This window comes from Nicotiana tabacum, chromosome 12 (genome assembly GCF_000715075.1).
Source record: "Nicotiana tabacum cultivar K326 chromosome 12, ASM71507v2, whole genome shotgun sequence".
Taxonomy (NCBI): Eukaryota; Viridiplantae; Streptophyta; class Magnoliopsida; order Solanales; family Solanaceae; genus Nicotiana; species Nicotiana tabacum.
In genome coordinates this window covers 34796175-34868263 of record NC_134091.1, presented here as the reverse complement: position 1 = coordinate 34868263, position 72089 = coordinate 34796175, and the positions used below count along the sequence as shown (strand labels likewise).

The 72089-nt window shown below is 37.5% G+C and overlaps 3 protein-coding genes and 1 long non-coding RNA gene across 4 annotated transcripts; 2 read left to right on the top strand and 2 right to left on the bottom strand.

The window, feature by feature from the left end:
• Window positions 1–22351: 22351 nt before the first annotated feature.
• On the top strand, window positions 22352–23575 carry LOC107822732 (protein PHOSPHATE-INDUCED 1-like). The gene has a single exon (XM_016649300.2). The coding sequence runs from the start codon at window positions 22457–22459 to the stop codon at window positions 23414–23416; it is 960 nt and encodes a 319-aa protein (XP_016504786.1). The 5' UTR covers window positions 22352–22456; the 3' UTR covers window positions 23417–23575.
• Window positions 23576–48136: 24561 nt separating this feature from the next.
• On the bottom strand, window positions 48137–49658 carry LOC107822733 (uncharacterized). The gene is made up of 3 exons (XR_001656454.2): window positions 49520–49658; window positions 49238–49416; window positions 48137–48690 (listed from the first exon to the last, which is right to left on the bottom strand). It is a non-coding gene; the product is annotated as an uncharacterized LOC107822733 (long non-coding RNA).
• A 176-nt stretch (window positions 49659–49834) lies between these two features.
• LOC107779137 (protein PHOSPHATE-INDUCED 1-like) lies at window positions 49835–51023 on the top strand. The gene has a single exon (XM_016599487.2). It carries the CDS (start codon window positions 49940–49942, stop codon window positions 50897–50899), a length of 960 nt encoding a protein of 319 aa, XP_016454973.2. The 5' UTR covers window positions 49835–49939; the 3' UTR covers window positions 50900–51023.
• Window positions 51024–66904: 15881 nt separating this feature from the next.
• LOC107779136 (protein PHOSPHATE-INDUCED 1-like) lies at window positions 66905–68078 on the bottom strand. Its single transcript, XM_016599486.2, has one exon. It carries the CDS (start codon window positions 67987–67989, stop codon window positions 67030–67032), a length of 960 nt encoding a protein of 319 aa, XP_016454972.2. The 5' UTR covers window positions 67990–68078; the 3' UTR covers window positions 66905–67029.
• Window positions 68079–72089: the final 4011 nt, after the last annotated feature.

The following is a 72089-nucleotide window of genomic DNA, read 5'->3' as shown; positions in this document are numbered from 1 at the left end:
CTGCGTGAAGAGGTGGTGACACTACTGAAAAATGGCCATCTGAGGTAATTCTTAAGTGACCGGGAGAAAAACAATTACGGTCGTAACTATCATAATGCGGAGCCCTCGAAAATAAGAGAAGATCCACCGCTCCAGACAATCAACATAATCTTTCGGGGGAACGAGATCAACGGGGTTACCTTCTCGGCAGCAAAGAAGACGAAGGTATCAGTAACCCATAGCAAGAGACTCCGGGAAGTCACTGAAGACTACATCACTTTCACGGAGGAGGACGCAGACGGACTTGCTACCGCACAACGACGCATTGGTAATTTCATTAAATGTACTAGATTTGAAAATCAAACGTGTTCTAGTGGATCCAGGATGTTCGGCCAATATCATACAATGGAGGGTATTGGAGCAAGCCAAACTTATCGGAAGCATCATTCCGGCTATAAAACTCCTCGCTGGATTCAACCTCGCAAGCGTGACAACCCGAGGAGAGATCCTGCTACCCACGAATGCCAAAAGGGTGATAAAGACGACCCTTTTCGAAGTTGTGGACAGTGATATGGGTTATAACATTATTTTGGGAAGACCATGGTTGCACGAGATGAAAGCTGTGCCTTCAACATATCATCAGTTGCTAAAATTTCCAACTCCCGAGGGGATTAAGCAGATTAAGAGTGATCAACCGACGACAAAGGAGATGAATGTGATTACGATGTCCAGTAGCAAAGGGATGAATCATGCGACATAGCAATTACAGGAACCAGCGCCTGCTCCTCAATCAAGTGAAGTTAACCTGGGGAAGAAGCATCAGAATCTTATCAGGTGCCAAGATACTTCCAGGTACCAGAAGAGACGGACGCAATGAAGTCTACAACGGAAGACCTTGAGCAAGTTGCATTATTTCAAAAGTTCTTGGAGATGAAATTCCACTTGGGGACATGACTGCACCCCGAGCTTAGGTCTGGGTTTATTGAATTTATTAAATTTAATGCCGATTGTTTTGCATGGTCGCATGCGGATATGCCAGGTATCCCGACGAAAGTGACCGTACATAAGTTAAGCTTGGATCCGAACATCCCTCCGATAAGACAAAAGAAACGCCCTATTGCAGAGGCAGAAATAAATTCGTCAAAGAAGAGGTAAGTCGCCTACTTGATATCGGTTCGATCCGAGAGGTAAAGTATCCAGATTACCAAGCTAACGTAGTAGAAGTTCCTAAGAAGAACAATGAATTTCGCATGTGTGTAGATTATAAGGACTAGAATAAGGCGTGCCCAAAGTACTCGTTCCCACTCCCAAACATCGCTAAAATAATAGATGCAACGGCCGGGTACGAGTTAGTGAGTTTCCTTGATGCTTATTTCGGGTACAATCAAATTTATATGAACCCGGAGGATCAGGAAAAAACATTGTTCATAACGAATTTCGGCACATATTGCTATAATGTGATGCACTTCGGGCTAAAGAACGCCGAAGCCACTTATCAACAGCTCGTAAACAAGATGTTTGAAAAACATATAGGGAAAACCATGGAAGTTTATGTAGACGGTATGCTCGTTAACTCTTTGAACGCAAGTGGTCATCTTAAGCATCTACAAGAAACTTTTGACATCCTAAGTAAGTTTAACATGAAGCTTAACCCTGAGAAGTGCGCGTTCGGGGTCAGCTCCAGCAAGTTCCTAGGATTTCTGGTATCACAAATGGGGATTGAGGTAAACCTTGATAAGATCAAAGCCATCGAAGACATCCCGGACCAGCTCTCAAGCGTGAAAGAAGTTCAAAGGCTCACAGGGAGATTGACCGCTTTGAGCAGGTTCATTTTACGGTCATCAGAGAAATGCCACCGTTTCTTCGCACTACTCAAAAAGAAAAACAACTTCGAATGGACCCCGGAATGCCAATAGGCTTTGAGAAATTTGAAAAGGTACTTGTCAAGCCCTCTGTTATTATCAAAGCCGGAGGAAGGTGAAATATTATTAATCTACCTAGTAGTCTCGGAGGTAGCGGTAAGCGTCGTTTTAGTCTGTGAGAATGGAGGTACGCAATCTCCCATTTATTACGTTAGCAGAATTTTAACGGGAGCAGATACTCGCTACCCGCATTTGGAGAAGCTGGCCTTAGCTCTCGTAGTCGCCGCTCGGAAGCTGAGATATTACTTCAATGTCACCCGATAGCTGTGGTGACCATCTTTCCCCTGCGGAATATCCTTCACAAACCCGAACTCTCGGGTAAGTTGGCCAAATGGGCCATCGAAATGAGTGAATTTACATAGAATATAAACCTAGGACTGCGATTAAGTCACAAGTTTTGGTCGACTTTGTGGCCGATTTCAGTCCGGGATAGCTGCCTCCGACAACCAAAGAAGCAACGATGGTGTCAGAATCAACATCGGGAATTTGGACCTTATTTACGATCCGAGCTTCAAATGTAAAGGGGTCCGGGCTTGGCATAGTATTAACCACGCCTTCGGGAGAAATACTAAGGCACGCCATGAGAACGATCCCTTTGACTAACAACGAAGTAGAGTATGAAGCTTTGATTGCAGGACTCGAATTGGCTCAGGGATTAGATTCTGAGGTCATAGAAATCAAATATGACTCCCAGCTGGTGGTAAATCAAGTCTACGTGATCTTCGAAACCAAAGAGGAGCGCATGCAACAATACGTAGTGAAGGTTCAGGCTCTGCTTGCTCGATTCCGGGAGTGGTCAATTACTCATAACCCGAGGGAAGAAAATGCAGAAGCGGATGCATTAGCTAACCTCGGGTCATCAACGAAAATGAACGGATAGGATTCTGGTATGGTAGTACAGCTCACACACTTGGTTCTGGACGCAGATAACTACCATAAGGTAAATACGACTAATTTGGTCTGGGACTGGAGGAATGAGATCATTGATTATCTCGAGCACGGGAATTTTCCCGAAGACTCCAAGGCATCCTGGGCACTGCGCGCCAAAGCAGCACGATATAGCTTCAAAGGAGGCCAACTGTGCAGGAAATGTTTCCAAGGCCTGCTGGCCCTATGGTTGGGAGCGTCCGAAGCTAATTATGTTATGCGAGAAGTACACGAAGGGATATGTGGAAATCATTCGGTGCAGATTCCTTAGTACTGAAATTGGTAAGAGCAGGATTCTATTGGCCCTGAATGGAACAAGATGCCAAAGCTTTCGTGCAAAAATACGATAAGTGTCAATGCTACGCACCACTGGTACATCAACCAGATAAACCATTACACCCAGTTCTATCTCCATGGCCGTTCATGAAGTGGGGAATGGATATCGTCGGACCACTGCCGCCGACCCCTGGTAAGGTAAGATTTCTTTTAATTTTAACTAACTATTTTTCTAAGTGGGTTGAACTAAGGCCTTATCAGAAGATCGGCGAACGTGAGGTGGTGGATTTCTTGTGGGGGAACATAATTTGCAGATTTGGAATACCAAAAGAGATAGCTTACGATAGCGGGCCAATGTTTATAGGCGCAAAGATCACTAAGTTCCTTGAAGACTTGAAAATCAAAAGAATCACGTCTTCGCCCTATCATCCGAGGGTAAATGGTCAAGCGGAATCAACGAACAAAGTAATTATACAAAATCTCAAGAAGAGGTTGGAAGCGGCTAGAGGTAAATAGCCTGAGGAACTGCCTGGAGTGCTATGGGCGTACCGAAAAACGGCCAAATCAAGAACAGGAGAAACTCCTTTCTCCCTTGTGTACGGAGCAGAAGCCTTAATTGTGATGGAAATAGGAGAGCCTACCTTGAGATATTTCCAGGCAAGTGAAGAGACGAACAACGAAGCGATGTTAGTCAACTTGCAGCTACTCGATGAGCGCAAGGACTTGGCGTATATAAGAATGGCAGCCCAAAACCATAGAATGGAAAGATATTATAATCGAAGAGCCAACATCTGTTATTTTAAAGTGGGAGACTTGGTTCTAAGGAAAGTAACTCAAAACACTCAGGAACTCAACGCAGGGAAGCAGGTCCAACCCGGGAAGGCCCCTACCGGGTTTCAGCTGTCACCGGGAAAGGTTCATACGAATTGGAGAATTAGGATGGATAAAGGTTTCCAAGCAACTGGAATGTGGCACACCTCAAGAAAAATTATTGCTGATGAACATCACATGTACTGAAAGTATGTGCTGCACTCTTTTTCCCTTCGTCCTGTTTTTGTCCCGATTGATTTTTCTGGTAAGGTTTTTAACGAGGCAGCAACGAAAAGTATACTACGAAGAAGGTTTCAACAACATCAATAAGACCTTTAATAGCAAGGCATACAAGCGAAGAACCACTCCGGAGCGGTTAGATAATCTTTGGCTCGATAGCAAAACTCCCGCAAAGAAATTAAGTTTGCTATCAAGCAAAGGTTACCGACCGTTCACAAGTGCAAACCACTAGGGGATTGTTAGATATTCTTTGGCTCTATAGAATAAATTCCTAAGAGGAAGTGAAGTTTGTTACCGGACTGAAGATTATCTAGCAATTCATTAGTGGAGTCCTTGAAGATGCAAAACCTCTAGTGTTCTAATTCGCATTCTTCATATTCGAACACTAGGGGGAATGATATGAGAATACGACAACATTGACTGCCACGTCAACCGGAATACGAAATCCAGAAACACAGTTGTATCATCGGGACCGGGGACTACGCAGCCAGCCCCCGTAGAAACAAGTTGTATAAGTTAGCCACAAGAAATGGTAATTTCTTTTGAGCATAATGAATGCTTATGTACTTTTTCAAAAAAGAAGGAATAAATTAAATCCCTTTTATTTCTATCTTGTTTCTTGTCTGAACAATGAATTGATTTTGTCATTTGAAAGTTAAACAAGTACTTCAAATGCTAGTGCTGTAATGACCAAGAGACGTCCTCTTCAAGAGTGTTGTAAACATAAGAGGGCCATCTCTTATAAAAACCCTCACCATAAAGGGTTGATTTCGGAATAATTTATGCCCGAAATCTAAATGCACCCGAGGGAAAATACACCTGAAAACCTTGTATAATCAGACGCAAATAGTAAAACTTGCGCAAAACATTTAAGCAAGAAACAACGCAAAGATTAAAACTTGCATAAGTGTTCAAATTAAAGAACGCAGAAACACCCATGCAATACTTGAGCAAAAGATGTTTTTATTCACAATAAATGTGCCAAATCGACACACATACAAAATTTGGGAAAAGAAATGAAAAGCTAAATTGCTGCATCTCCGGAACTCGGAGGAAGAGAAGCATCCGCGTCCCTAGGGGAAGTGGGTAGATTCGTCGTTGACTCAATATATTGACCCTCATCAGTTTGGCCTTAGACATCTTCGCCCTCCGGCTCCGATTCAGTTCCCGAAGATTCGGAACCGGAAGCAGAAGTACTGGAAGCATCGGGCCATGCTGGGAGACCCCTTTTAGCGGATGACTCTAGCTCACATGCTTTAGCCATTTCGGCATTAAAGTCAATAACGCTCACTTTGGTCTCTTCCAAGGTTTTTCTCCCCATGCTATACATAACATATATTTTTTCAACAATAAGGAAAGCCGATATGCGCTTGAGTTCTTCTTTAAGTTGGATAACCTCGGAAGAAAGGTTTTCCAGGGCGAATCTAATGGACTTGAGGCTAACATCGAGTTCGCGATCAGTAGAGCTGAAAATTCTATTATGCTCAATGGTCTTCTTACACTTTTCCTCTAATTGGGCATATTTCACCCCCGCAGCAACAAGCTCTTCGGTTTTGGAGTTCAAGGCTACCTCCAAGTTGGCCAATCTCTCAGCGGAGGCAACCTCGTGATCGGATGCTGCAAGAACGATACTATGGACTTCAGCCTATTTGGCCTTGGCCTCTTCAAATTAAACCCTCAACGGGGAAATATTTCTAGTTCTTGCTCGCATTGCTACAAACGGGCCTCCAACATAATGGCCTTAGCACCTTTGGCTTCCAGTTCCAAGAGGCGAGCAGCGGTTTCATCCCGCTCGACCAAACGTTGATCATGCCCGGAGATAAGTTCTTCTTTTTCCCGAATCAACCTCTGGAGGCCCTCGAAAGCAAGGAAATTGGCCTACAAAACATGAAAGGCGAACTCAAATTATTACTAAATTAAAGACACAAGAAATGACAAAGGAAATGAAAAATGTACCGTTGTGGCATTGTGCATGGCATTGTTCAACAAATACTCTCGAGAGAGAGCTTGTATCTTTTCCCAATCTTTTTCTGAAGCCAAAGGCTTGAGATAGTTAGCAAGCTCCATCGGCCGAGATAGAAAATTGCATCCGGTAGAGACCGAGAGAGTAACGTTCCTCCTCCTTTGCAGATCTTCTGAGGGGGCTTCATAATTTTGCCATAAATTCCCATAGACTGGGGACTGGGGGAGAGAAACATACTCTTCTAGGACAGATGCGGCCAATGAAGATGGTGTAGCAATTGCTGGTGGTAGGGTTGGTGAAGAAGGGGATGAAGCTGATGGTGTTGAAGGGTGAGAAGCAGTTGCGACAAACGCATATTTCTGAGATCCGGTACTCAGACCCATAATGCCAGGCGCAACGACTAGGATCCGAAAATTGGAGTTGGCATTTTCTACCATTTCATACTCCCCCCAGAGCGCCAATGCATCGTCCTCGGTTGTTGTAATTAACTCAACATATTGAGCAGCCTGTTGAGTTGAGGAAGGCCGTTATCTTCTATGTAGAGATGGTCCCTCCTCGCTAGCTTCTCCATCATCGTCATTCATCACGGTAACTATGACCGGCCCAGCCGGAGGGATCGTCACCACGACTTCAGAGATGACTCGGGGGCGGCATTCTTCACCCTCTTATTCTTTCTGCGGCCTTCCCCCGACCGCACAGGAATGCCTTCTTTTTGGTTGCTTGTTCTCCGGTTGGGGACTCCGAGAAGAAGAACTTGCACTAGAAGCAGGCCCGGAGATGCTTGTCTGTGAAAAAACCTTCTGCAGCAGCCTCGCAGTATCAACAAGATCAACCAAAATATCCTCCTCAGGGACGACAACTGAGCCCTGGGGTATACCTATATTCAGCAAGAAAGAAGAATCCGACAACTTTCTCATAAGAAAAGATAAGGTCAAGTTGAGTTTAATTTACTGTGATTTTTGGCCTTTCACCCATATTTCAGGGACATCTCTTTTCACGTGCGGGTTTCGAGTGTAATAACGTCCAAACTTTTCTGTACCCATTGGTCCAAGCCCTCAACCCTAGGGGGAACCCACTGAGTCGCTGAGACATATAAAGGGAGAAAAGTTAATAATGACGAGGAATGGTCTTTAGTAGAAGCAAAAGCAAACTAAATACTTACGAGTGCGGTTCCATAATTCCGGGAAAAACGGAGCCGAGGCTGGGATAATGTCACTGGTGGTAACTGAAATTAACAGTTCCATCCACTCACGGTCGTTATCATCATCCATGTTGGATATCAATTCATAGTGGCCCCGCTTGCTAAAGTTAATCACTCCCCACGGAAGATCTTGGGGGAATAAAGGTTCATCACGTGAGCTACGGATAGGGCCTCCCCCGTTTCTTGGCACATGTGCCGAAGGAAAGCAATCTTCCGCCAAACATACTTGGTAGCGCAGGCAAAACTCCACAATAATGGAGTCAAGCTCTCCACAATAACAGAGTCAAGCTCTCCACTCAGAGAAAATGTTCCCAAAGTGAAGGGATACGTATAGAAGTACGTAAAACCCTTCTTGGGTAAGGTTACCCACTCCGCCATATCAGGAGCAATAATGTCTAAATCTTGGCAATGACAATCTTCCTTCATATCAGAAATACTAAAAGGACGGATGAAAGAATAATATCTGCTAACGGCCCACGTACGAGGGCTAACAGAAGGAAATTTCTCTTCGAAGTCTTTAGTTGTGACAAGGCTTCTAGGGATGATGGTGCTCAGTGTAGGAGAAGCGGCTTCATCAGCTTTATTTTTGTTCTTTGAGGAATTGATATCTTTTGAAGAAGAAGCCATTATATTTTATAGAAGAACGAAAAGCTTTTCTCGTATGAGAAGAGTTAAAGAAAGGTTGAAGAATATAGTACAAATTAAATGAAGAGAGTTTGAGAGAATTATGGGGTGTAAATAAAGGATATTGATGCGTATAAGTAAAGGTTTAGGCGACTAAATTCGTGCCATAATTACATCGATAACCGGGAAACGTTATGCTGAATCGTGGGATGACGCGTGTTCGAGGTATTAAATGCAGAGAGACGTGTGTCTAATCAACCGTCAGAAGCTTTTCAGAGGGGGTCAGAGAAATTCCCGCCAAAAAGAATGTTTCTACCAACTTTCCGGTGACACAAAGTTATGTCACTAGAAAGTAGGGGGACTATCTGTATGGGGTAAAATATGATATGCTAAGTAATTGCATATGAGAGTGACACATGGAGCCGAAAGTAGAGGATAACTAAAACCGAAGACAACTGTTTCATTTGTTACCGGAAAGAATGATGATCATAAAGATGCATTAAATGTCTGCCACCTGGTAACATTTAATGGAGAATATTCTACAGCATTTAGTACACTGCCCGTTACAAAGAATTTGTCATTCATGCCCGCTGTTACACATTTTTCAATGACCTCATAATTGACATTAAAGAAGGGCATGATCCTAGGACCTTGTTCCCTATATGTAGTTGTAAATAGTGAGCTATGTTATCATTGTAAAGGACACGAATTTTTTGACAAACTTACGCTATAATCTATTCAAAGCTTTATACAATTTTATCTTCTTGCTTTTCGATTTCATCATTGTTGTGCCCGGAAGCTCTGATCCCGGAACTATTATTTCTGCTATTTTATTTTTATCTCAAGGCTAATTATTGCATATATATTCAATTCTTGTATTATTTTAGGATCAAATTAATTTACTTGTCTAGAAATCACTTATAAATTCAATTGTACCATTTTACGGGTAAACACTAGTATTTCACAATGCGTCTAACAACATTATCCCAAATGGAGTACAGTTACCAGAGCTTGCTCTGTTTCATTATGACTTTGCTTCACCTACTCTCTATTAAATAATTCATTTTGTAAAAATTTAGTTTTGGTACCTTAGTCTCAATTTATTTGATGTTAATTGACTCGACAAAGGTTAGGAAAGAAAGAAAGATTTTGAAATCGTTATCTGAAAATATACTACGGATATTAAAAAGAATAGTTTGGTGCACGAAGTATCTCATGTTCATGTAGGGTTCGGGGATGGGGCACACCCTAACATGTATGATGTAGGTAGGCTACATTGATGGTGATTTCACGGCTCAAACCCGGGACATATAGGTCACACTGAGACAACATTACCATTGCAGATAGAAATTGAGGGTCCACCAAACTGTATAGAGAACCGGGTTCTCTATCTGTTCCCACAGAACACACACAAGGAGATAAGTAAATGACACAACAAAGTTTTATGTGAAAAACTCCCAGCTCACGGGATTAAAAACCACGACCTACACTCGTCGGATTTCTACTTCACTAACCGAGAAAGTTCAGATTACAACCTATTATAACCTAGAAATTAAAACCGTAATCCCTTACTCACTTGTAATAACTCTATTACAAGCCTCTTTGTAATAACTCTATTACAAAGTTTACAACTCGACTAACTCTAGCTAAGACACAAACACAAGATTTATGATTTTACAATTTGTTTGCTACACAATGCTTCTAACTAAGCTAAGTAGGAATTACAATTAAATCACACTAACAAAGGTATAACACAACTAGGGACATGCAATGATACAATATTGGAAGTTGGTCCTTCGTTATGTTTTTCTTTGTTTTTGAAGCCTGAAAATCACTTGCAAGTCCGCCACACACTTCAGAGGAACTTGATGAAATCTGGAATGTGCAAGCGAATTATTTTCCCTTTGCTTCATGTTAATATTACACAAGTGACATCACTTGAATGATGCAAGCATATTTGGTACAAGGAAATTCCCCATAATGTGACTGTTGTACTGTTTGCACATTTGCGTGCGTGCATGAGGAACAGTTGCAGCGACTTTATAGTTGTGGGGAGTTGACTGGTACAGTCAGCAAGGGAACTGATGTCCATCTATTCCCTCTGTTATTTCTTTAACTCTAAGTGTTGGAACATGTCCCAGACTTGAGACTTGTTGATCTTGAGCACGTTGAGGATGTTGAATAGGTTCCCCATCTGGTTCTTATCATTAAATTTGTTAGATCATCAAAACATAACAGGGTACACAACCTATCAATTTCCCCTTTTTGATGATGACAAACTTGTAATAGAAGTGCCCCCTGAGAACATTTCCCCATGAGAGCCAAATAACCGAAGTACCACAGTATGTCTTGTATTCCCCCTGAACCTGTTCCCCTTCAATTAGTTTTCCCCCTTTTGGCATCATAAAAAAGATTAGGCACAAGTAATAAGTAAAAAGAAGTCTAGAATAGTTAACTCATGCCACATGGCTAAAAATAGAGCATAAGAGCTTAAGAGTATAGCATGCAAGGCAAAAGGACGGGATGCTCATAAATTTGTTCAAAAAGGGAGCAGAATTTGCAGTACCATTTGTTACACAACCATTCACAAAATAAAACAGCTAAAGAAGTACTAGCCACTAAACACAGCAAAATAAGGGGACCAAAATAGAGGACAGATAACTTGAATCGGACACTAGGAATGGAGAGATTTTAAGGAGCACTGGAAGGGGGAGGCAGGCATGAATAGGTAAGGGCTATAAGGAGGATATCCATTCGAGCATTTGTTGACACTTGCTCATTAAGCAACCTCTCCTTCAGGTCCTCGACCTATTTCCTGAGATCAGCATTTTCCTTGGTCAGACGGGCAACCTCTACGCCTTGTGAACTGCTAGAACTAGGTGCCTCCTGGACCTGACTAAGCTGACCCTCAAGAATGACATTTCGTGCCTTCAATTTCCTTATCTCTTCATTGGCAATATTCTGAGTTTCAATCAGTTGAGAGATAGTGGAATTGCTGCCAACCCCTCCTTTCTTATCGATACACTCACACTCTTCTAAGGTGGTCTTGGAGAAGGTCTGCTTGAGAGTACCCACTGTAGCCTTTCCTAAAGGGACTTTTAAGAACTCAAATATCTTAGTGAGTAAGAACCTGCAAGGCAGCCCATGATTACTATCCTTAAAATCTGCCACTTACTTCATGTGCTCAATCATGATACCCAACAGATTGATAGTGGAGTAGGCATCCAGTGCTTCCATGAGGAACATGTCTGCTCGTGATGTAATGGAATGTCTTTCTGCGCGTGGGAGCAAAACCTTGTTCACCATCTCGAACAATAATTGGTACACTGGAAGGAGGGCCTTCTTGTGTACCCATTCCCCCTACTGTACTGCATCATCCTTCAAAATGGCATTTCTGAAGTTTGAAGAGCAAGTCCCCTCAATGGATGATATGCCGCCAGTAGGCACTCCAGAATTGTTCCCAGCACAACCTCATCCATCACAAAATCAACACCATTCACCTTCAGGCATATGTTGTCATCTTCTACAGTGAACATATCAGCATAGAAACTATGCACCTCCGCCTCATACACCTTAGGTCTCTCAGTAGTGAACAAATGTGTCCACAATTGAAATTCATATATATTAACCAGTTGGCGCATCCCTCTCATGTCAAGAATATCAGGAGAAAATGTTCTGCCCCACAGCACTTTCTGGTGTCTCGGATTTTCTCTTCCTTCATCCTTGGCCACATCCACCTTGGTTTTCTTAGAGGAACCAGGTTCCTCATTGACACCAGCCTTCCTTTTCACAGATTTTCTCACACTCTTCCCTTTCTATGCAGATTTCTCAGACAACTTCTCAAGCACCTTGTCACCAGACATTTCAGACACTTTCTCACTAGACTCCTCAGCTACCTTCTCCCCAAACTTTTCTACTTCAACGTTACTAGCCTCCATCATGCTCATAGATGATTCTCTCCTAGGTTTTGGAACTGTAGGTTTTTTCGAGGACTTACGAGTTAAGGAACCAGGTTCCTTAGTCACCTCGTCATCAATACAATAAGTGCCAGAGGCACTTCCTCTTCATTCACCAGCTTTCCCCCTTTCACTAACCTCCTCCTTTAATGTGTGTTTGTAATACACTTTAATACAATTAACGAAAGAGATAATTAGTTTGGGTGGATTTTGTTTCGAAAATGGCATATATGTGCCAACTATGTGACTCTAAGGGCATATATGGACCAACTATGTGACAGTAAGAGCATTTTTGAGTTAAAGTATTAACGAAGGACAAATGTACTCAATTTCGTATAGTACAAGGGCATATTTGAACCTTATCTTACCTTGCATTTTTACTTGACAAGCAAATGGGTTAAATCCGGATTCGTACCGAGAAGTACCACATTGGAGGATAAAGAGCTCCCTAACAAAGGCGATTCCATACCAGGACTCGAAAGCGAGAAGGATGAAACCGAAGATTAACACTCAAGTTAGACCAAATGTTCTAACTTAAAGTGGAGTAACAAGTCGATCAATCCTAAGTTGCTCAAAATATCATAGCTCAAAGGTTCATATTTCTTATTCTTAGTTTGGAAATATAAATTTAGCATGTCATATATCTTACCTTGCATTTTTACTTGACAAGCAAATGGGTTAAATCTCATGAAGAAGATACGAAAATAATTTTAAGAGATAAGAAACGAAAATTTCCAAGTAAATCAGGCTACTTGTTAGTTGTCATGTAGGATTCGAATACACTATAATTTTAAATTTTCCGATTTGTAGGTGGTAGGTTTGATTGGGGGAAGTTGGGTAGTTTTCTTTTAACACAAATTAGCATAAGTACACTGTTTTGTTTTGCTCTAATCTTCTGTTCAGTGACACTTAAAGATAGAAGTCAATGATTAGCCACGAGAATAGTAACTAGAGGTGTACAAACCGAATCGAAAAATCGCACCAAACCGAAAAGTCAAATCAAATCGATTAAAAAATTCGATGTGGTTTAGTTTGATTTGCTTTGGTATTGAGTAAAAAAATTCGAACCAAACCGACATTGTCACACCTCCTTTTTCCCAAGGGGTAGGGGTAGAGGAGTTTTTCTAATTAAAGAAACATTAATCGAAATGAGATTATTTATTTAATTCGGAGTCGCCGCTTGGAATAAGTTATGGTGTCCCAAGTCACCGATTTATTTTAAAATCCCAAATCAAGAAAATTGACTCTATTTATGGTCCGCGAACATAGAAGACTGGGTAAGAAATTCTGTTAATCCGGGAGAAGGTGTGATGCATTCCCGAGTTCCGTGGTTTTAGCACGGTCGATCAACTATTAATGATTGGCCTAATTATCTTATTTAATACATGCTTAAAACCTATTGTGCATTTTTAACTTTCAACCGCTTTTAATTATTTATGAAACTTATTTGAACAAGTCGCGATATCGCACACTCATTTATTTTTGTACATATTGCGAATCGCGTCACGTGAAACGTACCCGCGATTTACAACATGCTTATTTTTATTATTATTCGAAGTTAAAGTCAAGTCGCGTGAAACGCGCACTTGCGTTGGGGTTTACATATCGTGACTATGCCACGGGAACCGTACCTATAGTCACGATGATTTATTATTAATCACGCCTAAAACAAGCTACGAGGTTCGGATATTATTTATTCTCCTAAGATTTGGGATTAGTGAGGCCATGAATTATGAAATCAATTGTGAAAAAGGATTAGCTTTTGCTCTTAATTATTCTGGCCCAGATAACTTAAAATTGATCATAGTACAATTGACTTTTAAAAGCCAATTAATGAGTATGCCTTACTCCACTATCCATTAGTCAATTGCAGTAGTACATGTTTTATTAAGCAAAGCCCAACCACTGGACCCAATCATCTTTTTTTTTTTAAAGTCCAAACCTCATTTTTCAATTTCAACTAGGAGACATGGATTTTATCCCCAAAGTTCAAACATTCACTACGTACCCAAAAATCATATTTTCCATAAATCTTCATGTTAATCAAACAAGAAAGTAACAACATTTAACAACGCTAATGAGACCTAACAATTAATACATAAAAATAAAATTCAATCTTCATGAAGCTAAATAAGATCAAATTATATATTCAAGCACAATATCTTAACAAAATAATGATGGGAGAAATGGATCTTTACAAGACTGTTTTGAAGCTCGGATAATGGACAAGGATGCAAATGGAGCCTCGACCAAAATCGATAAACGGAGCTCGAACTCGACGACTCAACTTTGGAGCTGTTGTTTTCTGTACAAAAGGGGACTGTTTTGCTGGGTTTTCGGCTCGTTTTTGTCGTTCTTTTTAGCATGGTTTCCAGTTGGTTTCGGGGTTAGAGTTTGGTGATGGATTGCTATATTTTTCGAAAGAAAGCCGAAGAAAGAATGGCACGAATAGAAATTCCCTTAGCGTAGAATAAGCAAAAATATTTCTCTCAATTCCCTCCTCTCTCTCTCTCTCTCTTTTATTCTTTCTGTCCCCCTCTTTTTTTTACCACATTTCTCTTCTATTTATAGAAAAAAATTCGGAATTTTCAGATTTTTATTTTTTATTATTTTTTTATTTTTATTATTTTTTAATTAAAAAGAATTTCCACTTCTCATTTTTCTTATTTTTTTTAAAAAATATTTCCCCACTTTCCTTTACTTTTATATTTTAATTTCTCACTTTTTTTACTTTTAATATATTTAAAATCTCACTTTTTTACTTTTCTTTTTTTATTTTCCACTCCCTAGTCGCTTTCCCAATATAGGGTCTCCACTCCCTATGTCTAAAAATATCAACTAGGGAGTGGAGACCCTATGTCTAAAATAAAATCAACTAGGGAGTGGAGACCCTATGTTGAAAAACGACTAGGGAGTGAAGATCCTATGTCTAAAATAAAATCAACTAGGGAGTGGAGACCCTATGTTGGAAAAGCGACTAGGGAGTGGAGACCCTATGTCTAAAAATCATCAACTAGGGAGTGGAGACCCTATGTTAAAAAATGCAGCTAGGGATTGGAGACCCTATACTACCATGATTTTTTTTTCTTTTTTTTTTTTAATTTCATATATTTTTTTAAGATAATGAGTAAAATGCGGGAAAGCGTTTGGAGAAGACTTTCCTTTTGCAGTAGTTGCTGCAAAACTGTTTCTAGCCTTTGCGTAATTTCATTTTGGATACACCTGCTTCTTGCAAGGTTGCTTTTGGATTGCACTTGTTTCCTTATTTTTTTTCAAACAAAGAACAATTTTTCAGTTTGAAACGGTGGTTGGTTTTGTGGCCTTGATTGTTTCAGTCACTTGGTCTCAGTCATTTCAGTTGCAACTGGTTGTTTCCTAAATATCGATTGAATTTCTAACCTCGTAGAACCTCTGGCTTTTCCGGACTTTTCCATGATGGTTAGTCACGTGGGACTTAACCTTTTTAACTTTTATTTTGCCCTTGTGGGTATTTGACTTTGAATTTCCTCTTTCAACAGTTTTTGATTTCGAAACATCGGCCAACATGGCTAGTTGGAGTCAACTTGATGCCCTTGCCAAGATTGGGTGCCTTTTCTTTTGCATATTAGCTTGTATCAAGTGAGAACCCTGTAAATTAGTCCTGCCTTCCCTTCTTTGTCTTAGTTTCAAAACAAAGTTAAACCGAAAAGGATTCAAAGAAAAGCAAACAATGGTATGGACAAATGAATTAAGACAAGAGGTATCCCTTTCGGGAAAAAGAAAGAAGGACTTATCTGGGACTTCAATGAACATGACATGCCTCTTGGACTAGATGCCTGATCTGTGTAAACCGTCCAACTCTCAGAAATTCATCACAACTCTTACTTTGAGACTGAGAAACTTTGCCTAGGACTGTATCGATGTCAGTGACTGTGAGGATCCTCTTTTCGATCAGCGGCGCCTTTTGTGGGTTTTCACCAGCTGGCCTCTCTTATTTCTCTTCTCACCATCGCCTTATAGTGCTCTTTGCGAGTTTTCACTAACAAGACTATCTCATTTTCGAATTTCTCTGCTTAGCATCTCCTTATGGTGCCCGTGAGATTTTCACCAATAAGACTCTCTCATTTTATTTCTCTCATTTTGTTGTATCAGATCCGAGTAATTGTATCCTCCCATTTTGAATCTCTTTGCCGATTGATCGGAAGGACTTGAAAAGGATTTGGGTAAAAAGGATTTGGATTGAATTACAACTTTGGAACCTTTCAGACAAAACCATCGCCAAACCATTATAACATCTGCCCCAGTTTCACTTTTGAGGGAATTTGGGTTTTTGTTTTGGTGTGACTGAACCCCAAAGAGAGGCTGCCTACGTATCCTTTCAGAATCAAGTCAAACGTAGTTCAAGGAACTTTTTTTTGTTTGGATTTTTGTTTTGTTTTCTTTTTCTTTTTCTTACTCCTTTTTTTTTCTCTCTTTTTTTTTTCTTTTTTTTTCATCTTTGTTTTGTTTTTCTTCTCTTTTTTCTTTCTTGTTTCTTTTTTTTTTTTAATAACATCTTCAGGTTCCGAAGAGGGTAATCAAAGAAAGGTAACCGACTCAAAATGGTTAGCAAAAGGGTTAATGATGTTTGGATAGCGAGAATGAAAGCCTTCATCATCCCAATCAGAGAACATTAATGCCACATAGAGGGTCAAACATAATACCTTTTGACTACATCCGCGTTGGCAGTTGTTTCAGGGACATTTTCTTTGTTGCTTCCCAGGTACAACACTCTCTTTTATAGTACTCTCGTTACAATGTATGGATCTTTCCAATTTGGAGCCTATTTTCCTTTAGCTTCTTCATGAGGTGGGAGGATACGTCTCACAATGAGTTGTTCTATTTCAAATTTCATGTGCCGCACTTTTTTGTTATAGACACGGGCTATTCTTTGTTGGTACAACTGCATGTGGCAAATTGTGGCCAATCATTTTTATCAATTAGTGTCAATTGTTCCAATCGGTTCGTGACCCAATCATTATCCTCAATCTCGGCTTCGACAATGACCCGGAGAGAGGGAATTTCAACTTCTGCAGGTTTCAATCGGGCTTGGCATAGGCTTATTCTCATACTGTTCCGATTTTTTGTTTTATTTTCTTAACCTCATTTTTATTGCATTCTGCTTCTTGATTCATTGTTTCGAAGTCTGACAGAGTTTTAGGATCTAGTCATGAAGTCCGCATGCATGTCATGTTATTAAAATCTACATGAATCAAAACTAAAAAGAGAATAAGAAAAGTGACAAGATTAAAAACAAAAAATAGACATTCCTAGACAATGAAATATTAATTTTATTTGATTTTTTTTTATTCTTTTTTTTTTTTGAATTTTGAAGATAGAAGGGTTTACATCGAAAAGTAAGACAATAAAGTAAAATATCTGGATCACACCCTGAGATAATCCGGACGTAGAAAGGATAGCAAGACTAGCTCCCGAGACTCCCGTCTGATGAGAAACTTTCAGGCTTGGCGAACTTTTTTTAGCTTTTCTTCTGTCTCGACAATGGATGCAATGGCCTTCCATGCCGGATCAAATTCTTCATCTTCACAAATCATTCCGACTAATGGCACATTGGTGTGAGTAGGCAGAGGATTGTTCATCATATTAGGGTCCTTTTCTTCCACTGCTCTTTTGAGAGTCCAACAATCTTCAGTATCATATCCCACTGCTCCGGAGTGGTATTTACATCTAGCATCAGCTCGGTGCAAGGGGGACTCGGGGTTTGGCCTGTTCGGGGCTAATGACTGCAGTAGACCTAGCCTGACTAGATTTTAGAATAAGCTCGAGAATGATTCACCAACAAGGGTGAACTGATTCCATCTCGGGAGACTCTTTTTTTTTTCTTTTTTTTTTTGATTTTTTTTTTTCATATCTTGATTTCTTTTTCTTTCTCTTTTTTTTCTCTGTTATTTTTTTGTCACTCTTTTCTTTCTTTTTCACTCAATTTTTTTTCGGTTTATTTTTTCACTCAATTTGTTTATAGCTATACTCGAATCCGATGGGGATTGCCTACGTATCATGACACCGCATGAATCAGATCTCGCGTAGTTCGGGAAAGATAAGGAATAAAGTAAACAAACTAACACTTTTTTTCTTTATTTGTTTTTACTCATACACAAAACAGACCACGAAAACTTCTAATAGGAACAAATTTTTGATATTCTTTTTTTTGGAGGGGGATTTTTGAAAGGAAAACTTCTTTAAGAGTAAAGAAAATATTTTTGGATTTTGAATTTTTTTTTTTGTTATGTTTTTTTTAAATATATTTCTTTTCTTTTTTTGAGAATTTTTGAAAAGAAAGACTTCTAAAGAAGAAAGAATTTATTTTTTTGAATTTCGATTTATATTTTATTTTTTCCGAAGAAAGACTTCTAAAAAAGAAAAAATATATATTTTTGGATTTTGATTTGATTTGTTTTTTCGAATAAAAGACTTCTAAAAAGAAAGAAAATATTTTTGGTTTTAATTTTTTTTATTTGGAATTTTCTAAGGAAAGACTTCTAAAGAAGGAATTAAATAAAAATATTTTTGGATTTTTGAAAATTGGGACCGGAACCGATGAGGTTTGCCTACGTATCTCACATCCGGTGAGAATCAGAACCGCGTAGTTCGGTCAATTTTGACACAACAAGAAAACATGACTTTTGTAAACATTGGCTTATTTTTTTTCTTTTTTTTAAAGAAAAAAATTCTGCAGAGTTTCGAAAATTTTCAAATACCTACCTTTCACTCTTTTTTTTTTTTTTTTTGATTTTTTGTTTTTTTAGTTTTCTTTCCCTATTTCAGAAACCGGTCAACATGCAAGCCGAAACAAACATATGCACAAGTAGCACGTAAAAATGCATCAGGATGATCTTTTATATTGGGTACACCTATCCTAGACGGACACAACCCGTGTGTTGAGTCCCCAAAGTCAAATGCGCGTGATGCAAACAAACGTATCTACTAGGGATCCGGCATGAGGTTATGTCATTCTAAGTTTAAATCCTGGGTGTATTGTTCTAGACCTGGCTTACCCGAGCGGACAACTCGAGCCGAAGTGGGATAGCGTACCAGGAATACAGAAGCTTCACCGGCTTTGCAATTTGTCTGATCCTCGTTCTAAAATTAGGGTATGACTCTAACAGAAAAGAAGTCACGCGAAGCGCACGCTTCCCAGAAGATTTAGAAGACTGAGAGAGAATAAGGGTTTTCGTAACAGTTTATATACGGTTCACGGCAATATCAAAGCGGTAAAGAGCAGCAATTAGCACATTATGCTCAAACACGTAAAAAAATCAGATAATAAACAAAAACCAAGTATAAAAGTCATCTAAGCTCGAATTCTGAACCCTGAACCAGAGATTCTGGGTTCGTCCCCAGCAGAGTCGCCAAAGTTGTCACATCTCCTTTTTCCCAAGGGGTAGGGGTAGGGGAGTTTTTTCAATTAAAGTGACATTAATCGAAATGAGATTATTTATTTAATTCAGAGTCGCCACTTGGAATAAGTTATGGTGTCCCAAGTCACCGATTTATTTTAAAATTCCAAATCAAGAAAATTGACTCTATTTATGGTCCGCAAACATAGAAGACTAGGTAAGAAATTCTGTTAACCCGGGAGAAGGTGTGAGGCACTCCCAAGTTTCGTGGTTTTAGCACGGTCGCTTAACTATTAATGATTGGCCTAATTATCTTATTTAATACATGCTTAAAACCTATTATACATTTTTAACTTTCAACCGTTTTTAATTATTTGTGGAACTTATTTGAACAAGTCGCGATGTCGCACACTCATTTATATTTGTATATATTGTGAATCGCATCACGTGAAACGCACCCGCGATTTACAACATGCTTATTTTTATTATTATTCGAAGTTGAAGTCAAGTCGCGTGAAACGCGCACTTGAGTTGGGGTTTACATATCGTGACTATGTCACGGGAACCGTACCCATAGTCACAATGATTTATTATTAATCACGCCTAAAACAAATTACGAGGTTCGGATATTATTTATTCTCCTAAGATTTGAGATTAGTGAGGCCATGAATTATGAAATCAATTGTGGAAAAGGATCACCTTTTGCTCTTAATTATTCTAGCCCAGATAACTTAAAATTGATCATAGCACAATTGACTTTTAAAAGCCAATTAATGAGTATGCCCTACTCCACTATCCATTAGTCAATTGTAGTAGTACATGTTTCATTAAGCAAAGCTCAACCACCAGGCCCAATCATCTTTTTTTTAAAGTCCAAACCTCATTTTTCAATTTCAACTAGGAGACATGGATTTTATCCCCAAAGTTCAAACATTCACTACGTACCCAAAAATTATATTTTCCATAAATCTTCATGTTAATCAAACAAGAAAGTAACAACATTTAACAAAGCTAATGAGACCTAACAATTAATACAGAAAAAAAAATCAATCTGCATGAAGCTAAATAAGATCAAATTATATATTCAAGCGTAATATCAACAAAACAATGATGGGAGAAATAGACCTTTACAAGACTGTTTTGAAGCTCGGATAATGGACAAGGATGCAAATGGAGCCTCGATCAAAATCGATAAACGGAGCTCGAACTCGACGACTCAACTTTTAAGTTGTTGTTTTCTGTACAAAAGGGGACTATTTTGCTGAGTTTTCGGCTCGTTTTTGTCGTTCTTTTTAGCTTGATTTCCAGTTGGTTTCGGGGTTAGATTTGGGTGATGGATTGCTAGATTTTTTGAAAGAAAGCCGAAGAAAGAATGACACGAATAGAAATTCTCTTAGCGTAGAATTAGCAAAAATATTTCTCTCAATTCCCTCCCCTCTCTTTTTTCCTTTCTCTCCCCCTCTTTTTTCAATCACATTTCTCTTCTATTTATAGAAAATTTTTTCGGAATTTTCAGATTTTTATTTTTTATTTTTTATTAAAAAAAAATTTCATCTTCCCATTTTTCTTATTTTTTTTAAAAAATATTTCCCCAACTTTCTTTACTTTTATTTTTTAATTTCTTACTTTTTTTACTTTTAATATATTTAAAATCTCACTTTTTTACTTTTCCTTTTTTATTTCCCATTACTTTTACTTTAAAAAAATAAAAAAAATCAGATACCCTTACTTTTATTTTTTAATTTCAACTTTATTTTACTTTTTATTTTTTAAATTTTCACATTCTTTTACTTTTATTTTTTTAATTTTTCACTTTCTCTTACTTTTTTTATTAAACAATTTCAACCTACTTTTACTTTTACTTTTTAATTTTATATTTCTACTTTTTCTATTTTTTAATTCCCATCCGAAATTTGTTTTAAAAAAAAAAATAATTATTTTCTATTTATTTTCGGTTTTAATTCATTTTATTTAAAAATAAAAGATAAAAATAATAATAAAAATAATACTAATAGTAATAATTGACCTTTTAAATTATTAATAATTTCTCTCTCTCTCTCTCTCTCTCTATATATATATATATATATATATATATATATATATATATATATATATATATATATATATATATAAGCTAAAAAATATATATTAAATTCTGAAAATATTTACATAGTAGAAGGTGATAAAAATTCAAATATAGTCAAAAATTAGGTGCTCACAGCTGCCCCTCTTTGCTTGGAATATATACTTTTAAAACTTTATATAGAATTTTCTTCAAAAAATATCTAAAAATATTTCGGATTCTCTTATGGGATGTAATATTTAATAGAATATGATGTGTTCTATTTTTATTAACTTTAAATAATGTTTTGTATGATCACTTTCTTATCGAGTGTTATTGAAATACGTCAATCTCTTTGTTCTTCCATATTCATATGTCAAGATCTATTAAATTCTTATATCTTTTTCGAACTTGAAGTGATATTTCGATAATTGAAAATTAAATAGAACATATCATTATTTAGGCATCATATTATTTTTTATATTTAATTATTAAATCCGGTTAACCTTGAAATTGTATATCAACGAAAAGTTATTGTCAGACAACTAAAAAATAAATCATGTGCTACTAAGAAAATTCTCCCAAAAGAATATTTTAATAGACCATATGTTCGTCAATTTTTTTAATTTTTATTAAATATATATTTATTTATCAAAAAATTAATAAAGTAAGATTGACATATTATTCATGTGACAAAAAAATCCAAAAAATTCAAAAAATCCGACAAACCGAATCAATCTAAATCGATATAGTTGATTTAATTTAATTTTAATAAAAATCGAACAAACCCGATCTATGTACATCCTTTAGTAACCCATAAGTCAAGCAGTAAAGATTACCTCTCTCTTGTGCTGCATAGCAGCTAGCTCAAGTAGTCCAGTAGGTGAAAATGATGACGCGTTTTTTTTAAAGTCAATTTTCCACTATTCCACATTTTCTTCCTGCTTTCTCAGCAGCTTCTTTACAAACAGAACACTTATCTCCCTGTTGTATAAATAGCCCTCCTCTCTTCACCTTCATTTCATCCAAACTACATACAACACTCAAAACTTCCATCAAAGCATTAGCTTCTCTCTATAGCCTTCAAAAAGATTTACTAAGTACCTAAAAGAAAAGAAAAATGTCTTTTTCTGTCAGTTGGAAATCGAACCATTTCATTTTAGAACTTTTTCTATTGATTTCTTTCTTTAATGTGTGTTTTGCTTCAAGAAAGCTTACTGCTTTAGTCCAAGACCCACAAAATCAACTATTGCAGTACCACAAAGGTGCACTTCTTTCCGGTAAAATCTCTGTCAATTTAATTTGGTATGGTAAATTCAAGCCATCCCAAAGAGCAATAGTCTCTGATTTCATCACTTCCCTTTCTACTTCAACTCCATCTAAAACCGATCCATCAGTAGCCAAATGGTGGAAGACCACTGGAAAATACTATCATCTCGCCAATTCCAAAAAATCCCTTTCCCTCTATTTGGGCAAACAAGTGCTAATTGAAAATTATTCCCTAGGAAAATCACTGACCCAGAAACAAATTGTCCAATTGGCATCAAAGGGTGAACAAAAAGATGCCATTAACATTGTTTTGACCGCCTCTGATGTTGCAGTCGATGGGTTCTGTGTCAATCGCTGTGGAACCCATGGGTCTTCTAAAGGTTCTATTATTAGGGGCAAGACTTACAAATTTGCTTATATTTGGGTTGGTAATTCAGAGACACAATGTCCTGGCTATTGTGCCTGGCCATTCCACCAGCCAATCTACGGACCACAGAGCCCACCACTGGGTGCACCGAACAACGATGTGGGTATTGACGGAATGGTGATTAACTTGGCTAGCTTATTGGCTGGAACCGCGACGAACCCATTTGGAAATGGTTATTACCAGGGAGAGGCAGATGCACCACTGGAAGCTGCTTCTGCTTGTCCTGGTGTCTATGCCAAAGGTGCTTACCCTGGCTATGCTGGAGATTTGTTGGTGGACAAAACTACAGGTGCAAGCTACAATGCACACGGTACAAATGGAAGGAAATACTTGCTTCCTGCTTTATACGATCCTACTACATCTACATGTTCAACTTTGGTCTAGAGAACAATCGCAGTGGAGTAGAGGGATATTTTATTTAGTGTAGTGAATCTAGTGTAGTGAATACTGTAATTTTTGATTCATTCATTTGTTTGAGGCTTAAAATTTAAAATGTTATATCAATATCATACATAATTAAATTCTATATGATTCAGCTTTTCTCCTTTCGGTTTCGATTTATTCGGTCTGGTGAATTGTATTTGTTCTGTTCGAATATTAACTAGTGTATGAAGCCATAGATTGTAATATTCTGAAGTAAGATACTCAAAAATGCGAAAATAATATAGTGAAAAAACAATGAAAACCAAAAATACTAAACCTAGATGAGAGAAAGGTTGAAACATCAGTAGGCAACTAAAAAAAGGGGGAAAGACAAGTATAGTGGGAAAAAAGTGGTAAAAGTTAAAAGAAAAGTATAAAAATAACTAAAAGTAAAATTTAGAACTTTAATATTTATGTTATTATAAATAATATGCGAATTGTGTAACTTAGTATATATTTTGGTACGATATTGGTATTTCGGTATTCTATTGTTAACTATTGAATATCATACCTAATAGTATCATTTTTTTTAATAAACTTAAACCAAATATCAAAATATCGAATATAAAATACCAAAATTTTTTATTTGGGTACGATTATTCTGTATTTACCAAATTTCACAATGCGCCTAAAAGAACAATATCCCAAATGGAGTACGGTTACAAAAGCTTGCTCTGTTTCATTATGACTTTGCTTCACCTCCTCTCAATTAAATAATTTATTTTGTAATAATTTAATTTTATTACTGAATTACTTTTTCTGTCTCAAATTTCGAGGAAGGGCCACATCCTAACATGTGTGATATAAGCAGTCTACCTTGATGCAAACATTAGTGGGTTATTCTCAGTTCAAACCGTAACTTATAGGTCATACGTAGAAAACTTTACTATTGATTCAAGGCTCCCATTCTATACTACAGATAATAATATAATTATAAATTATTTCTTTATGGGCAAAATATGACGTTCAAAGTCAAATTATTTCTAAAAGTGATAATTAAAAGTAAATGGAGGGAGTATTATACTTTTTTAAATATACTAAACAAAAATTGTATCGCATAAATTGGAACGAAGTAAGCTTCAGTTATCTAGTCATGTACTTGGCCCGTGAACTAAAAAAAAGAAAAGAAATAAAGTGTAACGGTCCGACCGGTCATTTTTGTGTATTTGTGCCAAATTTTTCCTTTCGATGCTTCACACATGTGTAATTTTGATTTTATGACTTACGGGGTTGATCGGTATTGTTCCGGGAAGGTTTTGGGTTGATTTAGACCATTTGATTCTTGGCTTAGAAGTCTAAGTTGTTTATGTTGACTAATTATTGACTTTTGTGAAAACGACCCCGGAATAGTATTTTGATGACTCTGATAGCTTTGTATCATGATTTGAACTTGGGCGTATGCCTAGAATTGAATTCGGAAGTCTGTAGGTTGATTTGTGTTGATTTGCCAAAAATTAGCAATTTGAGATTTTGGAGTTTGATCGTAGATTGACTTTTAGCTATCTGGTTCAGAATTAGATTTTGGGAATTAGAATAGGTCTGTTATGCTATTTAGAACTTGTGTGCAAAATTTGGTATCGTTAAGAGTTGATTTGATAGTATTCGGACGCTTGTTTGCAATTCTACAAGTTCTTGAACTTTACTTTGAAATTTATGCGTTTTGGTGTCTGATTCGTAGTTCTAGATATTTTTTTTTGTTTTTTAATCGCGCGAGTAAATTCGTATGATTTTTTTAGACTTGTGTGGACCTTTGATTTGGAGCCCCGAAGTCTCAGATGAGTTTCAGACATGCTTCGAAATGTTTTGGACTGAAAACAAAAAATATGGTGTGCTGGTGCTCTGATGTCGCAATTACGAGCACCAGCCTCGCATTTGTGAACATAGCAGGGGGTCTCAGGTGTCGTAATTACGATACCTTGTTCGTATTTGTGAAGGTTAGGCCTAAGCTGGGTAGTTCGCAATTGCGATGAAATTTTCACATTTGCGATGGAATAGGGTTCGCGTTGTCGTATTTGCGAAGAATTTTTTGTAATTGCGACATCTGCAACTGAACAAAAAGTTAGAAAGTCAGGATTTAGTCTCATTTCTCATATTTTAAAATTTTAGGCTCGGTAAGAGGCGATTTGTAGAGGAGATTTTTATCCTATGTTGCGCGGACTCTCCAAAATGATGCCGCACTAGTGTCGGATCCTCCAAAAAATTTTGGAGGATACGACATGCACCTGGTATAATTTTCGGAGAGGCCGAGCAACATAGTTTTTATCTACAAATATTGGGTAAGTGATTCAAATCAATTTTCAACTATATTTCATTAACATATCTTAGATTTAACATCAAATTTATGTGAATCAAAGTGAAAATTTGAGGAATTTTGCCTAAGTTTTAAAAAATGAGAATTTGAGTTTTGGGAATCGATTTGGACTCGAATTTGAAAACTAATCACATCTATGGACTCGTCAGGTTATGGGTAGTCGGAATCTACCCTTGGACGGGGTTTTGACTGGGCGAGACCGTGGTTGACTTTTGTTGACTTTTTAAAAATTTTGTAAAGATCAAAGCTTTATCTATCGTAATTGCTTTCCCTTGTATATGTTAATGACGTTGAGTCACTTTTGGTTAGACTTGAGCCATGTGGAGGAGAATTTTAGGGAAAAAGCTATTTTCGAGGGTAGAGTTGACCTAGTTTAGGTAAGTATCTTGCCTAATAATATGTGGGGGAACTACCCCTTAGGAATTAGTTTGTTTGTGCTAATTATGTTATGTGAAAGCCGTGTACGCAAGGTGACGAGTGAGTTTACATGCTATATTTGGTATTTGATCGATTTAGGCTATTTAGACTCTTTTCATGCCTTTAATTGACTTGTCATAACATGTTATATCTTTCATTGTTAATCCACACTTACATGTGTTAATATACCCTTATATGCTTTATTTGGTATTGTTAACATTTGTTTTACCTCTTAATAGCTAATTTGCTTTGATATTCATTAGTTGAAGTTATTGCTTCTTTATTGTCTTGTTACTTCTTTAATTGTTGAATTACTTACTTGGAGATGTTATTTCATGAAATATCTTCTTGTTGAGTTATTGGTGTTGAAGTTGTAAAAATCGTTATCACATTGAGGCGAAATTGTTAATTGTTGAGATATTGTTCTTGTTGTGATATTCACTTTTATTTTGTTACTAGTCTTTGTATACGTGCGTTGCACGTGTATCTCGCGTCAATTAATAAAAAATTTATAGAAGAATCACAACTCAAATAAATTATGCCTCTGGCGTGCTTCGGCATCTGCGCGCTCCGGGCGCTGGCCTGTGGGCTCCCCATTCGACTCGTGAAAGGAATTACAATAATGTTACACTGTTAAATTTTTTTTAAAAAAATTAGATAATAAAATATTAATTGGTTTTAAAGTCCAATATAAAAATTTAGTAAATATTTTAGGTGATTTCAAGAAAGGGGTAACTTCTATAGTATTACCCATTATTCTCATATAGAATTTTCACTTTGATCTATTATAAAAGTTTGCTTGTATATATTTTCGGGAATCATGGTTGTTATTTATACAACTTCTACAAGGACTAAACTTGTAAATAATAATATTACTCTTTTTTGTTGTTAATATTTTTACAACTTCAAGAAGATCTAAACGTGAAAAAATAATATTACTCATTTAAAACTCCAAATATTAGTATTTCTTACAAGGTCCTAAATATTAGGGATGCAACTAATTCTAAAATCTTATATATTAGGATTATAATTAAATTATAATTTTGTCCAATATGAACTCGATATTTGAAGGGTAAAAAAGACGAACGATATGTTCCAAGCTAATGAATATATATATTTTTGGTCAGAAGCTAATGAATATAATTAGTTTACGTAGTTATATAGTCTATTTGTAACAACACTCCCGTCCTAAAGAATTATATATATGGATTATACATTTATCAAATAAATAACTATCTATACAAAAATATAAGGAGAATTGCACCTACCTATATACAAAACACATATGCTCTTTTTTTATAACCAACCTTATTATGTTGTTGAGGGTTCCAAATTATAAATCTTTGATTTTTTTCCTCCAAGAACTTTCTTGGGTGAATTATGCTTTGTTGATTTGTTAGGGTTTTTGGAAGGCAGTTTTTAGTTTCGTGGGATTTAAATGATCTTAAATATTAGATTTCTTACATAATCTAAATATGGAAATAAGAATTAATAATTAAAATTTAGTTGATTTAAAACTCCTAATTATTAGGGAAATAATTAAATGTCTATTTTGTCCAATATAAAATTTATTTTAGAGGGTAAAAAAGACGAACGACATTTGGCTAAGGGCCTTCGTGCTTTTAATATAATATAATTGTTGAGATTCTTGTACACATTGTGGTTGAGCCATAGGCTATATTTTGTGGAAATATTAGTATTGGTGATTTTTTTGGAAAGTTGTGGTATATGGTCACTTGTGGTGCGAGTGTTGATTATGCTATGATATTGATATGCATGTGGTGGTATAAGGCTAGGGGTTGATACGCATACGGTGAGATAAGGTGAGCTTAATATGCGTGTTGCTAGTAGGGGAACTACTTGAAGCCACGCAGTGTGATAAGGTGGGCTAAAACGCGGGTAGCTATTTCGGAAAAAATAATTTTCAAAACTAAATGTAAGGATCACGGTGATATAAGAAAAGATTGTGATTGAAATTGTAAAATGTGAATACGAGGTGGTATCTCGGTTGTGATTCTTGTTGAGCACTTCATATTGCAAATGAGTTATTGGTTGGATCGTTTTTGTTGCTGTTATTCTTCCTTGTCTTACCAGTTTTGTCTGTATTTGATTATTTGAGGTGCTCGCTAATTGTTTCCTTCTTGTTGTTTCTCTTCTTACAATTCTATCATTTGTTTACGTTATTAAACTGCTTGTTATCATTCATTTCTCTGCTTTTCATTTCTCGTTATTATATTTTTATTCTGTTTATAATGTCCTAGTAGGTGTCTTAACCTGGCCTCATCACTATTCTATCGAGGTTAGACTTGATACGTATTGGGTGTCATTATGGTGTACGCATACTACTCTTCTGCATATTTTTGTGCGGATCGAGGTACGTCTGCCCGTTCTGGATATTAGTGATTGACTTGTTAGTTACCTTCCGGAGAATTCAAGGTATACCTGTTCAGCATCCGCAGGCCTCGGAGTCAACTTTCAGTATCTCTTCATTTTGTTGTTTTCTTTATCTGACAGTATTGTAGCAAACGTTTTAAAATATTCAGTAGAGCTTATGACTCAGTTCCACTGGTTTTGAAAGTTATGTTGTTGAGGTTATATTTTGTAAGTATCGTAGTCTGGTTATTTATATTATGTTATTATTGAATGTTAGGCTTACCTAGTCTTAGAGACTAGGTAATATCGCGACATCCTAAGGTGGGAAATTGGGGTTGTGAAAAGTTAATATCAGAGCTCTAGGTTCATAGATGTTACGAGTCATAAGAAGGTTTAGTAGAGTCTTGCGAATCGGTACAGAGACGTCTGTACTTATCTTCGAGAGGCTACAATACTGTTAGGAAAGCTCTACTTCTTTGATTCCTTATCGTGCGAATTTGTTGACTTCGAAATCTGAATCTTTGACTTTCTATTCTCTCACAGATGATGAGGACACGCACTGTTGGATCCGACGAACAAACACCTGCGCCCCCTGCTAGAGCCGCAAGAGACCGGGGTCGGGGCATAGGCCGAGGAAACGCACGTGGTGCAGCGAGAGCACCTTCCCGAATAACGACTGAGGAGCCACCAGTAGCTCCGGTTGGTGGACAGGCACCCGAGGCACCTGTTATCACCCCTACACTTAAGGAGATCCTAGCACAGTTTTTGAGCATGTTTGGTACTCTACCTTAGGCGGGGATGATTCCACTTGCACCAGCCATATCTCATGCTGGGGGAGGATCTCAGACTCTCGCGAACCGTATTCTACAGCAGCATGTCCATGTTTATCAGGTCTCGGAGGTTATGCCAGCGCAGCCTATTATTCCAGTTCAACCCGAGGTTAGGGCAGTGGTATTTTAGGAGGAGCAGCTTAGACTTGAGATGTTCAAGAAGTACCATCCTCCTCTTACAGTGGCCTGGCTTCAGAGGATGCGCAAGATTTTTTAGAGAAGTGCAATCGTAGTCTCCGCACCATGGGTAATGTGAAGGCGAGCAGAGTTGCTTTTACTATATTTCAACTGTCAGGAGCAGTGTAACAGTGGTGGCGGGCTTACGAGGAGGGTAGCCCAGCCGATGCAGATTCACTCACATGGACTCAATTTTTAGAGATGTTCTTGAGAGAGTTTGTTCCCTAGACCCTTCAGGATGCATGGCGCGTGGAGTTTGAGCAGCTACGCTAGGATACTATGATAGTGTCAGAGTATGCCATCAGATTCAGTGAGTTGTCCATACATGCACTTACCTTGGTTTCTACAATCAGAGAGCGAGTTCGCCTATTTGTCGAGGGGCTCAACTATGGTATTAGATTCAGTATGGCTCAAGAGTTGGAGACAGATAATATGTACCAGCAAGTGGTAGAGACCGCACGGAGGTTAGAGGGTATGCGGGGCCGTAAGAGAGAGGACAGGGAGGCCAAGAGGCCTCGAGAATCTGGATGATATAGTGGTTCCCGCACCCCAGTTGCAGCCCGTCATGGTAGAGGCTATGTGAGCCGCCCAGTTCATTCAGCAATTCTAGCTTCTGGTGGTACTCTGGCTATTCTGAGGTCTCAAGTTGCATATTTTGCTCAACCACTATCTAGTGCACTTCCTTCATAGAGTGCGTTCAGTGGTCAGTATAACCGACTAGGTCAGGGTCAGTTTCAGCAGCCACATCCACCGAGAGCTTATTTTGAGTGTGGTGACACCAGACATATGGTGAGGGATTGCCCCAGACTTCGGAGGGGTGCGCCCCCACAAACTACTCAATCTCCCTAGATTTCACTTGGTCCACATACTTTACAGGCCATGATGGATGCTCCAGTTGCCACTCCACCTGCACAACCATCTAGGGGTAGAGGTGAGGTAGGTGGAGGTTACCCTAGATAGGGAGGCCAAGCCAAATTCTATGCTTTTTCAGGCAGGACAGAGGCGGTCGCATCAGACGCAATTATCACAAGTATGGTTCTAATTTGTTATAGGTATGCATCAGTCTTATTTGATCCGGCATCCACTTATTCATATGTGTCATCTTACTTTGCTCTGTATTTGGATATATCTCGTGATTCTTTGAGTTCTCATGTTTATGTGTCAACGCCCGAGGGAGATTTTATTATTGCGGACCATGTGTATTAGTCGTGTTTTTTCGTTATTGGTGGTTTTGAAACCAAAGTTGACCTATTGCTACTCAATATGGTATACTTTGATGTTATCTTGGGCATGGACTGGTTGTCACCCTATCATGCTATTCTGGATTGTCACGCCAAGACTGTGACACTGGGTATGCCAGGTTTTCCGTGAGCTTGTCACGCCTACATTGGATTATGTTCCTAGCAGGTTTGTGTCCTTTATAAAGGCTCAGTAGATGGTTGAGAAGGGGTGTGATTCATATCTAGCCTTCGTGAGAGATGTCAGTGCTGATACTCCTATCGTTGATTCAGTTCCGATATTGAGAGACTTCCCATATGTATTTCCAGCAGATCTTTCGGGCATGCCGTCCAATAAAGATATCGACTTTGGCATTGACTTGCTAAAGGGCACTCAGCCCATTTCTATTTCACCCTACCGTATGGAACCATCAGAGTTAAAGTGTTACATTTCGCATTTTCGTACGTTAAAATTTCATCGTAAGTTAATTGACGTAGACTTGGGGATGAGATTATTTTTGAGGTTATAAGCATTTATGCTACTTATAATAGGCGATAAGTAAAGTGCCGTGAAGGTTAAAGGGTAAACGAATCAAAGAAAATGAATTTCGTTGAAGATTGTCGATTTGGGATAAAATACAGTCCGAGCTATAATACCCGGTATTTATGGACTAGTGCCAAATAAGGTACTACATGACTATGATAGTAAGGTGTATAAGGTATGTTAAAAGTGAGTAGTATTTTAAGTAAATTGAGATAATTCTTAATTATGTGGGTAATTGGTTAATTATTGGGTAATGGAAGATTACTTAGTTATTTAAGGAGTTGTGGGTGATTAATTAAAGAATTTGGTTAAGACACCCCCCCCCATGTGGCAGCAAGCCACCCCAAGATATATGACACTTAAGTCATTATGGGTGTGGTTAAGCCACCACATGGAGTGGGGCCCACACCCATTCAAATATAAGGCTTTTCTAATTCAAAGAGAGAGATACATATCTTTCAACAATTCATAGCAAAGACTCTAAAGTACGGTGCAATTTTAAGCAACATGATCTTCAACAATTAATGACTCTAAGGTACTCATCTTCAATAATTCAAACAAAGATTTCATATCATCTTAAGCAACGTGAGATTTTGCAATTTTAAAGGAGTACGGTGCAATCTTTCTCAAGAATATCATATGGATTTGTTTTTACTCCGATCTTGCTGCCACGCGTTTTTTCGCAAAAGACGGGTGTTAGAGGGATTGTCCAGAGAATCGACTCAGGTATGTTAAGGCTATCTCTTCTTTCCTTTTGGCATGATTCAAGTAACGATACATAAACGTAATATTATTTCATAAATGGTTCTACTCTTAGTAACTAAGAAGGTCTAGGTTATTCATTCCTGTAAAATGATATTCAAGCATGTCTAAGTATGTATCTAGTTCCCTATTGAGGTATTTGATAAGGATGATAATGTTCATAATGATATTACATGCATCTTCGTGCATTTACCATCGTGCTACAGCCGATTGGGAAAACATGCATATTCATTTACCACTGAGCTACGGTCGGTCGGGCAGTTACACATTTACCTCCATGTTACGGACGGTCGGGCAGTCATGAATTTACCACCGCGCTACTGCCGGGCGGGCATTTACCACTGATCAGTTGGGTAGTTAACATCATGAAAATGATACAATCAGAATTATTATATTGTAGTTTTATTTATATATACGAGATGGGTCTTATTTTATATGCTATGGCCCTCAGCGGCAAGTCAGATGTTATAAGTTAACTCTTATCCCTCCCCGGGATAGTATCTTATTATTACGTTTCATTTCTGCCTTACATACTTGGTACATTCTTTTTACTGACGTCCTTTTTTCTGGGGCGCTGTGATTCATGCAACGCAAGTGTAGATAGGCGAGGTGAGGACCCTCCACTGTAGGCTGCCTCCAGATATCAACTTTTGATTGGTGAGCTCCACTTCTTCCTGGAGTATTGCCGATTCAAGATCTATATATGTTATTTAGTTTTATGAGAATGTCGGGAACCCTGTCCCGACTTATATATTATGGTGATGTTTTCTTAGAGGTTTTGCAGATACTATCTTGTGTATAGTTTTAGGTATGACATGTCAACGGCCTTGTCAGACCCTATGTAAATCTTTTTGAATTAGTTATGTGAGTTTAGTTCTAATATTGTTACTTATATATATAGATGTGGCCTATCATGGCCCGTGATGAGTCTTATAGTAAAGAAAGATAAGGTACACGGTGCTCGGTTGAGTAGGCACCTGGTGCCAGTCGTGGCCTTCCGATTTGGATCGTGACAAACTTGGTATCAGAGCAGATCTGTCCTAGGGTTGTCTGCAAGCCGTGTCTAGTAGAATATTATTTATAAATGTGTTGTGCACCACGTTGTATAAACAGAAAACTACATGGCATTTAGGGACCGGTTACCCTTCCTTCTTGATATTAGATTGTGCAATAGAGCAGAGTCGTAGGGAATAAAGCCCTTAACCTTTGACTTATTTTATATATATAGCGATGCCTATGACCAGGAAAGCTACAGCTAGTCATAAGGGTAAAGCAGTGGTAGATAAGGGCATGAGTAGAGCACCAATGTCTAGTGAGGGCCAGAGTGAGGCCCCGAGGGGAAGTGTGACACCCACGCAGAGTTCTCCTATTTCGTCAGAACCTGAGGAGATGAGGAGGAACCCAGTACCTCCACCTATTGCACATGATGAGAATATGGATATGCAGAGTGCGGTACGATTGTTGACTAGATTGGTAGCCGCTCAGGCTCAGCGCTAGTAGGTACATGTGTTGGTTACGTTGACATGGTTATTAGCACGAGAGTTCGAGACTTCATCAACCTGGACCCTCCAGTGTTTACCGGATCCAACAAGGATGAGGACCCGCAAAACTTTATTGATAGGATGCAGAGGACTTTGAGGGTGATGCATGCATCAGACACTGAGTCAGTAGAGTTGGCCTCTTACCGATTGCGGGATGTTGCGGTTTAGTGGTATGAAACTTGAGCAGTATGGGAAGAGTTCTCAGGGGCTTTCTTGCGTCATTACTTACCGGCAGAGATTCGTCAGGCAAGGGTAGACAGGTTCTTGGCTCTTAAATAAGGGAGTATGAGTGTGCGGGATTATAGTCTCCAGTTTGATTCCTTGGCGAGGTATGGTCCCTTGATTGTGGCTGAGATAAGTGACCGAGTGCATTGGTTTGTGGTAGGACTTGGGTCGTACCTGATTAATGAGTGTTTCACAGCCGCTCTGCTCGATAGTATGGATATTTCCCATATCCAGGCTTATGCTCAGAATATGGAGGATCGGAAACGGCAGCAATACGAGAATCATGATAAGGGTCAGCGTAAAAAGGCTAGGTCTGCTAGACAACCTGAGGATTTTTCAGGCAATCCTATGCCACCATATCTTGTTGATAGTGTCCGACAGTTGCAGAGGCCGTATTATGATGGATCTGTTTATTCTGAATCAGGTTAGGCCTCGAGAATTTTTGGTTTCCAGAATCGGAGGGATTTAGCATAGATACGGGCACCTCCTCCGCAGTGCAGTCAATGTGGTAGAGCGCATTCTGGAAAATGTCGTCAGGGATCTAATGTATTCTATACCTGTGGAGACCCTATTCATTACATGAGGGATTGTCCTATGAAGGACAGAGGCGGGATGGTTCAGCCGCCCAGATCTATAACAGTCTTCTCTTCTTCAGTACACCCTCTAGAGCGAGGCCTTTAGTCATCGGCTGGTAGAGGTAGAGGCAGGGGTGGAGCATCTAGCTCCGGCGGTAGTCAGAAGTGCATGTATGCTTTGGCAGGTCATCAGGACCCAAAGGCTATACCGGATGATGTGTCAGGTACTATGACTATGAGTAATGTTCAATCTTATTAATGCAAATTGCCTAGTAAATATGATTAATATAAGAGTGAGTTGGCATTACGTCCGAAGGGTTGAGGGAAACCAAGTCTAGCTTGAAAGCAAAGTAAGAACCCGAGGATAGTGGACTAAGGGAGGAAACAACATATAGTACGCAAGATTTTGGGAAAGTTAGTATAATGGAATAGAAAGTTATGAACACGGTTATTAAGATTACAATTAGTAGGTGTTAACGCCTAGAAGATAGATTAACAGAATCATAGGTGACGAATGGATTAGGAAGTAATTTTATGGAGGGACGATGTCCTGATCCTGTGAGAGCCCAATATTTGTTTCATTGGGGTATAGTGCGGGAAGGTATATACATTTATAATTGATGAGTTTGTTATGTACATCTTGCAAGTTTAAACATTTGAGGACGAATGTTTCTAAGGGGGAAGGATGTTACGTTTCGCGTTTTCGTACGTTAAAGTTTTGTCGCAAGTTAAACGACGTAGACTCGGGGATGAGATTATTTTTGAGGTTGTAAGTATTTATGCTACTTATAACAGGCGATAAGTAAAGTGCCGTGAAGGTTAAAGGGTAAACGAATCAAAGAAAATGAGTTTCGTTGAAGATTATCGATTTGGGATAAAATACGGTCCGAGCTATAATACCCGGTATTTATAGACTAGTGCCATACAGGGTACTACATGACCATTATAGTAAGGTGTATAAGGTATGTTGAAAGCGAGTAGTATTTTAAGTAAATTGAGATAATTCTTAATTATATGGATAATTGATTAATTATTGAGTAATTGGGAGATTACCTAGTTAATTAAGGAGTTGTGGGTGATTAATTAAAGAATTTGGTTAAGACAACCTCCCCCCTCCCCCCCACACGTGGCAGCAAGCCACCCAAGATATATGACTCTTAAGTCATTATGGGTTATGAGGCAAGATTAAGGATTAAGTGTGGTGGTTAAGCCACCACATGGATTGGGGACCACACCCATTCAAATATAAAGCTTTTCTAATTCAAAGGGAGATACATATCTTTCAACAATTCATAGCAAAGACTCTAAAGTACAGTGTAATTTTAAGCAACTTGATTTTCAACAATTAATGACTCTAAGATACTGATCTTCAATAATTCAGACAAAGATTTCATAGCATCTTAAGAAACGTGAGATTTTGCAATTTTAAGGGAGTGCGGTGCAATCTTTCTCAAGAATATCATACAAATAGTTTCCTACTCCGATCTTGCCGCCACGTGTTTTTTCGCAAAAGACAGGTGTTAGAGGGATTGTTCAGAGAATCGACTCAGGTATGTTAAGGCTATCCCTTCTTTCCTTTTGGCATGATCCAAGTAACAATACGTAAACGTAGTATTATTTCATAAATGGTTCTACTCTTAGTAACTAAGAAGGTCTACGTTATTCATTCCTGTAAAATGATATTCAAGCATGTCTAAGTATGTATCTAGTTCCCTATTGAGGTATTTGATAAAGATATTAATGTTCATAATGATATTACATGCATCTTCGTACATTTACCATCGTGCTACGACTAATTGGGAAAACATGCATATTCATTTACCACAGAGCTACGGCCGGTCGGGTAATTACATATTTGCCACCGAGCTATGACCGGTCAGACAGTCATGCATTTACCACCGCGCTACGGCTGGTCGGGAAGTTATCACTGATCAGTTGGGCAGTTAACATCCCGAAAAATAATGCAATCAGAATTATTATATTGTAGTTTTATTTATATATACGAGATGGGTCTTATTTTATATGTTATGGCGCTCAGCGGCAAGTAAGAGGTTATAAGTTGACTCGTATCCCTCCCCTAGATAGTATCTTATTATTATATTTCATTTATGCCTTACATACTCGGCATATTCTTTGTACTGACGTCCCTTTTTCTGGGGTGCTGTGATTCATGCCACATAGGTGTAGATAGGCGAGGTGAGGACCCTCCACTGTAGGCTGCCTCCAGATATCAACTTTTGGTTGGTGAGCTCCACTTCTTCCTCGAGTATTGCCAAGTCAAGTTCTATATATGTTATTTCATTTTATGAGAATGTCGAGAACCCTGTCCCGACTTATATATTATGGTGATATTTTCTTAGAGGGTTTGCAGATAGTGTCCTGTGTATAGTTTTAAGTATGACATGTCAACGACCTTATCGGCCCCTATGTAAATCTTTTTGAATTAGTTATGTGAGTTAAGTTCTAATATTGTTACTTATATATATATATATATATATATAGATGTGGCCTATCATGGCCCGTGATGAGTCTTATAGTAAAGAAAGATAAGGTACGTGGCGCTCGGTTGAGTAGGCACCGGGTGCCAGTCGTGGCCTTCCGATTTAGGTCGTGACAAACTTGATATCAGAGCGGATCTGTCCTAGCGTTGTCTGCAAGCCATGTATAGTAGAGTCTATTTTATAAATGTGTTGTGCACCACGTTGTATAAACAGGAAACTACAGGGAATTTAGGAACCGGTTATCCTTCCTTCTTGATATTAGATCGTGCAATAGAGCAGAGTCGTAGAGAATAAAGCCCTTGACCTTTGACTTGTTTTATATATACAGCGATTCCTATGACCAGGAAAGCTACAACTAGTCAGAAGGGTAAAGCAGTGGCAGATGAGGGCATGGGTAGAGCACCAATGTCTAGTGAGGGCCAGAGTGAGGCCCCGAGGGGAAGTGTGACACCCTCGCATAGTTCTCCGATTTCGTCAGAACCTGAGGAGATGAGGAGGAACCCAGTACCTCCACCTATTGCTCATGATGAGGATATAGATATGAGGAGTGTAGTATGGTTATTGACTAGATTGGTAGCCGCTCAGGCTCAGCGCCAAGTACGTACATGTGTTGGTTACGTTGGCATGGTTATTAGCGCGAGAGTTCGAGACTTCATCAACCTGGATCCTCCAGTGTTTACCGGATTTAACAAGGAGGAGGACCCATAAAACATTATTGATAGGATGCAGAGGACTTTGAGGGTGATGCATGCATCAGACACTGAGTCAGTAGAGTTGGCCTCTTGCCGATTGCAGGATGTTGCGGTTCAGTGGTATGAAACTTGGGAATTGTTTAGAGTGACAAATGCACCTCCAGCAGTATGGGAAGAGTTCTCAGGGGCTTTCTTGCGTCATTACTTACCGGCAGAGATTCGTCAGGCAAGGGTAGACAGGTTCTTGGCTCTTAAATAAGGGAGTATGAGTGTGCGGGATTATAGTCTCCAGTTTGATTCCTTGGCGAGGTATGGTCCCTTGATTGTGGCTGAGATAAGTGACCGAGTGCATTGGTTTGTGGTAGGACTTGGGTCGTACCTGATTAATGAGTGTTTCACAGCCGCTCTGCTCGATAGTATGGATATTTCCCGCATCCGCGCTTTAGCTCAGATTTTAGAGGATCGGAAATGGCAGCAATACGAGAATCGTGATGAGGGTCAGCATAAAAAGGCTAGGTCTGCTAGACAACCTGGGGATTTTTTGGGAAATCCTATGCCACTATATCCTGTTGATATTGTCCGGCAGTTGCAGAGGCCGCATTATGAGGGATCTGTTTATTCTGAATCAGGTCAGGGCTCGAGAATGTTTGGTTTCCAGAATCGGAGGGATTCAGCGCATATGAGGGTGCCTCCTCCGCGGTGCAGTCAATGCGGTAGAGCTCATTCTGGACAATGCTGTCAGGGATCTAATGTATGCTATACCTGTGGAGACCCTAGTCATTACATGAGGGATTGTCCTATGAAGGACAGAGGCGGGATGGTTCAGCCTCCCAGATCTATAATAGTCTTCTCTTCTTCAGTACACCCTCTAGAGCGAGGCCCTCAGTCATCGGCTGGTAGAGGAAGAGGCAGGGGTGGAACATCTAGCTCCGGCGGTAGTCAGAACCGCATGTATGCTTTGGCAGGTCATCAGGACCTAGAGGCTACACCGAATGAGGTGTCAGGTACTATGACTGTGAGTAATGTTCAATCTTATTAACGCAAATTGCCCAATAAATATGATTAATATAAGAGTGATTTGGCGTTATGTCCGAAGGGTTGAGGGAAACCAAGGCTAGCTTGAAAGCAAAGTAAGAACCCGAGGATAGTGGACTAAGGGAGGAAATAAAATATAGTACGCAAGATTTTGGGAAAGTTAGTATAATGGAATAGAAAGTTATGAACCCGGTTATTAAGATTACAATTTGTAGGTGTCAGCACCTAGAAGATAGATTAACAGAATCATAGGTGACGAATGGATTAGGAAGTAGTTTTATAGAGAGTCGATGTCCTGATCCCGTGAGAGCCCAATATTTGTTTCATTAGAGTATGGCGCGGGAAGGTATATACATTTATAATTTATGAGTATGTTATGTACATCTTGCAAGTTTAAACATTCGAGGACGAATGTTTCTAAGGGGGGAAGGATGTTACATTTCGCGTTTTCGTACGTTAAAGTTTCGTCGTAAGTTAATCGACGTAGACTCGGGGATGAGATTATTTTTGAGGTTATAAGCATTTATGATACTTATAACAAGTGATAAGTAAAGTGTCGTAAAGGTTGAAGGGTAAACGAATAAAAAAAAAGAGTTTCGTTGAAGATTGTCGATTTGGGATAAAATACGGTCCGAGCTATAATAACCGGTATTTATGGACTAGTGTCATACAAGGTACTACATGACCATGATAGTAAGGTGTACAAGGTATGTTGAAAGTAAGTAGTATTTTAAGTAAGTTAAGATAATTCTTAATTATATGGGTAATTGGTTAATTATTAAGTAATGGGAGATTACCTAGTTAATTAAGAAGTTGTGGGTGATTAATTAAAGAATTTGGTTAAGACAACCCCCCCTCCCCCCCCGGTGGCAGCAAGCCACCCCAAGATATATGACTCTTAAGTCATTATGGGTTATGTGGCAAGATTAAGGATTAAGGGTGTGTGGTTAAGCCACCACATGGAGTGGGGTCCACACCCATTCAAATATAAGGCTTTTCTAATTCAAAGGGAGATACATATCTTTCACCAATTCATAACAAAGACTCTAAAGTACGGTGCAATTTTAAGCAACGTGATCTTCAACAATTAATGACTCTAAGGTACTGATCTTCAATAATTCAAATAAAGATTTCATAGCATCTTAAGCAACATGAGATTTTATAATTTTAAGGGAGTACGATGTAATCTTTCTCAAGAATATCATACGGATTTTTTTCTACTCCGATCTTGCCGCCACGTGGTTTTTTGCAAAAGACGGGTGTTAGAGGGAGAATCGACTCCGGTATGTTAAGGCTATATCTTCTTTCCTTTTGGCATGATCCAAGCAACGATACGTAAACGTAATATTATTTCATAAATGGTTCTACTCTTAGTAACTAAGAAGGTCTACATTATTCATTCCTGTAAAATGATATTCAAGCATGTCTAGGTATGTATCTAGTTCCCTATTGAGGTATTTGATAAAGATATTAATGTTCATAATGTTATTACATGCATCTTCGTGCATTTACCATCGTGCTACGGCCGATTGGGAAAACATGCATATTCATTTACCACCGTGCTACGGCCGGTTGGGCAGCTACATATTTACCACCGAGCTACGTCCGGTCGGACAGTCATGCATTTAGCACTGCGCTATGGCCGGTCGGGCAGTTACCACTGATCAGTTGGGCAGTTAACATCACGAAAATGATGCAATCAGAATTATTATATTGTAGTTTTATTTATATATAAGAGATGTGTCTTATTCTATATGTTATTGCCCTCAGCGGAAAGTCAGATGTTATAAGTTGACTCTTATCCCTCCCCGAGATAGTATTTTATTATTACGCTTCATTTCTGCCTTACATACTAGATACATTCTTTGTACTGACGTCCTTTTTTCTGGGGCGGTGTGATTCATGCCACGCAGGTGTAGATAGGCGAGGTGAGGACCCTCCACCGTAGGCTGCCTCCAGATATCAACTTTTGGTTGGTGAGCTCCACTTCTTCCTGGAGTATTGCCGAGTAATGTTCTATATATGTTATTTCGTTTTATGAGAATGTCGGGAACTCTGTCCCAACTTATATATTATGGTGATGTTTTCTTAGAGGTTTTGCAGATAGTGTCATGTGTATAGTTTTAGGTATGACATGTCAACGGCCTTGTCGGCCCCTATGTAAATCTTTTTGAATTAGTTATCATGGCCCGTAACGAGTCTTATAGTAAAGAAAGATAAGGTACGTGACACTCGGTTAAGTAGGCACTGGGTGCTAGTCGTGGCCCTCTGATTTGGGTCGTGACATAAAGGAGTTGAAGAAGAAGTTGCAAGAATTGCTTGATAAAGGTTTCATTAGACCTAGTGTTTCGCCAAGGGTGCTCTAGTTATGTTTGTGAAGAAGACGGTTGGTTCTATGCGCTTGTGTATTGATTATCGGCAATTGAATAATGTTACAGTGAAGAACAACTACCCATTGCCGCGCATTGATGACTTATTTGAATAGCTTCAGGGGGATAAAGTGTTCTCGAAGATTGATTTGAGGTCAGGGTATCATCAGTTGAAAATTCGGGATCCCGATATTCTGGAGACTGCCTTTAGGATTCGTTATGGTCATTATGAGTTTCTAGTGATGTCATTTGGGCTGACCAACGCCCCAACAATGTTTATGCACCTGATGAACAGTGTATTCCAGCCATATCTTGATTCATTTATCATTGTGTTTATTGACGACACCTTGGTGTACTCCCACGGGAGGAAGGATCATGAGCAGCATCTGAGGATCGTACTCCAGACCTTGAGAGAGAAGACGTTGTATGCAAAATTCTCAAAGTGTGAATTATGGCTTGACTCGATGGCATTTTTAGGTCATGTGTTGTCTAGTGAGGGAATCAAGGTAGATCCGAAGAATATTTGGAGGCATTATCTCTACAGTGTCCCCATATGAGGTCTATACCGACCACTGGAGTCTCCAGCATATGTTCAAACAGAAAGATCTTGACTTGTGGTAACAGAGATGGTTAGAGTTGCTTAAAGACTATGATATCACTATTCTGTATCATCCCGGGATGGTCAATATGGTGGTCGATGGCTTGAGTCGAAAGGCGGAGAGTATGGGTAGTTTGGCAAATCTACCAACTGTAGAGACACCACTAACCATGGATGTTTAGGCCTTGGCCAATCAGTTTGTTAGATTAGATATTTCAGAGCCCAGACGATTTCTTGCTTGTGTGATTTCTCGGTCTTCTTTATATGATCGCATCAAAGAGCATCACTATGACGACCCCCATTTGCTTGTCCTTAAGGACACAATACAACACGGTGATGCCAAGGAAGTTTCTATTAGAGATGATGGGGTGTTGAGGATGCGGGGTCAGATTTGCGTGCCCTATGTAGATGGGTTACATGATTTGATCCTTCAAGAGACCCATAATTCGCGGTACTCCATTCATTCGGGTGCCGTTAAGATGTATCAGGATTTGAGGCAGCACTATTGGTGAAGGATAATGAAGAAAGATATAGTAGTGTATGTGGATCGATGCCTAAATTGTCAGCAGGTGAAGTATGAGCATCAGAGGCCAGGCGGTTTGCTTCAGAGACTTGAGATTCCCGAGTGGAAATGGGAATGTGTTACCATGGACTTCGTTGTTGGGCTCCCACGAACTTTGAAGAAATTTGACGATGTATGGGTGATTGTGGACAGGTTGACCAAGTCGGCTCATTTCATTCCGGTGGTAACTACCTATTCTTCAGAGCAGCTAGCTCAGATCTTCATCCATGAAATTATTCGTCTCCATCGTGTGCCGGTATCCATTATATCCGATCGAGGTATGTAGTTCACGTTGCATTTCTGGAGAGCTGTGCAACGTGCGTTAGGCACGTGGGTTGACTTAAGTACAACCCTTCACCACCAAACAGACGGGTAGTTTGAGCGCACCATTTAGATATTAGAGGATATACTTCGTGGTGTTATGGATTTTGGGGATTCTTGAGATCAATTATTGCCGCTTACAGAGTTTGTCTACAATAACACACTACTAATCAAGTATACAGATGGCTTCTTATGAGGCCCTATATGAGAGACGGTGTCGTTCTCCAGTTGGTTGGTTTGAGATGGGAGAGGCTAGGTTGTTGGGCACATATTTAGTTCGAGATTCCTTGGAGAAAGTCAAGTTTATTCAGGATCAACTTTGTATAGCCCAGTCTAGATAGAAGAGTTATGTCGATCAGAGCGTTTGTGATGTTGTATTCTTGGTTGGAGAGAGGGTTTTGCTCTGGATTTCACCTATGAAGTGTGTGATGAGGTTCTGGAGGAAAGGCGAGTTAAGCCTTAGGTATATTGGTCCTTTAGAGATCCTTGAGAGAGCGGGGGAGGTGGCCTACAAGCTAGCATTGCCACCTAGCTTATCTGCAGTTTATCCAGTGTTCCGTGTTTCTATTCTCCAGAAGTATTATGGTGATATGTCTCATATTTTAGACTTTAGGTCAGTCCAATTGGACAAGGATTTAACTTATATTAAGGAGTCGGTAGCTATCTTGAACAATCAGGTGCAGAAGTTGAGATCAAAGAACCTTGCTTCAGTGCCAGCTCAATGAAGGGGTCATCCGATTGAGGAGGTGACCTAAGAGACTGAGCATTACATGCGGAGTCGTTATCCTCACCTTTTCATCACTTCAAGTATGTTTTAATGCACGTTCGAGGACGAACATTTATTTTTAGAGGAGGAGAATATAACGACCCAACCGGCCGTTTTGTGTATTTGCGCCCCTTTTTCCCTTTCGATGCTTCACACATGTGTAATTTTGATTTTATCACTTACGGGGTTGATTGGTATCGTTTCGGGAAGGTTTTCAGTTGATTTAGACCCTTTTGATTCTTGGCTTAGAAGTCTAAGTTATTTATGTTCACCAATAATTAACTTTTGTAAAAACGACCCTGGAACAGTATTTTGATGACTTCGATAGCTTAGTATCATGATTTTGGACTTGAGCGCGTGCCCGGAATCGATTTTGGAGGTCCATAGGTTGATTTGTGTTGTTTTGTCGAAAATTAGTAATTTGAGGTTTAGAAGTTTGACCGTTGGTTAACTTTTGGCTATCAGGGTTGGAATTGGATTTTGGGACTTGAAATAGGTCTGTTATTCTATTTAGAACTTGTATGCAATATTTGGTATAGCTTGGAATTGATTTGATAGTATTTAGACGTTTAGTTGCAATTCTAGAAGTTCTTGAACTTTACTTTGAAATTCTTGCGTTTTGGTGTCCAATTCGTAGTTCTAGATGTTCTTCTTGTATTTTGATCGCGCGAGTGAGTTCGTATGATATTTTTAGACTTGTGTGGATGTTTGGTTTGGGGCCCCGAGCGCTCAAATAGGTTTCAGACGTGTTTCAGATTGTTTTGGACTGAAAACAGAAAATCTGGTGGGCTGGTGCTCTGATGTCGCAATTGCGAGCACCTTACATTTGTGAACATAGCTGGGGGGGGGGGATCAGGTGTCGCAATTATGACACCTTGTTCGCATTTGCAAAGGTTAGGCCTAATCTTGGTAGTTCGCAATTGCGACAAAATTGTCGCATTTGCGATGGGCCAGGGTTCGCATTTGCAATGGGCCAGGGTTCGCATTTGCGAACCCATTTGTCGCATTTGCAAAGTCCCTGTGGCTGGGCAGTTGCCGCATTTGCGAGGCATTCTTCGCAATTACATGGTTCATGATTTTCACAATTACGACATCTGTAACTGAACAAAAAGTTAGAAAATCGGGATTTAGTCTCATTTCTCATATTTTAGAACCCTTGGTTCGGTAAGAGGCGATTTGGAGAGAAGATTTTTATCTACAAACATTGGGTAAGTGATTCTAATCAATTTCCAACTATATTTCATTAATATATCTTAGAATTAACATCAAATTCATGCAAATCAAAGTTAAAATTTGTGGAATTTTGTCTAAGTTTTGAAGTATTAGAATTTGAGTTTTGAGAGTCTATTTGGACTCGGATTTGAAAAACTAATCACATATATGGACTCGTGAGGTTATGGGTAGTCGGAATCTACCCTTGGACCCAAGTTTTGACCGGACAAGCCCGGGGTTGACTTTTGTTGATGTTTTAAAAATTTTGTAAAAAATCAAAGCTTTATCTATCGTAATTGCTTACTCTTGTATTGATTGTTGATGTTGAATCACTTTTGGTTAGATTTGAGCCATGTGGAGGCAAATTTTAGGGAAACGCTATTTTCGAGGGTTAAGTTGGCCTAGTTGAGGTAAGTATCTTGCCTAACTTTGTGTGATAAAACTACCCCTTAAGAATTGGTTTGTTTGTGTTAATTGTGTTATGTGAAAGCCACGTACGTAAGGTGGTCAGTAAGTACATGGGCTATATTTGGTATTTGACTGGTTTAGGTTATTTAGATTCTTTTCATGCCTTTAATTGAATTGTCATAACATGTTATATCTTTCAATGTTAATCCACCCTTACATGTATTAATTGACCCTTAAATATTTTATTTGACATTGTTAACACTTGTTTCACCTCTTACTTGCTAATTTGCTCTTATATGCTTTAGTTGAAGTTATTGTCTTCCTTATTGTCTCGTTCTTTAATTGTTGAATTATATGCTTGAAGTCGTTATTTCATAGAATATCTTCTTTTTGAGTTATTGGTGTTGAAGTTATAAAAGCCGTTATCACATTGAGGCAAATTTGTTAATTGTTGAGATATCATTCTTGTTGAGCTATTCACTTTTATTTTATTATTGTTTAGATTTGTACATATTGTGGTTGAGCCATGAGCTATTTATTGTGGAAATATTGGTATTGTTGATTCTTTTGGCAAGTTATGGCATATGGACACTTATGGTGCAAGTGGTGATTATGTTGTGATATTGATACGCATACGGTTATATAAGGTTAGGGGTTGATACGCATGCGGTGAGATAAGGTGGGCTTGATACATGTATTGCTAGTAGGAGAACAACTGGAAACCACGCAGTGTGATAAGGTGAGCTAAAATGCGGGTAGCTATTTCGAAAAAATGATTTTCAAAACTAAATGTAATGCTCACACAGTGATATAAGGAAAGATTATGATTGAAATTGTGAAATGTGAATACGAAGCGGTACCTCGGTTGTGATTCTTGTTGTGCACTTCATATTGAAAAGAGTTATTGGTTGGACCGTTCTTGTTACTCTTATTCTTCTTTGTCTTACCAGTTTTGTCTGTATTTGATTATTTGAGGTTCTCATTAATTGTTTCTTTCTTGTTGTTTCTCTGCGTACAATTCTATCATTTGTTTACGCTATTAAACTGCTTGATATTATTCATTTCTCCTCTTTTCATTACTTCTCATTATTATATTTGTGTTCTGTTTATCATGTCCTAGTTGGTATCTTGACCTGGCCTTGTCACTACTCTACCGAGGTTAGGCTTGATACTTACTGGGTACCGTTGTGGTGTACCCATAGTACTCTTCTGCATATTTTTGTGCAGATCCATATACGTCTGCCCGTGCTGGACATTAGTGATTGACTTGTCAGCTGCCTTTCAGAGACTTCAAGGTATACCTGGTCGGCGTCTGCAGGCCTTAGATTACCTTCCATAGTCACCTTCTATTATCTCCTCATTTTGTTATTTTCTTTATCAGACAGTGTTGTAGTAGACGTTTTAAAATATTCAACAGAGCTTATGACAAAGTTTTACCAATTTTGGAAATTATGTTGTTGAGATTATATTTTGGAAGTTAATATGAGTTTATCTATTTTACTTTAGTATGTTAGTCTCGTTATTTCTGTTATATTATTATTAAATATTAGGCTTACCTAATCTTAGAGACTAGGTGCTATCAGGACATTTTAAGGTAAAAATTTGGGGTTGTGACATAAAGAAAGTCAGTTGTTTGGAAATCCACCAATAATCTAATGTTTGAAAATAAAACATTATTGGCTAATGAAAGTGAATAGCTCAACAAGAATGATATCTCAATAATTAACAACTTCCCCTCAATGTGATAACGGCTTTTACAACTTCAACACCAATAACTCAAAAAGAAGATATTCCATGAAATAACAACTTCAAGCAAGTAACTCAACAATTAAAGAAGTAACGAGACAATAACTTCAACTAAAGCATATAAGAGCAAATTAGCAAGTAAGAGGTGAAATAAATATTAACAATGTCAAATAATGCATTTAAGGGTCAATTAACACATGTAAGGGTGGATTAACACATGTCTCCCAATATATGTGAAATTGTTTGTTCAGGTATGGAATTTAAGAAAAGAATTTGTTTTGACACATAATCTTTTAAATAAGTCATGGTGAAAATTACACTTAATTTTCTATTTTTCTCTCTCGTGAACTTTTTAGTGACCATTTGATCGGTGGATATTTGGATGGAAGTTATTTAGTGGGCGTTTGGACATAAAATTGTGAATGTTATTTTTAAAAAACGTGAAATTATTTTTCAAGTGAAAATGATATTTGAAAATTAGAGTTGTGTTTGGACATTAATATAACTTGGAGATGTTTTTGAATTTTTTGAGTGATTGAAGTGAAAATTTTGAAAAATAGCTTTTTGGAGTTTTTTGAATTTTTAAAAAATTTCAAAATTAAAATTTCAAATGGCCAAATACTAATTCCCAAAAAAGGTGAAATTTTTCCCAAAAAAGTAAAATAACATTGATTGTCAAACGGGCCCTTAATCTAAAGCAATGTTCATTGCAGTACTTATTAATGACTATTTGATGGATAGATCGTGATATCTTATGAACTACAGAAAGGGGTTCCTCAACTCTAATACTCCAATTCACTTCAATTCACGTGAAAATATTTTTTTAAGTACTTACAAAAAAGAATGACTTATTTTTATATCACACAAATATATGTGTCTCATTTCACACAACAAATTCAAAAGTTTTTTTTTTATTAAATTTCGTACTCAATCAAATAAGTTTACATAAATTAAAACGGAGAGAGTATATGTTTGTAGTATTTCATATTCTTCGTACAAAGGTAAAGCGAGAAGGACGAAACTGAAGATTAACACTCAAGTTAGACCAAAAGTTTTGACATAAAGTGGGGTAATGCATCCTAGCAAACTGACCCCAAAGTGCGGTAACAAGTCGATCGATCCTACGTTCGCACCAAGGCTCAAAATATCATAGCTCAAAGGTTCATATTTCTTATTCTTCTTAGTTTGGAAATATAAACTTGTTATGTCATATATCTTACCTTGCATTTTTATTTGACGAGCAAATGGGTTAAATCTCAGGAAGATGAAACGAAAAGAATTTTGAGGGAAAAGAAAAACGAAAATTTCCAAGTAAATTCAGGGATTCCAATGCACTATAACTTTCAAATTATTGGTGACAAGGGGCGGAGTTAGTTTTGCGGTTACAGATTTAACCGAACCTAGTAACTTTGGTTCAAACTTCAAACCTTATATTTCTCTTTAAAAAAATCATGAAATATATATAAATTATTAATTTAGAATTTAGTAACTTAAATTGATTAAAAATCGAACCTATAACTTAAATTGATTAAAGATTGTACAAGAGTTTCAGATGAGATGGTCCGCGCTCCTCAGTGGAGTCTCTACTACAGTTAAATACATTTTTACAAGCCTCTGCAGAACTTGTTAGGATCTGAACCCACAAGTAGTCTCAGAAAATATCCAACAGTAATGATAACTCAAGCTGCAGTGACACCTCACGAGCTTACTACTCCTTCCTCAATCACATGAAGAGGGTGGCTCAAAGGCAGATCAGTGAGTTAGTGCCCATTCTCTGGGGCCAAAATGACAAACCAAAGGTATTCAATGGAAGTTCTATCACCTACTCAGTAGAGCCTGAACTAATTCCGCATCCTAATATGTATAATATCTAGTTGTCAATGAAATGCATCAGTTCATCTTCAAACTGAAAATTAGTTCAAGTGGGATGAGCAAGAGGTTCAGTTTACCAAGTCCATGTAAAAAATGAAGAATATCAACTTATTCTTGGAGGAGGTGGAGAGGATGGCTCTATGTGATGAAATAACTTCACCAGTGACCTACGCTCACAATCCTGCAGAAGCAAACATTCAAAACAGACAATGAAACTCCATAGAACTGCTTTTACACAGGTAGAGACACAAAATTTTGGGTCCAATGTTGTTGAAATATCAGAACTTCACAATCTAGCAGAATAATGTAGTAGTTAGTAGAACACATATGTTTCCAGCAAACAAGCACATCTGTTGCTGTGTACTTGTACTATTTCAACAAAATAACGACATTGAGAGCATCGTGTTTTACATGTTCACTTCCTAGTTTAATGAAAGATAGAGTAGCACAGGTGACTACAAGTTGTCCGACCTCGATAAGATGTCAACTTATTTTAGGAAAACGGTGTTAATATTCAAACTGACACAAAACAATATTGCAAAATCAAATCACAAATAGCTTATCCTGGTTAGCAGATGGATTGAAGGAGGTTAAAATACTGCAGAAACATATCTAGCAAAACAGTTAGTTTTCAAGAGCAAGCAGATGATTCAACAGTGACCATCTTTGTTTGTTAGTTTCGTAAGAGCTGTAAATAAAAGAATTAAAGCGGCCCGAAGAATCCTCACCTTAAACATATTTAAATGGAATGGTTTGTCTGGATTCATTCTCTTCAGTTTTAGGAATGTATACGCGAAGCTTAGTTGGTCACGTGAAGTAAATCGGTCAACTTCATTGAACCAGAGGCAAGAAAACAGATTTGACATGGGTGTATGTGCTCTGACAATAAAAGAACCTTCAGGCACATCTGCAGTATGCCAGAAAACCAAAATTAGTTCAACAAACTGCATATGAACGAAGAAGGCAACAAAGAATAAGACAAAATAGTAAGCATGAAAATGGCTACATACAGCTCGGCAGAGGAGGATTTGGATCTGAAGGGTCAAATTAGCATAAGTACATTGTTTTGTTTTGCTCTAATCTTCTGTCAAGAAACTAGTTCAGTGAAGTCAATGATGAGCCGCGAGAATAGTAACCCATAAGTCAAGCAGTAAAGATTACCTCTCTTGTGTTGCATAGCAGCTAGCTCCAGTTAGTGAAAATGATAACGCGCTTTTTTTAAAGTCACTTTTCTACTATTCCACATTCCCTTCCTGCTTTCTCAGCAGCTTCATTACAAACGGTACACCCTCTCCCTGTTGTATAAATAGCCCTCCTCTCTTCCCTTGCATTTCATCCAAGCTACGTACAACACACAAAACTTCCATCAAAGCATTAGTTTCTCACTATAGCCTTCAAAAACATATACTAAGTACCTAAAAGAAAAAACAATGTCTTCTTCCTTCGGTTTGAAATCGACCCATTTCATTTTAAAACTCTTTCTATTGATTTCTTTCATCAATGTGTGTTTTGCTTCAAGAAAGCTTACTGCTTTAGTCCAAGACCCACAAAATCAACTATTGCAGTACCACAAAGGTGCACTTCTTTCCGGTAAAATCTCTGTCAATTTAATTTGGTATGGCAAATTCAAGCCATCCCAAAGAGCAATAGTCTCTGATTTCATCACTTCCCTTTCTTCTTCAACTCCATCTAAAACCGATCCATCAGTAGCCAAATGGTGGAAGACCACTGGAAAATACTATCATCTCGCCAATTCCAAAAAATCCCTTTCCCTCTATTTGGGCAAACAAGTGCTTGTCGAAAATTACTCCTTAGGAAAATCACTGACCCAAAAACAAATTGTACAATTGGCATCAAAGGGTGAACAAAAAGATGCCATTAACGTTGTTTTGACCGCCTCTGATGTTGCAGTCGATGGGTTCTGTGTCAATCGCTGTGGAACCCATGGGTCTTCTAAAGGTTCTATTATTAGGGGCAAGACTTACAAATTTGCTTATATTTGGGTTGGTAATTCAGAGACACAATGTCCTGGCTATTGTGCCTGGCCATTCCACCAGCCAATCTACGGACCACAGAGCCCACCACTGGGTGCACCGAACAACGATGTGGGTATTGACGGAATGGTGATTAACTTGGCTAGCTTATTGGCTGGAACCGCGACGAACCCATTTGGAAATGGTTATTACCAGGGAGAGGCAGATGCACCACTGGAAGCTGCTTCTGCTTGTCCTGGTGTCTATGCCAAAGGTGCTTACCCTGGCTATGCTGGAGATTTGTTGGTGGACAAAACTACAGGTGCAAGCTACAATGCACACGGTACAAATGGAAGGAAATACTTGCTTCCTGCTTTATACGATCCTACTACATCTACATGTTCAACTTTGGTCTAGAGAACAATCGCAGTGGAGTAGAGGGATATTTTATTTAGTGTAGTGAATACTGTAATTTTGATTCATTCATTTGTTTTAGTCTGAGTAATTAAAGAACAAAATTCCTTTGGTTTGCTTTCACAAACATCCTTGTCCTTTCTTCTTATTATCACTAGTTTCAGCAATTTTATGATTTCATCGACGGACGTGATATAGTTTTTGCGGAAAAGAGCCAAAAATACCTTAAGGTATTGAATATATCTATTGGGTCATAAATGCTCTTAGCGTTAGTTTTTGGGCTCAAACTTACCCTTATATCTAACAGAAGGGCCAACACTACCCCTAACGTATTAAAAATGGCTCAGAAATACCCTCCGTTAACCTTTTGGTCCGCAAATGCCCCTAACGTTTGTTTTTGGATTCAAACTTATCCCTATATATAACAGAACTAACCTGGTCAATTTTTTGACTTTAACTTCGTCATGTGGCATTTTCTTAATCTACCACGCGTATTATTTGTATTAAATCAACCCACTTGTATCTTTTAAAATATCTAACGACCCTGACCCGCTCCTATATATTTGGACGATCGGCTAAAAATAATTACATTCGCTAGTTAAATATAAAAAAATATACATTGATTATATATAAAAATATATATATTATATATTAATATTTTAATATATATTTTACATGATATTATTTTTAGGAGAAATTATACGGTGTAGTTTTTCCTTCAAATTTTATAAATCTTAATAAGTTTAACAAATATAAATTATAATTTGCAAACATAAAAATGATAATGTTCTATTTATATGATTTTAAAGGAGAAACAAAGAAACAGACGGAAAGAAAACTATTTAAAACCTTTAATTATATACATATCAACTGCTTAGCACATTAATGGACTTCACATGATCTTTTCAATGAGAACTAATAGTGTTTTAATATATAATGATATAGCTAAAATATTAGCAAAAACTGTCGTTCCATTGTCAGATTTGCTTAATTAATTCGAGTTGTAGATCATAATTAATAGGAAAAACTACACCGTATAATTTATCCTAAAAATAATATTATATTAAATATATATTAAAATATTAATATATAATATACATATTTTATATATAATCAATGTATATTTTTTATATATTTAACTAGTGAATGTAATTATTTTTAGCTGACCGTCCAAATATATAGGAGCGGGTCAGGGTTGTTGGATATTTTAAAAGATACATGTGGGTTTATTTAATACAAATAATACACGTGGCGGATTAAGAAAATGCCACATTGCAAAGTTAAAGTCAACAAATTGACCAGGTTAGTTCTGTTATATATATGGGTAAGTTTGAGCCCAAAAATAAACGTTAGGGGTATTTGCAGATCAAAAGGTTAACGGGGAATATTTCTGGGCCATTTTTAATACGTTAGGGGTATTGTTGGCCCTTCTGTTAGATATAAGAGTAAGTTTGAGCCCAAAAACTAACGTTAAGGACATTTGTGGCCCAATAGGTGGAAGGAGGGCAAAATTGAGCAATTTTCAATACTTTAAAGGTATTTTTGGCCATATTTCATAATTTTTATTTAGAGAAACGGAACCACAAGAACTACTTACAATAAAAGAGAACGAGACGCGATTAAGTGAATAATACAATTTGTTTTTTAACTTGCCAATCCAACAGGGGAAGAACAAAATAAACGTTTAAACGTCCAAATAGAAAATAAATTTTCCAAGTTACATCGATCATTAGAAGGTTTGATAGTTAAATTTCTTACCCCTTCAAACTCTTATAGATGCATTACTATAAACAAATTAAATAGCAATAATACTCTGAAATTCTTCTCCAAGTAAGATGGTTTACATTATTTGCGAATTGAGATCAACTAGACAGTAGCAGGCAAAGAATTAGTTGCACCTAATTAAGCAAATTATTAGGGTAACATCTTATATGTATATCATTGGGGAGAACGTGGCGATTAGATATATCCAATTTAGAAATCAATGATATAGTGGGCTGTATTGCCAGTTTCGACAAGCTGCTAAAGAAGAATATAGATATCAACCATGTTCCAATTTCTCTAAATAGTACTAACATATATAAATACTAGAATAAGGGAAAAGGTTATCTCGCATGTCCCTTTTGATCCACCTTGTTATTGAAGTCGAATTAAAATGCGATTTTTTTGGACTCAAAGAATTATAATATGTGGGGGAAAAAACCGACCATCATAATATATATAGCGCGATTATTTACCGCGCTATACTTTAACGGCACGTTTGTCCGTTAAGGTATAGCGCGGTTAATAACCGCGCTATACTTAATTATTGAGCCCACCAATAATTCTTCTGGAGTTAACTAACATACCAGTAATGCTGCGGGGTATAACGCGGTGAAATACCGCGCTATACGTAAAAGTTGGGCCCACTAATAATTCTTCTGTACTTAATTGACAGACCAATAATTCAACTGGGTATAGCGTGTATATTTAAGGCGCTATACATCAATTTTTTCCTTATTTAAAGAGTTTTAGAATTTTGTAAAAATCCATTCAGAATTCTTCAAGTCTTCCGAAATATTTGTTCGTTAAGTTATTTTGCATTTTGTCATAATATCTGAAGAGCGAAGAATTAAGGTTTCATTATATTGGGGGGGAGGGGTGAGGTTGTGGTGGAGAATAACTTAGTACACTATAGTTGTTCTCCACAGTGTCATGTTAAGTTACCACTTACAATGGAGTACAATACATTGGTATCGTTGTTATATAAAAAAATGAGTGTGAGCAAACGTTTGGTGAATATTAAAGTAACTGAAAGATATCTGTATTTTGTTACTCCGCAAGAGGTTGCTTGTTATGTTGAGTTTAACATCGAAGACGATGAAACTCTGAAAGATTTTTTGAGGACTCTGGATGAATATCGAGAATATCTTGTGATAAAAATATTAGAAATGTGCGTCAAGGCTGAAAACGTTCGCAATAATGAGGTTCCACAAAGTAGGGATAGTCCTCAATCATCGGGTGGTTATTTTGGAGTAGTTTTAGCCGAACAGATTCCGGGTGAAAGAGTTTGGCCTGATCTAAACTTATCTCTACATGGGAATGAGGAGCGAGGAAATAATTTCTCCCCTAGTTTACATAATTCATAAGCCGAGTGGTAAACTTCATTTTTTCTTTGTGTTACGATATTTATTTTTATGTATTGAATTTGTATTAACACTCATATATTCCCAGGGGGTATCAGCCAGATATGAATTTTACAAGTTATGAACCAACGCTTAGTTGGAATATGCCTAATTTTGGTGTGTTGGATCATGATGGTCCATCCAGGAGTCATCATGGGATATCATAACATTATGATTTGTAAGTGAAGTGATAAAGCTATATGTAAAGTTTGGATCAATTTGATTATGACAATAATGCTAATGAGTCTAGAGATGACACACTCTTCCCTGATGAGGGTGATGAGGAGGAGGAAGAGAATGCTGAACCTGATTTGACGAAGGAGCATGCTCCAACTCCCGTTAGACCAAGAGTGTACGAGTCCCACGTGCCGTTTCATTCACGGAAGATTCCCTACCTTGATCATTTGCCAAATATGACGGATGTTATTGCCCTCACAAGGGATCTTGACGAACTTCGGATAGTAATGAGGGATGAATCTAGAGCAACGGTGTTGTCAAAGGGCATACTTTTTGCTGATAAAGCGCGCCTAAGTAGGCCGGTGCGAATGTACAACATAAAATAGTCTCGTTAGATCGTGGTTCATGAGTCATCTCCGGATGTATACAAGGTTATTTGTCGTAGATGGTTTACGGGTTATAATTGGATGCTGCGTGTGAGGAAGCTGAAAATAAATATGTAGGTTGTGGGTAAATACATTGGCACCCACAATTGTGAATGGACACATTCAGTGGGAATCATTTTAACTTGAATGTTGACTTGATTTCTCTTGTCTTGATTTCACATATTAAAGTGTCCGTAAGATACAAGATCAAAGAGTATATAACATGTGTCCACCAGGTATATGGGTGTACCATTACCAAAAGAAAGGCATTTCTCGGGTGCAAACTTGCGTTTGAAATTGTTTATGGTCCTTGAGATAAGTCTTTTGCATCTCTACCTAGGTACATGGCCGCATTGCAACACTTTAACCCCGGGATTATTATTGAATGGAAGCTTGAGCGGAATCCGGGAATAGCAGAATACATATTCCGATATGTGTTCTAGGCATTTAAACAACAAATTAATTAAATTACAAAACAATCACGAAATAACATAGAACACAGTAAAAAGAACTAATAGGATTTTTTATACATGAGTTTTAACTAAAAATAAGTCGGAATACCTCGATTTTAATTTTTTGGAAAGTTGAAGATTTGGTGATTTGGAGCCGAAACGAGCAACCCACTATGAGATAACGCCTTAGATACGATGTGGGACCGAGAATCTATACTTTTTGTGGGATCGGCAGGCTCCAACTGAGTTTATTTTGGTTAAAAATGATAGGGGGCCCGCTGGAAAGGGGGGTGTTCTGGTTCGCATCTGTGGGGAAGGGGACTTGCATGCTTTTTATCTAGGTATAGCGCGCATATATGCCACGCTATACTATAGCGCGGTATATATGCGCGCTATACGTTCCCGCCCATTTAAAGTTCAAATATTGCGCGGTTATTCACCACGTTATACCTTAACGAGCAAACGTGCCGTTAAAGTATAGAGCTGTGAAATACCGCGCTATACATGTTATGGTCCCCAAGTTTTTTCCCCACATATTTTAGTTGTTTGAGTCCAAAAGAACCACACTTTGGTTCCGGATTCGGACTTGGATGTCCATGACAACCATTACATATTGATACGCGATGGCTATTACATAATGCACAATGATGATGATGACAAAGGGAAGAATGTTGTATTGCAATCAACAACACCAACAACAAACCTACTAGTTTCCCACAAGTGGGGTCTGGGAGGGTAAGATGTACGCAACCTTACCCCTACCCCTGAAAGGGCAGAGAGGCTATTTCCGATATACACTCGGCTAGAGAATGATTGAAAAAGAAAAGGTAATTGCAACAAGTAGGAATAACAGCAAGATAAAATAAGATCGAATCCAAGCATGCAATCAAACTCTAGGAAGTAATAGTCATCTAAGAATAAAAGATATCATACTAACACTAATGCTAGCGAACTGAGTAAGACAAAGAGAAACGTTCGACTACCTACGAACCTTCTACCCTAATCTTTAACCTCCACACCTTCCTATCTAGGGCCATGTCCTCAGTCAGCTTTAGCTGCGCCATGTCCCGCCTAATAACCTCTCCCCAAGACTTCTTATGCCTAACTCTACCCCCTCCTGCTACCCACCGAGGCTAACCGCTCGCACCTTCTAACTGGGGCTTCTATACTTCTCCTCTTAACATGGCCGAACCATCTCAACCTCACCTTCTGCATCTTATCCTCCACAGGGGTCACTCTCACCTTTTCCCGAATAACTTCATTCCTAATCTTATCCAACCGGGTGTATTGCAATCAATGCTAATAATGATAGTTGACAATGTATCTTTTCATTTAGTTCAGAAGACGCAATTACGTTAATGGCCCGTATTTACTAAAGTTTATTACTCTCTCCGGTATATAATAAGTGACTTTTTCGCTTTTGGTACATCCCTTAAGAAAATAAGAACTTCTAGAGAAAAAAAGATGTATTCACTAAATTAATCATTGCCTTGACATATTGGGATATGTAAATAAGGGTAAATTTGGAAAAATAAAATTAATTACTTCTTGATTATACAAAAGAATACTTATTTTGAACCAAAATAAAAAGATAAAATGTCACTTATTATGAACTAGAGGAAGTATATTTTATGTCATTTAAAAGGGTAATTAATAAATATTTCTCAGAACAAGTGAAATGACGCAGCATTTGGAGGAAAAAGATGAGGGGATTACGTTTTTCCGTCTCAGGAACTTGCATCTACAGACTATAACATAAAAAGTCCAATTCCAAGTACTTTCATGACTTGAATCTCGCGTCAATCTCTAGAATTCAATAGTTACTTGAGGTCACATTATCAAATTTTATATAAATCTTTGATTTCGGCATTACAGTAGTACTTAAGAGAAAACAAAACCACAAAAAAAGTGGGAGTCGGGGAGGTGAAGCTGTAAAGTGCCAGCTGCTTCGCAACGCGTTAATATGGAGTAATGAGAACGGTACATTGTGTGTGAGTAGTAGCAAGAATTTTAAGAGGTGTAGTGATGACTTGACTTGAGTACCAAGTACCAAACTAACTGGAGAGGGCATTAACGAGGAAAGGCCAATCTAGAACATGACAGTATGGGGAGGTTATTGACTTTGTATTGATTAGAATGTGGGTCTAAGGTTTGGAAAATATTGCATAAGAGAATAAAGGAGACATGTCCATAACGTAAAGGCAAAGACGCGCCTTGTGGGCTCACGCCCATGGCCACGGGATAATTATGGATGCGGCTTCTGCCCGCCGAAAGGTTTTATAATAATCCTTTCCACTGTCTGCCATACTCCCCACAAACGAGAACGCCCTTTCATCAATTGCGCCACGAAAATAGATGTGACCTTGTTAACTTTGTCACCTACTCTTATCGTTTTCATTTTGGCAGAAGCCACCACTAGAATATTAAATCAGACATAGAAGAACCTAGGCAATGAAAAGCACAATCGCTTTGTGTTTTCTTTTTTTCACATTAAAATCCGACTAATTCAATTTTTTAGTATTAAACACACAAAACGTGATTAATTGGATATTCTGATGATTTGTAATCGAACTTACAAAAAATATTTTCAATCCATTCTAAATAAGTTATAGTTAGCTCAATCCTCAAACAGAGAGCAAATAAACTGGCTCGTGACTTAATTCAATTCCAAAAACAAGTTAGTTGCAAAATTAATGATTAATATAATTAGTTGTTGTTTAGACTAATGATGAAGTAGGTGACGAAAGCTTTTAATTCAATTAAGTGTGCCGATGCAGCTAAGATAAAAAGTTATTACAAATTAAAGATATAAAAAAAAATAGAAGGTACAGAGTTTACCCCAAAATACACGCGTAATTTCGTTCTTCTTAACTCCAAATGAAATTTCACTATTGAACTGTTGTTTTCACCAGCTTACAAAAAATCTGACCTAAAATCAATGTACCCACGTTAAAAATGCTATCATCAATTAGTGAACCCCCTGGGCCTAGAGTATAAGATTATCCTCAGGCTGTTACTTGTTTGTTTGGGCAGTTTCTCGAAAAAGCTTTTCTAGTTTAAAAAGTTTAACAGGTACCCAAAGTTCAAATAACTTAGACAAATTGTTTTTTCTCTGTTTCTTTTTCTTCTTCTTCTTCTTTTTAGTTGCCGTGAGAAGAGGGGATAGTGGATTTATATGGTATTAGTAAGCAGATTTTAAGGTGGTTTATGGTGTTGTAAGGTAGTGAGTTGTTGTGGTCCTCTTTTCTTTGCTACTGTTTAAGGTTTCTTCATCTTAGTTGCAAAATGGATTAACTAGATTTATTATTGTTTTGATAAAAATGATTGTAGTTTGTTCTTTATGATATTTGGAAGTAATATTTCAAATTTGAGCTCATTTGGAGTAGATTTAGACCTTGAATCATATATTGAATTATTGAAATTCAAACAAGTTTCAGTATATGAGCAATTTGGACTTCAGACTCGTCTTAAGTACATTTTAAGTACAATTTTTATAACTTCAGATTAAAACGTCGTAAGTGCAAAATTTGCATCTGAGATGTACTTAAGACGTATACGTCTGAAATGCAACCAATTTTTTTGCATGCACTTAAGACGTCTTGGTGTGAAGTCACAACATATGACTGTGACTTCCCAACTTTAGACAAATTGTAATTTTAGACGCAAATTGTGTTGCTTCAATTAGGGGTGTTTATTGGGCGGATCAGGCGGATAATTACGCTTAACGGTTTGGCTTATCGATTATCGGATTATAAATGTAGTAATCCGCTAGCCATCCAATAAGACAATGGGCGGATTGGTATCGGAATAATGATTATCGAGCTGTTTATCGGCTAAACCAAATAGAAATTTTTTGAACAATCAACAAATCCATTAACATGAGCATGCATTTTAATTCACCCTAACACTTTCAATTAAAATGTTACACGGGACTTGTCACTTTTAGTTTGACAACAATTCTAAAAGTTACTGCATATTAGCACATTTTGATGTGATTATATTAAATTTTAAAAGATTTTCTTCTTTCTTTATTGTAATTTGGAAAATTTCTAATGGAGATTTTATGGTGCAGATGTGATGATAATAAGATAATTATTTTCGTGTTGTAATTTAAATTGCCAAATGCATAGGTTAAACTGTCTTTGTTAGTTTTTGAACAATCAATACCATTTGCATTGTTATCTACAAAGGTAATACTATGGCCCAGAGAGGAATTCAATTCATGTTCACTCATAATTCATGAAAAGCTAGAAACGACTGCCACTAGGCATAGCTACAGACATCAGACAGTTCTATCATTCTATGTTACAATTTTGCACGCATTTGCAACTTTTTTGGTTTAAAGAATGTTCAAATTCAACGGGTAGTATGCTGGGAATAATATCATCCAGTGTCTAAATTCTAAGCATAGTAAGATGACATGTCGATGCTTTCAGACTAATGTCGGATTCAAATTCAAAAGGCTGTCTTGTTAGTCTAACAGTATTTTTGAAGAGTTGTCTTCCAATCTAGTACATACAAGAATTATTGATAAGGGTAAACGTGTAAATATAAAAATTCTTAACGGGTTAACGGTTTACCCGATAAGAAAATTAAGTAATCCGCCCCCAAACCGTTGAGCCGTTAATTATAAAATCTCAATCCGTTCGCCATCGATTATCCCGATAATCCGATACTAATAAGCCAATAAGCCATCAATTCGTTTCGGTTAATGGTTTCAGTTCAGTTTTGAACAGCCCTAGCTTCAATCATGTAAGTTTGATTTTGTGTTCGAAATTGGTAAAATTACAAACACACAAAAAAACAAAAAAAAATTAACAGTGGCCACAAAATCGGGTACTTGTACACTTTCCCGATTGTATTAGATCTGTGTTATAAATATATTATATTATGGATGTTCATTTAGTATTCCATTGTAAATAAGCTTCCTGAAAAAGTTTATCTATATGAGACTTCGCCGTAAATATGTTTATCTATTTAGTACTCTATTAGAAATAAGTCTCCTCAAGAAACTTATCCTTTCAGTACCCCGTTATGGATAAACATCACACCCGATAGAAGATTATCCATATCTAGTATAATGAGCTTATCCTTTCGGTACCCCGTTATGGATAAACATTACCTCCAGTAGAAGATTATCTATATCTGGTATAATGAGCTTATCCTTTTCCGTTATAGATAAATATTATCCCCGGTAGAAGATTATTCATATCTGGTATAATGATCTTATCCTTTCAGTACCCCGTTATGGATAAATATTACTTTCGGTAGAAGATTATCCATATCTGGTATAATGAGCTTATCCTTTCGATACCCCGTTATGAAAAAATATTACCCCCGATAGAAGATTATCTATATCTGGTATAATGAGTTTATCCTTTCGGTACCCTGTTATGGATAAACATTACCCCGGTAGAAGATTATCTATATCTGGTACAGTAGCAGCTTACACAACAGCTTGCAGAAGTAACTTACACAACAGCTTGCTTTCTTCTATAAATAGAAGAAATTTCAGTTCATTATGTACATAAGTTTGAAATTTGAATAATATATCAGTTTCTCTCTATACTTGTCTTTACTTTACAGTCTTTATTTTATAACAAATAATAAATGAGACTTTGACCATCTCGAGCATATACATTGAAAGTATCAGAGGTACGAACTTTATTTTTTAAATAATGTCAAATCTTTCTAAACTTGAATTTGTAGCCCTCGATATATCGGGAAAAAGCTATATGTCTTGGGTGCTTGATGCTGAAATTCATCTTGATGCGATGGGTCTGGCAGACACCATCATGGACAAAAATCAAAGCATCAAATCAAGACAGTGCCAAAGCAATGATATTCCTATGCCATCACCTTGATGAAGGCTTGAAAATAGAATATCTCACTATTAAAGATCCATTTATATTGTGGAATAATTTGAAAGATAGATTTGACCACCTGAAGATGGTCGTTCTTCCACATGCATGTTATGATTGGACTCATCTAAGGCTACAAGATTTTAAATCTATTAGTGAGTATAATTCTGCTATGTTCAGAATTATTTTCCAATTGAAACTACGTGATGATAATATGACTAATCATGATATGTTGGAGAAAACTTTCACCACTTTTCATGCCTCGAATGTGCTCCTGCAGCAACAATATCGAGAGATGGGATTCAAAAAGTATTCTGAACTTATCTCACATCTTCTTGTAACCTAGCAACATAATGGGCTATTAATGAAAAATCATGAAAGCCGACCTACGGGTTCTTGTCCATTTCCTGAATTGAATGAGACGAACTTTCACCAAGCTAAGCGTGAAAGAGGACGTGGCCCCGGTCGTGGTCATGACCGTGGTCGGGGAAGAAACAATAATCATGGTAATATTAAAGCACTAAAGAACCCTCCTCACCCCCAGCAGTGGAAAAGGAAGGAACAAAAGCATGAAGTAGTGCAAGCAGCAAAGGCAAAAAATGCATGTTATAGATGTGGAGGAAAAGGGCATTGGTCACGTACATGTCGTACACCAAAGCACCTGGTTGAGCTATATCAAGCCTCCCTGAAGAAGACAGAGAAAAATGCTGAAGCAAATTTTATTTCTGAAGATAATTTAGACTTCATGCATTTGGATGTAGCAGATTACTTTTTACTCCCGGAAGGAGAAACAAGTCATGTGATCAGTAATGAATCTGTAGAAATATAAATATTTTAATTTTTATTGTTTGTAGTAGATAGTATGATTATCTAATTATTCTATATAAATAAAAGTTATGATTTGATAATGATGTTTACTATCATATTTATTTTGTTTATGAAGAAATTTTCTCTCATGATACCAGAAGTGTGTGGGCAATATTTGATAGTATAAAATATATCAACAACTCCCGAAGAACTAGTTGTTTGTCTAGAAGACACATGACACCAGTAGTGTCCTATAAATATTTGATTGTGGATAATAAACGAAGGCTCTCGAAGAGCTTATGTACAAATATGTCATTTATATTATATGATTATGGTTAAAACATATGTTGTAGTAAACCTGAAGTTTACTAATACAAATAGTTATCATATTGAGATTACAAATTATTGGAAGATTTAAAATATTCATGTTTTCACAATCATAGGGAGTAAAATAATATGTATATGAGAAGTGACCTGCCTTATTCTTCAATTTGTACTATATCATATATCACACAGTAAACCAGAAGTTTACTAATGCAAAAGCAATCACAGTAAATCAGAAGTTTTACTGAGGTAAAAGTAGCTACAGTAAATCAAAAATTCGCTGATACAAAAGTAGCCACAGTAAATCAGAAGTTTACTAATGCAAAATTTATGCCATAGTAAACCAGAAGCTTACTAAGAGATAGCACATGCCATGATAAACTTGAAGTTTTCATTTGCCATTTTTAAATGAGCTATTTGAAATTAAATAAGCATATATTGAAGAACTAGAAGATTCTTCAAGAATTCTCTTGTGTTGCTTGTTCTCATAATAAATTGAGTATACCAGCTAAAGTTGGGACTAAGACCCCTGAATTCTGGAATATATAAAAGGTGAATATGGGCTCATTCACCTATTATATTAACCACTTATAGATGCATATATGAGATGGTTACATGTGTATTTATTGTCAACCTGTAGTTTGGCATTTGAAATTGCTTTTCTCAATTAAGAACATAATTTTAAGATTATTAAATCAAGATAGTTCATCTTGATGATGCTGGTTAATATCCAAGCTAGTTTAGTATTGAATACTTCCTATTAATGGCTAAACTATTGCTTATGAGAACAAAGCCTCATGTGTTGGTCTAAGATTTTCTAAATTGCATACAACAACACTTGTATGCATCAGACCAACAAAATATAATAAGTCCTCCCCTCACAATTGGTTTAGGATCAGAAACCAAATATTTTTACTATCTAATAACTTTTGATGTGTGGTATATGATTAAGTTCTCTACCACAATGCACAAAGATAGGTTTTCCAAAGAAGATTGGGGATATATGTTAGTTTTTCTAATATTTGGGGATGGAATAAACAACTAAAAAATATGCTATATGAATCGAATTATCATTAATATGAACCTCACTTAGAATATAATTCAAGTCAAATGCCAGACGCATTTGCTGATCCAAAATTAAATATCATATTTCAGCTGCAAATGCTCCTATTAAAATTAAAGTCCCTGAAGGATAAAGTTTACTGCACGCATAAAGCGCAGTAAACCGATCGGTTCCAAAGGTAACAATCCTTGAAAAATGATAGGAGCAAATGATCAAAATGATCATAATGAGGAGGAAATGAGTTCTAGAAGAGCCCGCGACATAATATTTCACGAAACTCCAGAAGAAGTTTAGGTGCCTGAAAATATAGAAAGTGATGAGATCTCAACAAGTTATGTCGCTTAGGAACCGATACAAAATGATCGTCGACGATATATTTGATACAATATAGTTCACAATATTGTAAAAGATTGTGAGGTCGGACCTGTAGTCCAGACACCTGAAGATATCATGCAATCTAAATGCAAGTCATAACCTATATGACTCATTTGATTAAGTCTATATGAAGATCCCTAAAGGATTTAAAATGCCTGAAGCAAATTCAAAATCTCGGAAAATGTATTCAATCAGATTACAAAGATCTTTGTATGGTTTAAAGTAATATGGACGCATGTGGTATAATCGCCTTAGTGAATATTTGCTGAAAGAAGGTTACATAAATGATGTTATTTGTCCATGTATTTTTATAAAGAAAATGGCATCAGAATTTGTTATACTTGTTGTTTATGTTGATGACATAAATCTTGTTGGAACTCTAGAAGAGCTCCAAAAGGCAATTGAATATCTTAAGAAAGAATTTGAGATGAAAGATCTTGGAAAGACAAAACTTTGTCTTGGTCTGCAAATTGAACATTTAGCAGACGAGATCTTTATCCATCAATCTGCCTATACAGAAAGGGTCTTAAAACGCTTTTACATGGACAAAGCGCACCCATTGAGTACACCAATGGTTGTTCGATCACTTGAAGTGAATAAGGATTTGTTCCGACCTCCAGAAGAGGATGAGGAATTCTTTGGTCCCGAAATACCTTATCTTAGTGCAATTGGTGCACTTATGTATCTTGTTAATGCTACAAGGCCTGACATAACATTTTTTATTAATTTACTAGCAAGATACAGCTATTCTCCTACACGGAGACATTGGAACGGGATTAAGCATATATTGCGATATTTAAAGAGAACACTTGATATGGGTTTATTTTATTCTAACAAAGGTAGTGTATTGGTTATGCAGATGCAGGTTATTTATCTGATCCACATAAAGCTCGATCTCAAATCGGGTATGTGTTTACATATGGAGGTACTGTCATATCATGGCGCTCCACAAAGCAATCTATTGTTGCTACTTCTTCAAATCATGCTGAGATAATAGTTATTCATGAAGCAAGTAGGGAATGCGTGTGGTTGACATCAGTGATTCATTTTATTCAAGAAAAATGTGGTTTGGAATGTGATAAAAGATCCACAATTTTATACGAAGACAATGATGCATGCATAGCTCAATTAAAGGGAGGTTTTATAAAAGGAGATAGAAGGAAGCACATTTCACCAAAATTATTCTACACACATGATCTTCAGAAAAATGATGACATTGATGTGCAACAAATCTGTTCAAGTGACAATCCGGCAGATTTATTTACTAAATCTTTGCCAACTTCAACTTTTGAGAAGATGGTATACAAGATTGGAATGCGGAAACTCAAATATTTGAAACAAGATTTTTATCAGGGGGAGTAAAATATGCGCTATACTATTTTTTCCTTACTAAGGTTTTTCCCACGGGGTTTTTCTTATAAGGTTTTTAATGAGACAACTAGTTATGCGTATTACTAAATATGTGTACTCTTCTTCCTTCACTAGGATTTTTTCCCACGGGTTTTTTTTCCTAGTAAGGTTTTAATGAGGCACATTATCTTTTAATGAACATCCAAGGGGGAGTGTTATAAATATATTATATTATGGATGTTCATTTAGTATTCCGTTGCAAATAAACTTCCTGAAGAAGCTTATCTATATGAGACTTCGCCGTAAATATGTTTATCTATTTAGTACTCTATTGAAAATAAGTCTCCTCAAGAAACTTATCCTTTCAGTACCCCGTTATGGATAAACATCACACCCGATAGAAGATTATCCATATCTGGTATAATGAGCTTATCCTTTCGGTACCCCGTTATGGATAAACATTACCCCCAGTAGAAAATTATTTATATCTGGTATAATGAGCTTATCTTTTCGGTACCCCGTTATGGATAAACATTACCCCCAGTAGAAGATTATCTATATTTGGTATAATGAGCTTATTCTTTCGGTACCCCATTATGGATAAACATTGTAGAAGATTATCCATATCTGGTATAATGAGCTTATCTTTTCGGTACCCCGTTATGGATAAATATTACCCCCGGTAGAAGATTATCCATATCTAGTATAATGAGCTTATCCTTTCGGTACCCTGTTATGGAAAAATATTACCTCCGGTAGAAGATTATCTATATATGGTATAATGAGCTTATCCTTTCGGTACCCCGTTATGGATAAACATTACCCCGGTAGAAGATTATCTATATTTGGTACAGTAACAGCTTACACAGCAGCTTGCAGAAGCAGCGTACACAACAACTTGCTTTCTTTTATACATAGAGGAAATTTCAGTTTATTATGTACATAAGTTTAAAATTTGAGTAATATATCAGTTTTTCTCTATACTTATCTTTACTTTACGGTCTTTATTTTATAACAATCTGCTCTTTATTAACCTGAATATGAATTGAATTCTATTTGTCTTTTTCAGTTTGAAAGTACCCTCACCCTAGCTATTTACCATTAAAAAAAATTCTACTCTTTCTAAATGCGCATCTTAAAAGAAGTTGTAATGCTCATGTAAATACTTACTCGCGTCCTAAAAGAAGCTACTATAACATATTCATTTCAATTCGCCTTTGATATGATTTTGGGCTAATTTGTTGAAAATTATTAGAAAAATAACTCAGAAAACAAATTAAACGGTATGTCTGCATCAGTTTTTGAGCAAGTTCTGGTATCTATATTTTAATAAGGCAGATTACATCTATGGCCCCTTAAATTTGTCAATATATATTATTTAGATATTCGAACTAAGCCATGTTCCAGGTGAGCATTTGAACACATAATAAAATATTTCTATTAAACACTCGTTGAGGTGATTTTGGAAAATGGCTCTTGTTTTTTCCTAACGGAACGGACTTTTATTTAATGGAGGGAGAATTTGTTTTTAATTGACCGAATTTTTTTTGTTATATATAGCAAATGCTTGTATCTGATGTGTATAATTAAAGGAGAGGTTATATTTTAAGTGATTAACTTATTCACGTAATGGGCTCTTGAGAAGACAGGCGAAAGCTTTTTCAAATTTTGAACTTTTAATGGGAACACTTTATCATGTCTACGGATGATCAATCGTAAACATGCCTCAGTTTGAATATTTGATTGAAATATGTTGGCTAATTTAATGAGCTGTAGATGTATTTCACCTTTTAATAACTTCTTATCCCACGTTTTCATTACATGATTTCTGAACCAAAAATTTGTTTCTGAAGCTTTTTTTATTTTATCCCAATTCATTTATTTATTGACTGGCTTTGTCCTTCTAAACTTGTATCAATGCATATTGCTGAGTCACATTACCTGGTTTTAGTAGTAAAAATAAGAAGTGCAGAAAACAAAAGGGAAATAAAAGCAAAGAAGATTAGGAGGTAGACATAACAAAATAATTCTCTTATATTATCACATCCGTAACAAATGAACGAATCAACAAATTCTAGCTTACACCTCTATGTTCGATTATAATATATCCTACTTTGTAAATGCTTGATTTCTTTCTAGACTAGAGTTGAACATGTAGATGTAGCAGGATCATATAAGGCGGGAAGTAAATATTTCCTTCCATCTGTACCGTGTGCATTGTAGCTTGCACCTGTAGTTTTGTCCACCAACAAATTTCCAGCATAGCCAGGGTAAGCACCTTTGGCATAGACACCAGGACAAGCAGAAGCAGCTTCCAGTGGTGCATCTGCCTCTCCCTGGTAATAACCATTTCCAAATGGGTTCGTCGCGGTTCCAGCCAATAAGCTAGCCAAGTTAATCACCATTCCGTCAATACCCACATCGTTGTTCGGTGCACCCAGTGGTGGGCTCTGTGGTCCGTAGATTGGCTGGTGGAATGGCCAGGCACAATAGCCAGGACATTGTGTCTCTGAATTACCAACCCAGATATAAGCAAATTTGTAAGTCTTGCCCCTAATAATAGCTCCTTTAGAAGACTCATGGGTTCCACAGCGATTGAAACAGAACCCATCGACTGCAACATCAGAGGCGGTCAAAACAATGTTAATGGCATCTTTTTGTTCACCCTTTGATGCCAATTGGACAATTTGTTTCTGGGTCAGTGATTTTCCTAGGGAATAATTTTCAATTAGCACTTGCTTGCCCAAATAGAGTGAAAGGGATTTTTTGGAATTGGCGAGATGATAGTATTTTTCAGTGGTCTTCCACCATTTGGCTACTGATGGATCGGCTTTAGATGGAGTTGAAGAAGAAAGGGAAGTGATGAAATCAGAGACTATTGCTCTTTGGGATGGCTTGAATTTGCCATACCAAATCAGATTAACTGAGATTTTGCCGGAAAGAAGTGTACCTTTGTGGTACTGCAATAGTTGATTTTGTGGTTCTTGGACTAAAGCTGTGAGCTTTCTCGAAGCAAAACACACATTAAAGAAAGAAATCAAAAGAAAGAGTTTCAAAAAGAAATGGGTCGAATTGGAAATAAGAGAAGACGACATTGTTTTTTTCTTTGGGAAGACAGTAAAGAGAAGTTCAAAGTTTGATGGAAGTTTTAGTGTTAGACGTAGTTCGAATGGAATGTAGGACAAGTGAGGGGTAATATATATACTTACAAATTACAATGGAGAGATGGTATTGGCTTGTTGCGAAGGTGCTGAGAAATGAGGGTAGATGTTGGAAAAGTGACTTTAACTAAAACGCGTTGTCATTTTCATTAACTGGAGCTAGCTGCGCAACATACGAAGACATTACTACCAACTTATAGCGGCTCGACAATTGACATCACTATTACATTTGACTTCATTCATTACTCATTAGTGCCCCAGTAATTGACAGAGTTGCGCCTCTACACAAACCGCTATTTCCATTATATTTACGTGTTGCGGAGTCGCTGGCACTTTAGACAGCTTCTCCCCTAGTTGATTTTCTCCGAGTAAAACTAATATCTACACCGCCGAAATCAAAAAGTTTTGCTAGTGGTTATGCAAAAATATTCAAAGTCTATTTTTTTTAATCAATAACAAGTAGTAATATTTTATCTTATACACAATATAATTTTTTCGACAAAGGAGATCCATTTGACCATTCTTGGCCACACATAGTTTCACCCCTGTTATCTACCTATATTTTACTCTTGCTTCCGGGATTCTCAAGTACAAACATAGACTATACAAACACACTACAATACCATTATGTTCATGCTATAATTTTGAAAATCTGAAATGCTCGTATATAGTGGGGTAAATTTTGCAGACTCTCCAAATTTTGAGCTCCCTTAACTAATGTGAGTAAACGTAAAGTAAGCATAAAATAAAATTACCAAACGGAATAGAAAATATCCCATAAACACCCAACGGATAAATACAAAAATCCTTGTAAAAACTGGAAAATATTTTGATTGCATAACACAATCCTAAATTGGACGACTCATCAATTCTTGGCATTTACTATATACAGCAATATCCTTCCTTTTTCATTATTGTGAATTATCTAATAAAAATGAATTCTATAAAGGTTGTCAAGTCATTGAAACCCTACATAAAAAAAATGATAGAAGTTGGACAAAGAACGAGAAGGGGCAAAGGGGCCTGCTTGATTTCTAATTATTAACCCTCTTCTCTTATGCTATTTGTGTTGATACTTTTACAGAACTTGGAAGAATGCCAGCTGATATCTATATTGTTCTTTTGCCTTGTCAAAACGGGCAATAGAGCCCACAAAATTATTGGCTTCTCCGTTGTTATGCTTGTTATTTTCGCCAATATTGCTGTATTTGTAAATAATAATTCTGCAAAATATAAGTTAGCGTAATGAAACAATAATTAATTCGAACCCACTGAATTCACAGTGTTTCCTTAAGGAATTTAATCCCCTCCTAGTACCCAAGGTAATGGATTATTTCCTCCCAGGATAGAACGAATCACACACTGGTGTAGCGGTACTTCAAACCCCAGTGTTTCAACGAACACAAAGTTCGGTAGCAAATCACACTTATAATTGCTTTGTTTGAAGTTAAAATAATGCAGAACGAAGGAGTAGAAACTCAGAAAATCGTAATTAATTCTGAGAGGAAGGAGTGCACTGTATAGCCAATTTGTTGAGCGAATTGTGTGTTGTGTGTTGAGTGTCTTTCTTCAACATCTGTTGCATATATATATAGCAGCCAGTGTTGAAGAAGACCAAACGTTCACCCTCCATGGTGGAGCAAGTATTAGCTTGTTTGTGGAGCAAGCACTTCATGTTTGTGGAGCAAGCACATTCATGGTGGGAAGAGCATTAGGCGGCTGCCAAATAGTCAATACACGGATTGAAAAATATCCGTTACAAATGTGGATAATCTTACGTTAATATTTCCTATTAACAAATAAATTTGGTCTAAAAAATTAATCAATCAATCGATCATTTGACCAAATCCAAATCCAAATCTAAATCCAAATCCAAATCCAAATCCGAAGCCGAAGCCGAAGCCGAAGCCGAAGCCGAAGCCATAGCCGTAGCCGAAGCCGAGCCGAGCGAGCGACGACGACGACGGCGCGAGGCTTGCTTTCTTCTTAACTCTTTAAGAGCTACAAGAAGAGCAATTATATATATTCCCACCAAAAATGTCTTCCTCTTCCAATATGGGACAATGTCTCATTGTCAAGAGGGAAAAATTTAAAATTTTACTCAAAATTTTATTTTCCCTCCATTTCCCATTCACCCTCATTTTAAGATTATTTCATCTTAAAAACAAAACCTCAACAATCCCCCACATGAATGGGGAATGGCTATATCATGGAAGTATGCATGGAAAAACTGTGTGATTTACAAGTAAGGATTAATCACATCTGGATAAGTAGGTTTCCCTTTGAACTTTCCGTAGTAAACTTATGTCGGATATACTCGGTCAATCGGTAGATTTGATATCTTTGAACCGTCGATCTTTGGTGTATACCTAGACAACCATAAGTCACACAATCAACCCTTAACCGTCTTTGGTTCTCATTGTTGTGTTCGTTTCAGCCATGAACACCGCCTGGTTTCATAAGTGCGTAGAGAACTGGCCTTACAAAGTTCTCCTTGAAGCGGCTAACACTTCACACTTACATAGGTGATTCCTAAACGTGTCATCCTGTAGATACACTATTTGATATACCCCGTATCAAATTTAGAAATCATTAAAAAGCCTTAATGCTTTATCCTTGGTACTGAATATTGTCTCATCACGAGAACGGACTAAAATTTTATTTGACAATGTTGAACCGTCATTAATGACTTTGTTTGATCTCCTTGAACCTAGATCTTGGGATCTCCAGTCTTCTAGGTAGAGTTACCGCCACAATGACTTGTTCTCGGCCATAGCCCCATTCCCCTTGATGATTTCTCAACTACCTCTCTAGTTAGGCCTTTTGTAAGTGGATCCGACACATTATCACTTGACTTTACATAGTCAATCGTGATAATTCCTCTAGAGAGTAATTGCCTAACGATTTTATGTCTTCTTCGTATATGACGAGATTTGCCGTTATACATAACGCTCCCAGCCCTTCCAATTGCCGCTTGACTATCACAATGAATGCATATTGGTGCCAACGGTTTGGGCCAAAATGGAATGTCTTCCAAGAAATTCCGGAGCCATTCAGCTTCTTCACCGGCTTTATCTAAGGCTATGAATTCAGCCTCCATTGTAGAGCGGGCAATACATGTTTGTTTGGACGACTTCCAAGATACCTCTCCTCCACCAACAGTGAATACATATCCACTCGTGGACTTAGAATCAGTTGAAACGGTGATCCAATTTGCATCACAGTATCCCTCAATCACCGCAGGAAAATTACTGTAGTGCAATTCAAAGTTCTGGGTATGTTCTAAATATCCCAAAACTCGTTTCATTGCCATCCAATGAGATTGGCCTGGATTGCTCGTATATCGACTCAGTTTACTTATAGCACAAGCTATATCTGGTCGTGTACAATTCATGATATACATTAAGCATCCCAACACACGAGCATAATCCAATTGTGATATGCTTTGGCCTTTATTCTTTGCTAATGCAAGATTCACGTCAATTGGAGTCTTTGCAACTTTAAAGCCTAAGTGCTTGAATTTTTCAAGTACTGTCTTAATATAATGAGATTGTGACAATGCCAGACCTTGAGGAGTCTTATGGATCTTAATTCCCAGAATTAAATCAGTAACTCCCAAGTCTTTCATATCAAACTTAGTATTGAGCATACGCTTAGTAGCATTTATGTTGGCAATGTCATTACTCATTAACAACATATCATCCACATATAGGCAAACAATGACTATGTGATTTGGAACATTTTTAATGTACACACATTTATCACATTCATTTATCTTAAAACCATTTGACAACATTGTTTGGTCAAATTTCGCATGCCATTGTTTGGGTGCTTGTTTTAGTCCGTAAAGAGACTTAACAAGTCTACATACCTTCTTTTCTTTACCTGGAACCACAAACCCTTCAGGTTGTTCCATGTAAATTTTTTCCTCCAACTCTCCATTTAAGAAGGCCGTCTTAACATCCATTTGATGAATTTCAAGACCATACACTGCAGCTAATGCTACCAACATTCGTATGGACGTAATTCTTGTA

What these genes read in the sequence shown, in the direction of transcription:
- LOC107822732 (XM_016649300.2), top strand. Translation starts at nt 22,457, where the DNA reads ATGTCTTTTTCTGTCAGTTGGAAATCGAACCATTTCATTTTAGAACTT.
- LOC107779137 (XM_016599487.2), top strand. Translation starts at nt 49,940, where the DNA reads ATGTCTTCTTCCTTCGGTTTGAAATCGACCCATTTCATTTTAAAACTC.
- LOC107779136 (XM_016599486.2), bottom strand. Translation starts at nt 67,989, where the DNA reads ATGTCGTCTTCTCTTATTTCCAATTCGACCCATTTCTTTTTGAAACTC.